The sequence below is a fragment of the Rhipicephalus microplus genome, chromosome 6, assembly GCF_043290135.1.
Source record: "Rhipicephalus microplus isolate Deutch F79 chromosome 6, USDA_Rmic, whole genome shotgun sequence".
Taxonomy (NCBI): Eukaryota; Metazoa; Arthropoda; class Arachnida; order Ixodida; family Ixodidae; genus Rhipicephalus; species Rhipicephalus microplus.
This window is the reverse complement of record NC_134705.1, coordinates 145,902,145-145,974,233: the sequence shown is the minus strand read 5'-3', so window position 1 is coordinate 145,974,233 and position 72,089 is coordinate 145,902,145. Positions and strand designations below refer to the sequence as shown.

At 45.6% G+C, this 72,089-nt stretch overlaps 2 protein-coding genes across 3 annotated transcripts; both read right to left on the bottom strand.

Moving 5' to 3' along the window:
• Window positions 1-20,136: 20,136 nt before the first annotated feature.
• LOC119167269 (putative nuclease HARBI1) lies at window positions 20,137-23,338 on the bottom strand. 2 transcript variants are annotated; one of them, XM_075866815.1, is made up of 3 exons: window positions 22,720-23,338; window positions 21,906-22,114; window positions 20,137-21,376 (listed from the first exon to the last, which is right to left on the bottom strand). In XM_075866815.1, the coding sequence occupies exons 1-3, from the start codon at window positions 23,299-23,301 to the stop codon at window positions 21,049-21,051; spliced, it is 1,119 nt and encodes a 372-aa protein (XP_075722930.1). In that variant the 5' UTR covers window positions 23,302-23,338; the 3' UTR covers window positions 20,137-21,048. The 2 variants fall into 2 exon arrangements, with proteins under 2 accessions (XP_075722930.1, XP_037274623.2); XM_037418726.2 differs by having other exon boundaries at window positions 21,969-22,114.
• A 21,698-nt stretch (window positions 23,339-45,036) lies between these two features.
• LOC142766044 (uncharacterized) lies at window positions 45,037-46,296 on the bottom strand. The gene is made up of 2 exons (XM_075867862.1): window positions 46,043-46,296; window positions 45,037-45,925 (listed from the first exon to the last, which is right to left on the bottom strand). The coding sequence occupies exons 1-2, from the start codon at window positions 46,294-46,296 to the stop codon at window positions 45,037-45,039; spliced, it is 1,143 nt and encodes a 380-aa protein (XP_075723977.1).
• Between the last annotated feature and the right edge of the window lie 25,793 nt (window positions 46,297-72,089).

Here is a 72,089-nt window from a genome sequence, read left to right as displayed (position 1 = left end):
TCGCAGAAATCAATTTGACAACGATATCAATCTCGACAATTTTTCCATTCGGGCAGAGCCGCCTACTCGCGTATTTGCAGCACACATGTTTGCAGTTCCCTAATATTAAATTGTGACGTGCATGTTGCCCGAATCAAAAATTTCAATCCGGACGTACTTGTGTCGTTTGAGTAATATAACAAGTAAATTTGGAAATACCATCAACAATGGCTCTGAAACACCGCAGTATATTTACTCCTTTGTGGTTTCACTGCCAACAAAGACGCCGCAAAGGATACGGGAAGGACCGTGCTGACGTGCATGAATACGTCGTTGCATATTGCGAGACATAACTGATGCTCCAATTGATCGCAGCGTTTCTCTGTAGCTTTGGCTTACTTCGCCTGTCGGGGATGGGTGTTGTCGGATTAAAAAAAAAAGATTATTCATCGAACTTTATTATGTTCAGTATTGAATAGCCGCTGCTCTTTTCATCAAAAATATGCTGTCATTTACGGTTACTCACGCGATACCGTGCAGTAAGGTGAAAAGGTATAGCACACTGGAATGCATCCACGCAAGAGCAGGACTCCGTGACATTACAGCCGACAAGGGTACAAATCAGGGTTCTTTATTGCCTTCGGTGACAGGACTTGCGCACGCCTTCTTCAATTCAATTTTCAAGCCATGTCACGAAGTAGCCCTCCAACAATTTATTTCGACTCATAACGTTCGCAATATCTATCTAGCAGCGTCGTTTGTTTGCGTAGAGTCCCAGCTTTTCAGTATACATTTTAATGCCACGTTTCCACGCAAGGCATTGACATTCAGTACATGTATTTTTTTTATGTCGCGTTACAAAGTTTTCAGAAACGAATGAATGCACTGAAAATGCTCCGTTATTCATTTTCGTTGAATGCGTATAGAGGATAACTTTTCAGAATTGTTGTCCCCTTGTAGAGAAAATGCGAAACAGTCCTGGCGAATGCTTTATGACCACGGAATTTCATTGTAATCTTGCAAGTTAGTATGGGGACCTTGGTCTAGAAAGCGCTTTTGTATAATGAAACTGCAATTGTGAAAATTTGTAAAACCGCAAGTTGAGTGCACATGAAGCTGTCTGTTCAAGTATAGTAATTTGGGTAGCTTCAAAACTAGGTGTCGGGTGTGAAAATTAAGGCGCCTATGGAATGAATGAACGGAGGTTAGCCTTGTTTTCTTCTGCTTTCTGCAAACTCCTTCTTAGCCTTTCTTTGTTTGTCCGTTTCATAAGCTTGGATGGTGACTGAACATGGTAAAAATACGTGTACTGCAAATATCTTTAGTGTTGAACGATACTGAACCAAGAACATCGTCATCTAAAAACTAATTTGTAGCTTCAAAGTGTGGACATTCTGGCGAATATGTTTTCTCACAATGTGTTAGCGATGACGGTGATCGGCACGAACACACCGTTATTGCTTGAACGACAACTGACGATGCAAACCAGCAAATAAGAAGATTGCATTGGACACAACAATCGCTTCCTGGTATTTAAAGTGTATCTGGTATTTATAGTGTTTCTTGGTAACGTATTTTAATCATCGCTTTTGATTGAAAACACCAACGACTCGATCTTACTTACAAACACGTGCGTGTGTCATAAATATGGCATTTCTAGTCGAACAGCACTGCCCTGCGCGCCTTACGGGATCAAAAAGATGTTTGACACATAAGCTTCGCTTTAAGGAGTGTTTTTTTTTTTAATTTCTAGGCACCTTACAGGCCCCATAGGGGATTGAGTAAGGGAGGCAACAAACAAAATAGATGCACATATACATGTCAAATTGAAAACAAAATGCAAAAGAAAAGAACCAATTGCAAAATAAAAGGTTAAATAGAAAACATTACAGTTCAATGTGTTCAGTGTAAAAATATGCACGCGTGAGAACAGTAAACGAAAGGGTCCGTTTTATGAGCACAGATTATTATTATTTGTTATTTTTATTTGATTAGCATACACAGATACACAAGGACACAGGGGAAAGAGGTAGAGAGCAAGCTGGCAACTGCCACCTGGAGGGGCACAGTGATTGCTCACTCTTTCGGGGGGAGGGAAAAAACAGAGGAAACAAAGATTAGGAGGAAGAAAGAGGAAAGAATATGAATGAAAAAAAATGACGAAGACTTCGACGAGTTTGAGTAAAAAACATAAATACAAAATATTAAACGTCTATAAACGAGTGGCCAAGTCCGTTTAGTTCATAAGTGTGAGGAGAGCTCGGTGGGCCTGGTCACGTCGGGCAACACAACCGCTCGGAAAGAATTAGTTGTCTAGGCTCGCCCACTTTAGTCCTAAGAAATTGTATTTTTTATTCAGCAAAGACCGCTGCGTAGCAAATGTGGGGCCGTTCACTACGGCATGCTCGATCGTTTCGCAGGAGCCACAAGCTGCGCACAACCAACTGTCCACATGCCCTTGACGGTGTAATCGTTAACGCACCAGCTTAGAGCCCACTCTTAGTTTGTAGAACAGTGCTCTGGAACGACGAGGCAAGCCAAGGCCGCAAACACGGGGAAGAAACGGTCCATTCGCCACACGCTGGTCTGGGTGCTGCTTTAGGAGGTGTCGGCGTATAAGCAGACGAGCGTTGTCCATCGTACATAGAATTCCCGGACAGTCCCAGCCATCATGGTTGCATGACGAAGCAAGGCAATCCGCTTTTTCATTGCCCGGAATACCCACGTGCGAAGGTGCCCACTGTGCAGCTAGGCATACCCCACGTGACAGAATATTGTTAATGAATTCCACGATGCTGCTCAGAATAGGGCTGTTGGTCTCCTTGCTGGTGAGTCTGCTAAGGCCACCACGAGAGTCGGTGAGGATGACAACCTTCGATGCTGGTAACCCTTCTTGAACGTACTTAAGGATGACGACAATCGCTGCTAGCTCGGCCGTCACCGACGATAAGGGGTGCGGTATTTTAAGCACAGAAAGAAAACCATTACAAGGCATAATCTTCACGTACCTATCAGTGACAATCGTAAAGACGAGTTTATATTTTAAGAAATGAAGAAAATGAAAAGTAATACCACACCAGATAAAAAAGTAATGATACATTTCTGGTACTATAGCGGGGGGGGGGGGGCATTTCCTGCGTGAAAAAAAAAGACAAGCGGTATAACTGCAAGTCAGAACGAGCTTCTCTGGCCTGTCATATCTGAGGTATTCCGTTATGATTGTGTAGGGTGAAAAGTTGCCAAAATTGATCTTTGCGCTATGATGAGACATCTAGTCGATGAAGTTTGTGAAGTGGCTCGAGAGCGTATGACGGAATGTATCATGGTTTGCCACGGCAGCAATGTGGCCAGGCAAACTATTCCAGAGAAGATTAGCACGTGGTTGGGCGGGCTAATTGAACGTGTTTTTTGAGCCACGTATTCTAAGTCAAAGAAGATGGTTCTGTAGTCTACGTGAGGTGAGATATGGTTTTTGCAGACCATTAACGGTGATTCGGGACGAGTGGGAAATTTTATCAACGAATGACAACGAAGCAATGTCGCGACGAATGTTCCTGCTTCATATGCGATATACCGGAGTGTGAACTGTAGTTATTGGCCATTAACAGCTTGTTCTATTCCGGATTCTTTCCAATGTATTAATTAGGTATATGTGATGGGGAGACCGTATGGAACACGCATATTTTAGTTGAGGGAGAAGCATTCTCAAGTAAGACAATTTGCGAATGTCTGAAGGTGCAGCTTTCAAGTCTAGTCTCTGGAAATCCAGTGATGCGGAAGCGTTGACAGATATTGCTCTAATGTGTTCGAACCACGATAGATTAGGAGTTAGTATAGCATCCATGTACCGATATTGCGTTGCAGTCGATAGAATAGACTGATTAATGCCCTATAAAAATGATATCTCCTATTTTTACGTTTAAACGTCGTTACTTTGCATTTTGAGACATTTATAATCATTAGCCATGTGCTACACCAACGATTAATTACGTGTTGGTCATTTTGGAACGACGGGTGATCTTCACTGCCTATGAATGGACGGTACATGATGCAGTCGTCATTGAATACTCTCATTCATGAAAAGACATGTAGCGGCATATCATAGATCAATATGAGAAAAAATAGTGGTACGAGTACGCTGCCTTGACGTACAACTGAAAACACGTCAGTTAGGGAAGAAGGGCAATTGTAGACTTGCGGAGCCATGTTAGTGTAAGAAAGTCTAATTTCAAGGCGTAAAGTTTCTATATCAGGTGAAACTGTGCGACCCCTTCAAAAGCCTTCGAGTAGTCCAGGAACAAGCAGTCAGTCTGATACTAATTGTTCATATTTGCATGAAAATTTGTGGGTTTTTTAAACAACCGAATCTCACATAAAAATCCCTTTATGAAGCTGTGTTGACTTTTGAAAAAGAAATCGTTGGAGAACAGATGTCTGTAAATATGCGAAGCGATGATGCGTTCTAGCATTTTACAACAAATGCATGCAAGTGAAATGAGACACTAATTTTCGCACGAGGGTTTATTTGTAATTTCGAATATTGGTATTATTTTCGCCAGCTTCCACTCAGGTGGTATCATGCCAGTTTGGAGAGACTGCCGGAATACATTATTAGTATTTTGCTTGAGACCATTACTGTATTTTTAGCACCTATGAATTGATTCCAACTACACCACATGAAGAAGATAACTTAAGATTCTTCGTGGCTATATTTGTGACCTCTGGCTGAATGTCTGTTGTTTACATCAATTGTTAATAAGGCTCAGCTACATAGCGTATGTTGGTGCTGTTCTCTTTCGGGAACAAAGAAGTGAGAAAGGGAATTAAATGCTATTGGACACTGGCTAGCTGGGAAAAGGACGTTGTTACAATCATGTAATGAGATGCCTTGGTGTTAGCTGGTGAGATTTATGACTTTCCAAAATTCAGTTTGGTTGTTTTTCAGTTGTGTATACATATCAACGGAAACTTCTCCTTAGCCTTACCTAAGGCTGCGGCATATGTTTCTATGCATGTTTTATAATCAAACCAAGAACAAGAACTGTCCAAGCACTTGTCATTAATGTATAACCACTTTTTTTTCCATTTTCTATAGTTTTTCTGAACCCTGAATTTGATTTACCACTGCTAATTTTAACCTGTAAAACATACTCGTCAACTAATGTGCACAAAATTTGCTTGAAAAGCGGCCAGTTCTCTTTGACGGGTCTATGAGAAAATATGGCAGGAGAGTATTTTCTAAAAACAACGCTCTTAGACAAATTATTTCCTGATAATTGCCATCATTATATTTCAGAATTTGTTTTATATGTACAACGGATACAGGAAGGGTTATGTTTATATCTACTCGGAGCAACTTAAGGTAATTGAATCCATCCAAGTAGTTTGTATGACGTATTGTTTCCGAAGCGGTCGAAAGGATAAAATCTAGAATGTATGAACCACGTGTAGGCTTCAGAACAGTTTCATAAAGGTTTAAATCTAGAGTTAAGTTGGACAATTATTGGACGTGTGGCAGGTCGATGACCGTGTAGAGCAATCAATTACCAGCAAGGTAAAGTTGCCTAATAAGTAAATTATGTCTGCTTCAAATTTTTCAGGTGCCTTGTTGATACTGCCGCTTAGCATATTATTGATGAAAGAGTCGAATTCTGGTGCACGACAGCATCAACCTACCGAGATTTTGGAAGAAAGGAAAGTGAAAACAACCCAAACTATTTCGAGGTCAGAATTACAGTGTTCACGAAAAATGAAGTCATGGTTTTTCTTATGCCCACCAAAACATCGCCACCTCTTTAACCATTGCGATCACACCTGTAGATTTGATACGTGCAACCTGAGGTGAAAGTTTCATCACCACTGATAGCAGGCTTCAGGCAAATTTATGTGATGGCGACAATATCAGATGTACTGTCATCCAGAAAAGCAAAGATCAAATGCTGCATGTGTTAGTGATTGACAGTGACAATGCGGTATTAGCATGAATTGGTCGTAGATTCCGCACGCACGTGCAGCACGATAACTATGTTCATCGCAAAGTCATAAATTTATGTCTTGAAAGCAATGTGTAGCTTGCCCACAAAGAGCTTTTGTGTGTGTGTGTGTGTGTGTGTGTGTGTGTGTGTGTGTGTGTGTGTGTGTGCGTGTGTGCGTGTGTGCGTGTGTGTGTGTGTGTGTGTGTGTGTGTGTGTGTGTGTGTGTGTGTGTGTGTGTGTGTGTGTGTGTGTGTGTGTGTGTGTGTGTGTGTGTGTGTGTGGTTTTTCACCAAACATGTGGAATAATTAAGCGCTCTTTTAATGCAGCTTACTCTGTTCTTCTCTCTTGGGGTTCTATCACGTCATACGGACGCAGCACCACTGTAAATGCAATGGCATTTCGCTCAAGTATAAACGCTAAAGGCCACAGAAGCGGATACATGCTTGGATGCGTATATTGCGAGACATCTGAAGAGCCTGAAGTAGAAGTAAAACATGTTAGGTGAAGGGAAAGTTTACGCAGAAAAGGGTCGAACAGTGGTAGTCCTTGTCCAAGGCAGGCGCAGTTGCCAACGCACTGCTCTAGACTGACGGCTAATGTTTACCCGCTTGTGCCAACGGACTTCAGACACGAGAGCCATTGCAGAAACGAGCACGCCGATCGTGTACACAAAGCAGAACAAAACAACCAGGTCGTCCGATGGTTCCTCTGTCTTTACATTCTTTCGAAAGGACCAATGTTTCTTGAAAGGCACGGCCAATCCGGCTTCAGCGATGGCAAGAAGCATTCGTCTGTGCTGGTGCCTGCACAAAACCAAAACGTAAATACGACATGCTCTATAAAACATGTCGCTGCGAACAGCAGCAATATTTATGATATTATCACTGTGAATCTGCAAATGTTGGAGTATAAATTTACGTCAGACCAATGAGGATAAAGTGATAAAGGCCGACAAAATATTTGCGAGGTGAATGCCTGCCGGTCTAACAATGAGAAACATGCCAACCATATCACACCATTTACATCATTGTAAGCGACAGTAAGCGCACATTTTTCGTTTCTGATGGGCCTTGTCTTAGCGGTGAACATGTATGCGCAAATAACTGTGGTCACTCGTGCATGTGTCGGCAATTCATATTCCGCAGACATCGCAAAGGACTAATTGTTCCCTGACGGCGTACTGGTATGCCTGCGAGTCCACAGCGAACGTCCATGCCTCTGAAAAAGGCAATCTGTGTCGAGGCCAGCACGCGAGCCCGCCTGACGCGATCAACTCGACGGCGTCATCACGTGGTGGTGCCTTTCTGCCGCGCACGCACAGTGAGTCACCTCAGCCAGCGAGCACGTCGAAGTGATCGGCGCCTTCCTGTCTGGTGAGTCTGACGCAATGCGTGGCGACGTCACTCGTCCTTAGGTGCAGCCACGTGCAGTGCAGCGGCTCCAGATTCGATGAGAATGACGCGGCCCAGCGGCGACCCCATTGGAGGATTCTGACCTCACGGCCAGCGGCGCTTCTGGTTAGACATTTGGTTACTCAAAGAATCCTCCCGGCGCATATAAAAGAAGCCCTGCGGCGCGTCGCGAGCAGTAGACCTATGTGTTAAAGAGGAGAGCTCGGCTCTTCGGGTCTCTAAGCTGTCGGCTCCAGTGCCGAATTTGTAACGCCTCTGTATATACGCTGTACATAAACCTTGTTTAACTCACTATCGTCTCGTCCGCTCGTCTATCAGCTCTGCGCAGAAGCAGTCGCGAGCTGAGAAACCTACGCTACCAAACGGCTGGTGACCTTCCTGGCGGAGTTCGAAGCAGTGGCGCCCTCGGGACCGTGTTGGTGTCACCGTCTTTCGAAACAGTGGAGTCAGCGGTGAGATTCGTGGCGCCCTTCGTAACGTCATCGGAGGCGCGCTTCGTAACAGTACTCATAAGAACCAACAGCACGGCAGCTTTAGAGCACCTTCATTCTGAAAACGCCGCGGTGCTACAGGCAGCTGTGAGCTTCTTGAAAAAAAAAAACGTCTCGTAAATGCTACAGCTCGTTAAGGCGTTTCAGAACCACTGCGAGAATGGCTCAATACATAAATTGAGAACATTAGGATGATATATTTCACCTTGACCACATCTTATGTGATTTCAGAATGAATCCTGTAAGTTTTATTTTAGCGCAGTACAGAATTTTTACAAAATTTAATTGACAGTCAGAAATCAGTGATCTTCGCTCGCTAACTCTATGTCAAGGCGAAAATATTTTGCCACGCGTGCAGTTGCACTGAAATGATTAGAGACAAACAAGTGTTCAGAACACGAATTGTATACTCCACGAACAGTAAGGCTTTTATTGTATCGGCTGAAAATACTCTGGTTTTTTCTCACTAAATCAGCATTTATACTTGCCTTTTTTACTGTACTTAACAAAAATGACTGTTTTATGTCGCGCTATTATTCGTTCGAGATGCAATGTCACATATGCAAGATTGATCTTGAGTTTGTGCTCTATTACCAAACGGTGAACTCATTATGACGATTAAAGTGAACGAGACAAGATGACTCAGAGTAGAATATATCAATGTAAAACAACTCATTGCTTATCTTTATTGTCTCTTTAAGTTGACGAACGTGTAAGTACGCAAAAAGTGACTAAGAACGAGCTCTCGGCGAAAGAATAACGGAAATAAACAGACGCGAAAAAAACAATGTAGTTGAATACGCTGGTTTTGTACGCACCGTAGTGGATGCTCTATTCTCATCGGCGATGATCGCAGAGTCATTCTAGAGTACTCTTCAAAGACAAGGCCCCACTCTGCAGCTGACAGCTCCTCGTACTCTCCACACACTTCCACGGTTACGTGATTACCTTCACTGAACCTACTGAAGCAAGCGTCTTCATTAAACCGGATGAAGCAGCTAGGTCCGCAAAAATGTAGGATCCTAATAAGACGAAAGGCAATGGGAGAAGTATATTTCCGAAATGTTGCACTACAAAACCCTTTAAAGTTTTGTTCGATTTTTAGAGTCAGTTTTCTCCCGTTTACAAGACCGATGACTGCTGTCTGGATGTAGTTTCCAAGAAAGAACATCCCTATCATCCACAGCGCAAGCAACACGCTACCGACCTTTGCAACTTTCCCACCAGAATCGTGAGGACTTCGACTCCAAAGAATGCAGACGAGCACCATCACAATGTTAGCCCAAGGAAACGGGTGACCGGGAAGGAGAAAGCGATTGCGAAACCAACTGGATAGCGTTATGAGGAATCCGAGCGAGAGGAGTATAACGTGAAACCAAATGACCGATCCCCAAGAGAAGTCTAAGGATGCCGTGACCTTTCCCGACTTACTAAATATACAAGTGTATTTTGGTGAATATTGAGCATCGAGGTAATAGTGATCCATAAAGCGGTACCGACATTCATGCATAACAAAAATGTCCTCGCTAGAATATGTGCAAGCGTCTTTCCTAATCAAAGTGTTGTTTCTGGCATGGTACGCATCCAGCACTGCCTCCATTTCGGCAAAGCGTGGGTGTTTTAGATCAACATAAGAAGCGCAGATTGTGTATCGATTCCCAGCGGGCAGATCCTTCTCATTTTTGTCTTCTGTAAAAAGGTCACTAACTGTCACGCTCAGTCGCGAATTGCAGTCATTAAAGCTATTTAGAGGCACACTGAAACTCTCCCTTGTGATGCTTGTCACTCGGCAAATACTCTTTCCGAACGCACTAAGCGTCTCTTCGTGCGAGTTACCTAATACTACTAAGTGATCACGTCCGCATACCGTAGGTGATGAAATGGGCTCACGCGCATTCACGGTGAAGTTCATGTGCCACTGTATAAAATAGAAACGTGCTTTCAGCATTTCCCTAAATGATTCGTCTCTTCTGTCATATATCCTCCGAATCTTCCGTTCGGCATCACGTGAATCAACGCCTATGAATCTCATCGGGAACGGAAAGTGTCGTACACGAGAGTACGCCAAAGCTGTCGCGGTAGATGGGTAAACGAGTGCCCTCCATGCGTCACGTGGTTTGGATGCCGCCATGGCCGAAATCATCTGCACTTGCAGATCGGCCGACCTAGTGACGCAGAAGGCACTTGAGACGAACATTGCCAAGAAGGTTACGAGATTCATTGATGCGGGTGCCCTCGGCCAGTTTCTGTCGGAGGCGACTGTGACGCTCGACGACGCCTCGCTGGCCCAGAGAATCTGCAAGAGCAAACACGACGACATTAGGGTACTTATCAAGTAGCGGAAATACGGTACGCAAACACGGTAGCACTCCTCCTTTCCAATGGCAGTGCGTCCCCGGCCGGACGTCTCACCGTTATTATTGCGTAGGCTGAAAGAAAGAACACAGGCCATAGCGAGGCATGACAATTCCACAGAAATTTTTGAAATAGATTTTGCGTTGCTGGGGTGCCTTTATTGGGAAAAGGCCAATAACCAGGAAATATATTACGCAAATACGGTACAGTAATACCACACCGTATTAGCGTCCCATATTTTCGTGACAAACTAAGAGACCCTATTATTTGATCCTACGACTTTGCCTCTTCTGGTGGGAAAAGAGCATAATTCAGACGTCGTGTATGCAGTCTGCAATCTATAGTACAGTTTTATGCATTTTTAGCTGCATAGCAAGTGTCGATCGTAAAGTAGTTCTACGCCTTGCAGTGACGAGAATCTATGTGAGCAGTAAATCACGCACCGCGTCAGACACACGGGAGAGAACCCGCGCGGGCTTGCCTCGAATAGCACAATATTACTTTAATAGAGTAAAATATAACACCACAAGCCCACTGTAGGGGCGGTATATTAGCGAAGCTCAAACGTAATATAAATTTCTCGTCAAAGGCCAAAATTATCCGTCGAAGTCAACACAATTCGCTGCAAACAAATCATTTCATCTAATGATAGGTCACCGCGATGTCACCTCGAGCCGTGAATGGCCAAAATTTGTGAATTCACAGTTATGTCGCATAACGTGAAGTCACATTGTACTCACTCGGAGTTACACTCACCAAATTTTCCTCGAGTGGACTCAACTAAGCAAAAGTCAGTCTGATTCACTCGCGCCCAGACTCGCTCGCACTCATGGCTCCATCTGAACGAGTCTGATACCCCTGTCACACGGTCACCACCAAACTCCGTTGAACACCGTCAACGTAAATCTCTTCTAGGGGGTTCGACGGAGAAGGAGTTGTGGCAGTGTCACACGGCAGCGACAAGGTTGTAACAGTTGCCGCGGGGGAGCTCAGCGGGCGCTGTTTATTTTCAGAAATGTATTCTAATTTCATCTGTATTGTTTTTTTGCGAATCCTCATTATGCGGTTTTTACAAAAAAGCACTATGAAGTAGGTACGCGACTAACAAATTATTAAAATAATTTCAAATAAAAACGCATTTGCTAAATGCAGCGATGCTGCTAGTGACGCTGGCCACATTGTGCTTCAAGTTGTTTTGTTGCCTGTGTACATGCCCGGTACGAAAGTTCTTAAGCTTCCTTGCCTCGTGAGCGCACATTTTGTGTTCTTCAGCCATGAGTGACACAGCGAACGACGTGAGGAAGTGGCACGATATTGCGCTGGTAATGACGTTGATCGGCTGGCGCCGGCCCGACTCGCTAGGCAAGGTGTGTAGGGCATCGGTGTTGAGAGTAAGTGAACTCTGGCGGGCGTAAATATTTGTAAACAAACGCGCGTTGTGAATGAGTACTACAACGAAAGAACTTTTAATATTGCCAAAATGAATTGTTCTTTCACTGCGGCCACTTACTGCTCGAAAATTTTCCTCTGACCTCTAGACTGCTGGGGACGAGAGTACCTCGTTTCGCTGCGAACGGAGATCGTTGAACGTCCTTTGCGAAATGCTCCGTTTACCTTCGTTTGCGTAAAGGTGACCGTGTGACACGGACCGCATCTTCGTTATCGTAAGGACGAGGGAGTTAAACGGTCTTCGCGGGTGCCCGTGTGACAGGGGTATGAGTGAGTCTACTCATGAGAGAGTTTAACGATCTATGGACACGAGACGACATCGTCACTCGATCAAAGCTCGGCTGATCCCGGAGGCCGTGCTAAACCAATTTAGCTGCAAAAAGCTCTCGGATAGGGGTGGGGTAGGATCGACGCACGGGTCCCGCAAAACAGAACGTGGATTCCAGCCATCGGTGGTGAATCCATACGAAACCCTCGTCAGTTTCTGGTTGCGAGCGCCCTCAAATATTGATTAACGCTTGCCGCCCGTGTGTTTCATATGTCATTTTTTTTGAAGACCAAATGGGAGCAGTTGAATTTGCCCGATAGCACATCCGCGCTGACAGTTCATGCGTAAAACCACACCCCCAAAAGTTTGTGGCACTCGAAATTTCCAAAAAAAGCTATATTCCCGCGTTGTCTGAGAACATCACCTCCAAATAGACGTTCGAGCTGTATCTTACGAACAATGCTGCTATACGGGCCAGTTGTGAAGTGCAGTGTACTAACAAAGCATAAATTCGCCTTTGCCGCGAAGCCCACGTTCCCTAAACTTTTGGGTGCAGTTGTAAATAGAAGGGAAGAATTTCGGTTGGGTCTAACCATATGTTGGATGTAAAACGTGTCTGCCGTTGCACCTTGGTACGTGGATAAGGAACGGGCTCGGAATTATTCATCCATGTTTCGTTACTATTGTCACGCTCTCTGAAAGTTTCGGTGCACTGCATGTGAAAGGCGAAACCCATTATTTGATACAGACAATCAATCCCTTTTTTTTTTATTTTTGCATACTATGGACACATCGTTAAGAATACACAGAAGAGAGTCCTAAAGCTAGGAAACTATACCGGAACCTTATAAGGTCATGACGATAAAGGAAAAACGCCGTATATATTGTGCTAGCAACATACTTTTTCGCAGCAACTTCAGCCGGCAACATAGGGATGATCATCATCATTATCCGTGTAGTGCATGGCACACATGTAAAACTAGTCGCATTGGACATCACGCTCAAGAACAAAACAAGGCTGATTAAAACGCCATTCTATCTGGCATAACCGATAAAGGCTCTTAACACGACCACGCCGCCCAACTGTATATCTTCTCCCCTGCAGTATGGACAGTCAAGGAACGCTAAACGCAATGCCGTTCTGTCGTAAAGCAACTCGCACAATAAGAGTGCTGTTCTCTTCTGGGGCAGAATAAACGACTGCGCGATACCTCATCTTCACGCGATCAGTTCACGTCGCAGAAATCAATTTGACAACGATATCAATCTCGACAATTTTTCCACTCAGACAGAGCCGCCTACTCGCGTATTTGCAGCACACATGTTTGCATTTCCCTAATATTAAATCGTGACGTGCATGTTGCCCGAATCAAAAATTTCAATCCGGACGTACTTGTGTCGTTCGAGCAATATAACAAGTAAATTTGGAAATACCATCAACAATGGCTCTGAAACACCGCAGTATATTTACTCCTTTGTGGTTTCACTGCCAACAAAGACGCCGCAAAGGATACGGGAAGGACCGTGCTGACGTGCATGAATACGTCGTTGCATATTGCGAGACATAACTGATGCTCCAATCGATCGCAGCGTTTCTCTGTAGCTTTGGCTTACTTCGCCTGTCAGGGATGGGTGTTGTCGGATTAAAAAAAAAAGATTATTCATCGAACTTTATTATGTTCAGTATTGAATAGCCGCTGCTCTTTTCATCAAAAATATGCTGTCATTTACGGTTACTCACGCGATACCGTGCAGTAAGGTGAAAAGGTATAGCACACTGGAATGCATCCACGCAAGAGCAGGACTCCGTGACATTACAGCCGACAAGGGTACAAATCAGGGTTCTTTATTGCCTTCGGTGACAGGACTTGCGCATGCCTTCTTCAATTCGATTTTCAAGCCATGTCACGAAGTAGCCCTCCAACAACTTATTTCGACTCATAACATTCGCAATGTCTATCTAGCAGCGTCGTTTGTTTGGGTAGAGTCCCGGCTTTTCAGAATACATTTTAATGCCACGTTTCCACGCAAGGCATTGACATTCAGTACATGTACTTTTTTTATGTTGCGTTACAAAGTTTTCAGAAACGAATGAGTGCACTGAAAATGCTCCGTTATTCATTTTCGTTGAATGCGTATATAGGATAACTTTTCGGAATTGTTGTCCCCTTGTAGAGAAAATGCGAAACAGTCCTGGCGAATGCTTTATGACCTCGAAATTTCATTGTAATCTTGCAAATTAGTATGGGAGCCTTGGTCTAGAAAGTGCTTTTGTATAGTGAAACTGCAATTGTGAAAATTTGTAAAACCGCAAGTTGAGTGCATATGAAGCTGTCTGTTCAAGTATAGTAATTTCGGTAGCTTCAAAACTAGGTGTCGGGTGCGAAAATTAAGGCGCCTATGGAATGAATGAACGGAGGTTAGCGTTGTTTTCTTCTGCTTTCTGCAAACTCCTTCTTAGCCTTTCTTTGTTTGTCCGTTTCATAAGCTTGGATGGTGACTGAACATGGTAAAAATAAGTGTATTGCAAATATATTTAGTGTTGAACGATACTGAACCAAGAACATCGCCATCTAAAAACTAATTTGGAGCTTCAAAGTGTGGACATTATGGTGAATACGTTTTCTCACAATGTGTTAGCGATGACGGTAATCGGCACGAACACACCGTTATGGCTTGGACGACAACTGACGATGCAAACCAGCAAATACAAAGATTGCATTGTACACAACAATTGCTTCCTGGTATTTAAAGTGTATATAGTGTTTCTTGGTAACGTATTTGAATCATCGCTTTTGATTGAAAACACCAACGACTCGATCTTACTTACAAACACGTGCGTGTGTCATAAATATGGCATTTCTAGTCAAACAGCACTGCCCTGCGCGCATCACGGGATCCAAAAGATGTTTGACACATAAGCTTCGCTTTAAAGAGTGTTTTTTCTTTAATTTCAAGGCACCTTACAGGTCCCAAGAGGGAATTGAGTAAGCGAGGCAACACACAAAATAGATGCACATATACATGTCAAATTGAAAACAAAATGGAAAAGAAAAGAACCTATTGCAAAATAAAAGGTTAAATAGAAAGCATTACAGTTCAATGTGTTCAGTGTAAAAAAATTCACGCGTGAGAACAGTAAACGAAAGGGTCCGTTTTAGGGCACGGATTATTAATATTATTTGTTATTATTATTTGATTAGCACACACAGATACAAAAGGACCCAGGGGAAAGAGGGAGAGAGCAAGCTGGCAACTGCCACATGGAGGGTCACAATGCCTGCTCACTCTTTCGGGGGGAGGGAAGAAACAGAGGAAACAAAGATTACAGGGAAGAAAGAGGAAAGAAGATGAGGAATGAAAAAATGACAAAGACTTCGACAAGTATGAGTAAAAAATAGAAATAAAAATAATAAAAGACGTCTATAAACGAGTGTCTATTGCCGTTTGGTTCATAAATTTAAGGAGAACCTGGTGGGCCTGGTCGCGTCGGGAAACACAGCCGCTCGAAAAGAGTCAGTCGTCTAGGGTCGCGCACTTAGGTCCTAGGAATTTATATTCCTTAATCAGCAAACAACGCTGCGTTGCAAATGTGGGGCAGTTCACTACGGAATGCTCGGGCGTTTTGCAGGAACCACAAGCTGCGTCCAACTGACTGTCCACACGCCCTTGACGGTGTAATCGTTAACGCACCAGCTTAGAGCCCACTCTTAGTTTGTACAACAGTGCTCTGGAACGACGAGGCAAGCCAAGGCCGCAAACACGGGGAGGAAACAGTACATTCGCCACACGCTGGTCTGGGTGCTGCTTTAGGAGGTGTCGGCGTATAAGCAGATGAGCGTTGTCTATCATACATAGAATTCCTGGACAGTCCCAGCCATCAGGGTTGCATGACGAAGCAAGGCGATCCGCTTCTTTGTTGTCCGCAATACCCACGTGCGAAGGTACCCACAGTGCAGCTAGGCATACCCCACGTGACAGAATATTGTTAATGGATTCCACGATCCTGTTCAGAATAGGGCTGTCGGTCTCCTTGCTGGTGAGTCTGCTAAGGCCACCAGGAGAGTCGGCGAGGATGACAACCTTCGATGCTGGTAACCCTTCTTGAACGTACTTAAGGGTGATGTCAATCGCTGCTAGCTCGTCCGTCACCGACGATGAGAGGTGCGATATTTAAAGCACAGAAAGAAAACCGTTACAAGGCACAATCTTCACGTACCTATCTGTGACAATCGTAAAGACGAGTTTATATTTTAAAAAATGAAGAATATGAAAACTAATACCACACCAGATAAAAAAAAAACAATACAATTCTGGCACTACAGCGGGGGGCATTCCCTGCGTGAAAAAGAAAAAAAAAGACAAGCGGTATAACTGCAAGTCAAAACGAGCTTATTTTCTTCTTTTTTTTTCTGCAAACTTGATATCGGTATTTCAAATCAAAATTAAGTTACAAAAAAAATTTGTAGGAATGACGCAATGCTGAAAGTTTAGGGCGAATTCACCTTATAATCGGCCAATCTTCTTTGGGTACGAGCCATTTGCACAGGGAAGCAACAACAACAACAACAACGAGCTTATCTGGCCTAGCTACCATATCAGAAATATCGTGTGATGATCATGTAGGTTGAAAACTTGCCAAAATTGATCTTTGCGCTATGATGAGACATCTAGTCGATGAAGTTTGTGAAGTGGCTCGAGAGCGTATGACGGAATGTATCATGGTTTGTCACGGCATCAATGTGGCCAGGCAAACTATTCCAGAGAAGAATAGCAAGTGGTTGGGCGGGCTTATTGAACGTGTTTGTTTAGCCGCATATACTAGAGCAACAAAGATGGTTCTGTAGTCTACGTGAGGTGAGATATGGTTTTTGCGGACCATTAACGTTGAATCGGGACGAGTGGGAAATTTTATGAAAGAATGACAACAAAGCAATGTCGCGACGGATGTTCCTGCTTCATATGCGATATACCGGAGTGTGAACTGTAGTTATTTGTCATTAACGGCGTGTTCTATTCCGGATTCTTTCCAATGTATCAATTAAGTATATGTGATGGGGAGTATATGTATGGAACTCGAATATTGTGGTTGCGGGAGAAGCAGTGTCAAATAAAATAATTTGCGAATGTCTGAAGGGGCAGCTTTCAAATCAAGTTTCCGGAAGCCCAGTGATGCGGAAGCGTTGGCAAATATTGCTCTAATGTGTTCGAACCACGATAGATTATGTGTTAGTATACCATCCATTTATTGATATTGCGTTGCGGTCGATAGAATAGACTGATTAATGCCCTATGAAAACGCGGATCTTATCATTTTATGTGTAAACGGCATTACTTTGCATTTTGAGACATTTAGAATCATTAGCCATGTGCTACACCAACGATGAATGACGTCGTGGTCATTTTGGAACGACGGTGATCTTCACTACTTTTGAATGGACGGTACATGATGCAGTCGTCATTGAATACTCTCATCGATGAAAAGACATGTAGTGGCATATCATAGATTAATATGAGAAAAAATTGTGGTTTGAGTACGCTGCCTTGAGGTACACCTGAATAAACGTCAGCTAGGGAAGAAGGGCAATTGTAGACTTGCGGAGCCCTGATTGCGGAGCCATATTTCTGTAGAAAAGTCTAATTTCAAGGCGTAAAGTTTCGATATTTGGTGACACTGTGCGACCCCTTCAAAAGCCTTCGAGTAGTCTAGGAACACGCAGTCAGTCTGATAAATATTGTTCATATTAGCGTGAAGATTTGTTGGTTATTCCAACAACTGAATCTCACACGAAAAGTTTTTTGGGAAACTGTGTTGATTTTTGAAAAAGAAATTGTTGGATTACATATGTCTGTAGATATGTGAAGCGATGATGCGGTCTAGCATTTTACAACAAATGCATGCAAGTGAAATGGGACACTAATTTTCACATGAGGGTTTATTTGTAATTTTGAATATTGGTATTATTTTCGCCAGCTTCCAGTCAGGCGGTATCTTGTCAGTTTCGAGAGACTGCCGGAATACATGAAGTAGTATTTTGCTTGAGACCATTACTGTATTTTTAGCACCTTTGAATTGATTCCAACTACACCACATGAAGAAGATAACTTAAGATTCTTCGTGGCTATATTTGTGACCTCTGGCTGAATGTCTGTTGTTTACATGAATTGTTAATCAAGCTCAGTTACGTAGAGTATATTGCTGCTGTTCTCTTTCGGGAAGAAAGAAGTAAGAAAAGGAATGAAATGCTGTTGGACACTGGCTAGCTGGGAGAGAGACGTTGTTACAATCAGGTATTGAGATGCCTTGGTTTTCGCTGCTAGGATTTATCACTTTCCAAAATTCAGTCTGGCTGTTTTTCAAATGTGTAGATAGACCAACAGAAAAATACTTTCCTTTAGCCTTGCCTAAGGCTGCGGAATATGCTTTTACGCATGTTTTATATTTAAGCCAAGAAGAACTGCCCGAGCCATTAGCAATATTGTATAACCACTTTTTTTTATTTTCCTCATTTTCTGAAGTTTTTGTGAACCATGGATTTGATTAACCACTGACAACTTCAACCTGTAAAACATACTTGTCAACTAACGTGCGCAAAATTTGCTTGCAAAGCAACAAGTTCTCTTCGACGGACCTATTGGGGAAACATGGCAGGAGAGTATTTTCCTAAAACAACGCTCTTAGACAAATAATCTGCTGATAATTGCCATTATTATATTTCCGAACTTATTTTAAATGCACACCGGATACAGGAAGGGGAATGTTTATATCTACTCGGAGCAACTTAAGGTAACTGAATCCGTCCTAGCAGTTTGTATTACGTATTGTTTCCGAATCGGTCAAAAGGGTAAGATGTAGATTGTGCGGACCACGTGTAGGTCTCAGAACAGTTTGAAAAAGGTTGACAAGCGTGCTCTGAAAGCTCCCTTAACCCGTCCTCGCGGGAGGAATGGTTGCCGCGCTCCTGTGTTCGAGATTATCAAATATAAGCTTTGCTCACAAGCGTTTATTCTGTAAGAAAATGTTGGGTCACCACATCACTTCCAAATTGAAGTGTTAATATAGAGACGCGTGTACGCTTTCTCCCAACTACGATTACTGAATGTGAAAAGCCACCGTAGTCGAGCGCAAAACGTGGTGCATTCTAGCAACACTGAAAAGCCTGCCTCTTTAAACATTGTTATAGTGGCCATAACGCTGTCGGTCTAAACGCGCTTCACGAGTCAGACATGCCTGCGAAAACACCCTTTTCCGAAGACGAGGAAGATCTCGTCCAGGACCTTGTGCTGAAATACAAGACCGTCATCGAAAATAAGCGTACGGACGCAATACCCATTAATGCAAAAGCCAAGGCATGGGAAAAACGGTGCACGGACGAAACTGGTAGGTGTTCTGTGCAGACCCTTCGTGTGCCCTCGGGACGTCAAGCAGCTAAAGAAGCTGTGGGATAACATGAAGCAAAGGTGGAAGCGGTAGAAAGCGAAGCAAATCCGTGGCGTCCTCACTACAGGTATGTTTCCCTTCTCTGTAAAAAGGTCGCCGCTACTACGAGTTTTGGGGCATTTGCAGGAGGCGGCCCCCCACCACCGCCTATGGACGAAAGGCTCGCGCAGATCGAAGCCATCGTTCCGTACCTGACCACGCGGGTGCCAAATCCTTTCGACAGCGACCGGCCGCTTGCCACGCCAGCAGCCCAAAGCGCGTCGGAAATTCTGGACGGGCTGACCTGTGAAAATGGACCAGCTGACAGTGATGAAGGTATGCCGCCTTATGTGAACTCGATAGCGCGGCCACGGAGGTCGAAACCTCTGCAGGCAACGTGGGCGTTTCTAGCACACCACAGGTCACGAAAAACGGTTGTATTTACACGCTGTCGCGATGTGGAAATGCATGCAGATTCCTGTCCGATTTATCTGCACTGCCACTCTGTAATGCCCTGTTCGATCTTGCCTCTTTTTCCATTGCAGAGTAGTACACATGCATGATCAACCTTGAGGCCGACCTCTCTGCTTTTTTGTGTAACTAGTAACAGTGCAGAAATGCACAAACGAAATATGACATTCTGGTAGATTGCTCTGTTTCAATTATTGGGGTCAGCGCCTGTGCCAATCACGCTGGAATTTTTCTTTCATGCATAGAAATATGTTTCACGTGCTGTGCATGCTGCCCCACCAGTATCGTATACATAAGTTAGCTGTTGTCAGAGCATGAGGGTAATGGTGTTTATTGTCAATTCAAAGTATACAAACATCTAGTAAACGAAGACCGTGAATAATATTGATATTTGTTTCATGAGGTGCTTCCTCATATTTCTTCGCTTGACTTTCATTGATGAAACAACACTTTTATTGCAGACCGAACAGAAGAACTCAGCCAAACCGACAGAGCAGCTATGCAGTTAATGCTGCAGAGCTCTCACACACCATCCGTGGTTGGTGAAGATAGCTTATGCTTGGACGATCCCAAAGTCCATGCGGACATGAGCTAAGAGGAAGCTGCTAAGCCAGGTGCACAAAGTGAAGCACCAACAGCTGGGTCAAGTGTGCGGAATGTCCGCGGAGGCAGGCTGTCTCTGTTGCAGCACACACTCGACGAGATCGAAATCAGCACCTTGAAGGAGCAAAGAAAAAATTGCAACATCTAGCACAAAATCAAGCTTCGGATGTTAAAAGAAAAAGAAGTACAGAAACTGAAGCAGACGCTCCTAAGGAAACAGCTGCAGGCAGCACACTCTGAATAAAGGAATATCTGAGAGCATGTTTTGGAAACTTGTCACATTAACATGCAACAGCAAGCATATTTCTTGCTGTTGTTAATTCATCAGTTGTTTTCACATTGTTTTGGAGATAACACACCAGATGTCTAAAATGTTATATTTAAACGTCACCAAGTGTAGTGTCTGAATGTACATGTGCCTGTTCAGCTGATGTTTTGAAGTTTTCATAGTCATTTAAAGATATGAGCTGTGTCATGTAATTTTTCATTTACTGAAACACCACAGCGGTGCAAGTAACATTGCTTGGATAAATGCATGCAGCACTCTTTAAAGTCAACCAGACTGAAGAGAGACGACGTAGAGCAGGAACATAGCGCTTGAAACAGCGCCTGAATGTAGACACTTCAGGTTTGCACTGGACCTGTGTATTCGTTCTCAGAGGAAAAACACCGGCAGATGTAGCAGCTGCGTACTTCTGCACCAGCAACAGTGTCGGGATCTCCTTGGCTAGGGTTGTCAGGTAAATTAACCTCGGGGTGTGCTTCATCAGAGAGTGGACATGGGTATCGACGCAAACAGGCAATGTTGCGGAGCGCTGCACATGCTGTTATGATAGCTGCAGACCGATCAGTGTCCGTCAGCAGCTTTACCCGCAGGCATGCGAAGCGCCTTTTCCACACTCCATATGTACGCTCCACACTGTTTCTTGTTTTTATCTGGCTGTTGTTGTACCTGCACAAAACGAGAGAATGTGCAAATCATGCATGAGCAGCAAGCGCTATGTGGAACAGCATTTGTGAACATGTCAAGATACAGCCACTGATACATCAACACAATTATTAGGAAGAAACAGTTTTGTTTTTGAAGATAACAACTTGCATGTTCCATTTTAAATGTGTTTTGATACATCCTGTGTTATTGGCATGTCCACATCATGGGTACAGCATGCTTTTCGAGATAAGAAAGAATTGGCTGTGGGACAGCAGACAGTAAACCTGTTCAGAGACTACAGTAAAGCATGTGTATGGTTGTATGGGAGCAAATTTAAAATTCAAGTGGCTTTAGCTAGGAATACCTTTCCTCTTTGTTTTTACAGTTGCAGGTACTTCATTTGTTCCAAGAAATTTTTGACATTTATCTTATAAACGGCAGGTTTTTAATCTAGTTTTCATAAGGGACACTGCAATTTTAGTACTTCGACTCTATTGTGCCAAGTAGCGCACCTATTATAATTTCCATGCTGAAGTTCATGTGCTGTTACGTCTTTTCTGCTCGTGTTTGAGGATTCTTCAGTGGTGTCATGAGGAATGGTAGGCACGCATACCCCTGGTCACCAAAGAGAACGCCAGGTACAGCCTTCTGTTTGTAGAGAGCCATCACTCTGCTGTTGGTGAATATTCTGCTGTCATGCACAGATCCAGGCCAACTGGCAACTACATCAAAGAATTGGAGCTCGGGACCAGTGATATCCTGCGAATCAAGTATTGTGCATTTCTTAGAAATGGTTGCACACAAAAGCAACAGCGATGTTTCAATGTGTGTAACTTGGAAATTTTTAAAAATTGTTACTTCCCCACCACAAACCCTCATGCAACTGTTAAGCACACTGTGCCCGGACAAGAAGTGGCTAATACAACAGGCATTCACAACCCTTGGTTTTCATCAACCTACATGACAGTTATACAATTTAGATCAGTGCATTGATGGTGCATATTTACTGAAGTTTATTTTAAGTTACTGATACACAACATAGTCATGGGTGCGACATTACTGATTATCACACTACCATGTTCAACGCAAGCTAAGCTGCATAAAAAAATGGCGATTAAAAAAAAAAGTGACATTCAATAGAGTACCAATTCTGAAGCTTTACGTTTCATACGTAAAAAAAAATTGGCAACAGACAGTGTTACCTGAATGGCGTGTTTCACCATGGGCATGTGCAACAAAAGTAACCCTATTTCTACAGCAACGGCACAGCTTTGAAAACGTGCGTTTATACAACGCTGTCGCAAAAGTTACACACATCAAACAGGTTAAGAAAAGAGAAAAATGAGACGAAGGTGTCACTTTACCTGCACATTGAGTGAGAAGTATCCCTTGCGGTTGCGGAAGACCTCTGCGTTCTCGCCTCCAGGGTTCACAATCGGAACGTGCGTGCAGTCTATACACCCCGTTACACCTAGAAACAGGGCTATTGCGCAGAAGCGGGCCATCACAGCATTCGCGTCTGCTGCATCGGGGAGTCGCACATATTTGGGAAACAGACGCAAACATATGACCTGGGTGATCTCCCAGACACAACGCGACACATACTGCTGTGAGACGCGCACGAGGTCGCCAACCACTGTCTGCATGGCACCAGTGCCGTAAAACCGAAGCGTGATGAGCACCTTCAGCAGCGGTGGGAGCAGGGTTCCCCTTCGGTCCGTGTTCTTTTTCAACTGTAGTTCCGACATGATCGCAATGACAGACGCCTTGGTGAAACGAAACCTGAATGAAAAATCTTCTTCATCGTAGAATTCCATAGGGTTGACCGCATCGCGAACTATCCTCACTGCCGGTGAATACCGGTAGACCTCTCCGAATGCGAAATGACTAGCGCGGTTCAAGAAATCCCTGAGGTCAGCCGCACTCCCGTCCGCCCACGACGCCATTTCTTGTTTTACTGCGCCGTCGTGCCTGGCACCGTGCACGCACGCTCGCGTCTCCCCGCAGAGGTGGGGTGGGAGGGTTGCCTCGAAAACGAAAACATCACGTGGGCTAGCTGTGAGGCGAAGCGCTCGTTCAGGGCAAGGAGCGCACCTAACAGCGCTCGAAGGTGGCCCCAAAGCAACCTTAAGCTGAGGAAGCGCCAAGGAAGCCTTCACCGAGGGCTCCTCAGTGAGGAAGCTTTCGGAGTGACATAAGGCGGCCTCACAAAAAGGAAGGCTTCCTTACCGAGGAAACGAACGTTTCGTTGTTTGGCCCTGAAATCTAGAGCTAAGTTAGGAAAATTATTGGACGTGTGGCAGGGCGATGACAGTGTAGGCCAATCAAATAACAGAAAGTTAAAGTCGCCTAATAAGTAAATTATGTCTGTTTCAAGTTTTTCAGGTGCCTTGTTGATACTGCCGCTTAGCATATTAATGAAGAAAGAGTCGAATTCCGGTGCACGATAGCATAAACCTACCAAGATTTTAGAAGTAAGGACAGTGCAAGCAACCCAAACTACTTCGAGGTTAGAATTACAGTGTTCACGAAAAATGAAGTCGTGGTTTTTCTTATGCCCACCAAAACACCGCCACCTCTTTAACCATTGCGATCACACCTGTAGATATGATACATGACACATGAGGTGAAAGTTTCCTCACCACTGATAGCAGGCTTTAGCCAAGTTTATGTGATGGCGACAATATCAGATCTACTGTCATCCAGAAAAGCAGAGATCAAATGCTGCTTCGAGATAATGCTGCATGTGTTAGTGATTGACAGTGACAATGCGGTATTAGCATGAATTGGTCGTAGATTCCGCACGCACGCGCGGCGCGATAACTATGTTCCTCGCAAAGTCATAAATTTATGTCTTGAAAGCAATGCGTAGAGCGTTTATTGTTGTGTGTGTGCGTGCGTGTGTTTCGCGAATTCGATCAGCTTCCCTCGGGTGAGCCGTGTTTCTAGTGAAAAATCTTCTCGTATAGAAAATCTTCAAGCAGCCTTTTATATTGTGAGCAAACGACTGCATTTGTTATCTATCCTTAAAGAACGTCAATTTTTTTTTCAATATAAGCCTCCGCTTATCTTCTGTATATTTGTCTATTGGTTGCACACGTTCAAATGCCGTTCCGTCACAGTGACGCCTAATTTTTCTGAGCAGAAGGCTATTATATTTCGTTCAGATTTCGCCCAGTCTTTCTTAGGTTCGTCGTTCAGTGCAAAACAGGAGGTTAGATCACCACAGTCTACTTTCAGATCTGTTACGCCGTGACAAAATTTCTGTCACTTAGATTGATACAGCACACACTTCAGCACTATAACCTCACATACACCTGTGTTTATGGGGTGACGTGTAATTGCTTTCCAGGGGCGTTATTTTAGCCTTAAGCAAGAAAATCTCGTTTCTGGCTTCACCATATTTTTCTTCCGCAGCTTTCAATTCGGCTACTAGCCTAGCCGTCTTCAACTTGTGGATGGTGTCTAGAGCTTGAGCAAATGTGTCGGCTCAGTTTTTGTCATAGGCCCCGGGTTAGATTACGCGTCACCGGCGGGAAGCTACATTAAGAGCATAAAGCGTGGCACACCACAAAACCAATGTCCATCATATTATCTACCAATTCGGGTGAGCACGACACCGCAACTAGAACATAATTACTAGTTCTGTAGCAAATGGCACCTTTCAGGTAACTAAGCTGTAAGAGCAACCACCGTAAGCTTGGCATTCTCGGCGCGATCTTTTGCCCGAAGTGGACGGCTTCTGGCTAGCTTATGAATACCGTGCCGTCTGTGCATGCCGTGATTCTAGTGTCTGCGAGATGGATGGTTTCATTGACTGCTCTATCCCTACATTATCCGTGCTGAACTAGAATGTTGCTCCTTGATTTTCTTTTTTTTATTGCCACATTGACGCATTTCGGGGGTCCACAGTACGGTCATTGTCTGTGGAAGCACGCTTTTTAATTTATACAGTTTATTCGGAAGAACCACGTAAGCTTCAATAATTCTTCAGATCTTACACATCGCAGCAACCTTTCCCTACGTACGTGCATTTCGTTGATAAACGAAACTGTGAAGCAAATGTTTGAAGAATTTGCCACAGCAAAACTTGTTGACCACTCTTCTGGCTGACGCAGATGTGGGATGCTCGATCGTGCGACACACTTCACACAATAAAAGCGATCCTTCCGGACTTAACGTCGTGCTTTTGTCCGCATAACTTCAAAAGACGCTTATAAACAAACAGGCGCTCAGACGCATGGAGCAGACGTAAGAGTGCTTATTTTCTTTCACCCTTCTCCAATCAAAACAGTACGCACGTAAGCGATGACGGACCGAGAGCGATAGGAACCGACCTGCGAGCTCGAAAAACGCAGAAACAACCCTATTCATTGCATTTATGCGTCTTGAGACATCTTGGTGCCTATTTTTTGCATAATATGTCAATTGTAATTGCAATATGAGGCCTCTGAATTCTGTGACCCCGGAACTTTCGCCGCGTATATTTAAATTTAGCGCAATACACAAGGTCCGATTGCATCGCTCTCTGGTGACGTTATTGCAAAAGCCTCCGAGATGCAAAATGTTGCGAACTTGCGCTCGTGTCTTTCGTGTCCTTCTTGTCTCTGTGTCGTCGTTTTGGTCTCGCGCTATAACTATCGTTTTGTTTGCACGTTATCTGAATTCAAAATTAATTTGTATAAATTAAGCCGTTTGACGAGAACAAAAGCACGTAACGTTTTACGGAAACATGAATTTAGTTACGCTTAGAAGCGTCCTGCCTGGTGAGGTGAAAACTCAAGAGCAAATAGAGCAACCCTGTGCTACATGTGCTCAGAAAAGAACACGTGAAAACAATAAGATGAGGAACTGTATGGTTAGAACAGCTTGTAAAAGCGAGCACAGTATTGCATCGCGTTGCAATATAATTGCACTTGTGCACCGTTGTTGCATGAGAACGTGCATGCACTCTCTTTATTGTGATGCGACGCTTTCGTGCCGGCAAGTTTTCTTCTCTGTAAAGCATAATTTCTTTCGCACATTGCTGGGGGGTTGAAGGAAGTGAGGTAACAATGGGGAGATTCTCGCTGCGTCAGTCGACGCGATCGGACGCACCATGGCCTGCTCCCATCTGACAACGGCACCATGGCCCGCTCCTGGTGGGACTAGCGCCGCCCTTTCGTCGTCGTTTGAAGGAGGTTTTGGCTGGTTCGAGTGGGACGAGACTCGCTGTTTGCATGCGGTGACCCAGCGGACTCCCGCACCGGTTTTTCGTCGGTTTTTGGTGAGGTTTTTTTTTGTCCCTTTTTCTCATTTTTAATTCGTCAGGTTAGGCTAGCTTTTACCTAGACTTCGTCAGGTTAGGCTAGTTTCTATCTGACTTGGTAGCCTCGTGGTAGTTTTACCGCAATGGCTACTAACCTTCTCTCGCAGATTAGGCCGCGGGTGCACTATGCACGCATGCCTAAAGGCTTCGGCAGTGCCGACATTTGCAGGAAGCTTGTAAAGCGTTTTGAGCTCAGTGAGTTGAAATGTGTGCAGGACTATGGACTTGGGATGTTTGAAGTGACATTCGCGACCGATGAGGCGAGTCGGCAGTTTGGCAGTGTCTATTCTGCCGGCGCCGGCTGAATATTTTTTCATTATTTGCCGGCGGTCGCCCCTCATTGGCTGCTCAGTCACATGACATCGGACAGCAGAATAGGGGCATTGTCTATTCTGCCGGCGCCGGTTGAATATTTTTTTTTTTATTCTGTTTGTGGTCGCTCCTCATTGGCTGCTCAGTCACATGACATCCGGCCGAATATTGGCAGAGACTGCTGCGGCGGGGAGAGTCTATTTGCACCTCAAGAGCTCGGGGTCACGTGACCCAAGTTGCAACGTCACATATGACGTCATTGGTTAAAACGATCGGCTTCAACTGGCTACGTCTTATTGTGACTACGTCTTGTCAAGCGACTCCGAGGTCACGTGATAAAAAAAAATAAGGAAGGCGCGTTTTGTTGTCATCACGGTTCGTGTGCACGAGTTCCAGTTATCATGTGACCGTCATCCACACTTCCACGCTGCGTGCCCTGGATTAAAGAGCTCGACCAAGGAAGCCCGCGTTATCGAAGTCACTCCACTGTGCCGCTCATGAACTTAGTGCTGTCGAGGAGAGTGCCAAGTGTGTTGTGTCACAGGTTGCGTGTAGGGAGCCTACATGAACTGCCGGTCATGTAGGCTCCCTAGTTGTGTGGCGCTACGAAGGCTAGGGCACGCGATAGGAACAGGTATGTTTGCCGGCATTTGCTGCTACCGCTGTTAGCGCCATATGCTCTACATCGAAGGAATTTACTGAAGTCTACAGGTGTACAGCCCGAAGTTCTCCCGATGACCATTCGGTTGAGCTTCGCGTCGTTACACAGATAGCTGATTCTCATTTTCTGAAGAACCAGTGAGCAGTCGACTGTTAAATTTCATGTGCAACCTACAGAGGTCACGTGGAAATTATAAGGGCTCGTTTTTCTTTGTTAGACACAATATTAACGAGAGCTGGTCGCGTACTGTGAACTGGTCGTGAACTGAAACTTGTCTAGAATGCCGGAATGGCACGCACCAACACTCTCTGGCGCCATGTATACCGATAACTAGTTGACAGCCCTCACTCAAGCATTAAACCTTAGCGGCTTTGCATGCAAGAATTTGGGCTCTTTCTAACTAGTTGTAATCAGAAATTGCCGTCAGCGCAGTCCGGAGCGTGCCTTTTCGGTGTTTTAGACAAATGTGCTCACTAGTGACCTGTACTGTACTACGTTACGTATCCGCACGGCAACACACCTGACTCGCCAGTGAGACGAGCACTCGCTCTGGTCCCTGCTTAGGTGATCTAGTGGTTATGGCGCTCGGCTGGCGATCCGAAGGTCGCGGGACGGAATCCGCGGCGGTAGCATTTTCGATGGAAGCAAATATTTGTTTGAGACCCGTGTGCCGAGATTTAGGTGCATGGTAAAGAACCCCCAGGTGGTCGAAATTACCGCAGCCCTCCACTACGACGTCCCTCATAATCTTATCTGCTCTTGGGGCTTTAAACCCAAACAAATATTACTCTTTGGTGGAGTGGCGAGGCGGTATGAAGAGGTGCAAAAGAGAACAGGGTACCGTGGCGCAATGTAGCAAACTAAGGGAAGAAGCAGGAGACCGTAAGTGAATTTGGCCCGCATCCTAGCGTCTTTTTTTTTTCTTTATAGTGTAGTCTACGTACATTGCATCATAGTTCACTGATTGATGTGCACAATCTTGTACTACTTGCCGCACTTGAACAACTGCAATATTCTATGAATTTGCCAACGCACATGAATAGTTGCAGTACACAGTGTCAGTTCAGGAAGCACTACTTTCTTGTACGTCAGTGCTCGTATCGTACCATATGTAGTTCCTGAGCCACAATATTGGCATGAGGCTGCAAAGCTATAGCTTCTTTAATGACAACATGCACGAGGAGGTATAGTGCTTACCAGTAAATACTTGGCAGGCATTACCTTGGAATTCAAGGCGACTTTAGGGGTATGTTTTTACTTGCAGTTTGTCACATTGTTTCTGAACCTGTATCTTGAAGCTTGAGTTCGGTATGGCATGACTGGGCACTTACTGTAGTTCCCGCTCAATTGAAATGCTCAAAGCAGACGTGTGTTTTACATTTTCATCTATAAACTAACTTATATGTAATTAAATATTAGCAAACTTTAAACTGAAATAAAGGTGCATAGAGGACAGAACACAAGTAGAAGTAGACATGACAAGTGCAATCCTGTCTACTCCTTCTTGTGTTCTATCCCCTGCATGGCTTTATTTCAGTACCAACTAGCCCCTCAACTGAACTATGTTGATTGTTTCCAAGTGAAGAAAAGTACTAAAATAAGAACTGCCAGATATCTAATGTAATGCATTATGTTCAAGTCTCGTAACACTCTGCCACCTGTTATACAATACCATAGTTTATAATGAGTTCTGACATGACACTTATGCACTGTACACTTTAACACACTTCGGTCAGACCCCGCTGCTCAAACAACAGCGTCTTGGCAGACTCACACGCTTCAACTTCAGGCTTGGCCCTGCAATGCTTGAAAGGTCTTGAAGTGGTACATTTCAAATTTTCGTTGACCAGTCGACCTGTGTGGGGTGTGTTGTGATGTTCAGGATGACTGACAGATTCATTGAGAATACAGAGATATGTGATATAAGGAACAAGCAACCGTTTAATTAGAAAGAGGGCAATGGCAAGAGACACACAGTTAACTAAGAGGAAACAAAAATATGTGCAATGAAAGAAAGAATGGCACCAGAAATCACACTGAATAACTACAGATACAAAATACAGACAACGGGGTAGGTTAATAAAATAGAGGATTGACTTGAAAATAAATGCAGAGAAAGAAACACTGTGCTTATACTGCAGAGCTTCTCGTGCAACTCAAATGCAAAGTTGGCTAAATAAAATAGCAACAAAAAATAAAACACTTAAAAGACAGTGAAGCTGGTCGATTTTCAAGTTTTTAGAAGGTTTTTGCTAGGTTTTTGCAGATGTGACAGGCGTGCCCAAATTCTGTGCTCAGAAACTCTTGACGAAACCAGTTATCCGCTGAATCAGTACTCTGCTGGACCCTGCCATAGAAGCTCTCATCCACATGCAGGCCGGGCACGTACTCGCAAGGGTTTCTGTATGTATTCCCTTTGCCAAGCAGCACACCTTGGCTCTTCCGCTTAATGGCGAAACTTGGTAGCAGCCTCTTCGGCTTGATGTCTGAACATATTCCCACTTCGCGGCACGTTGTCATTCTTTATATGTGGCTTCTTCTTCCGAAGTTGATTTATTTACGTCTACCCATGGCGAAAGCAAAGATTCAGCACATGATGACGACATGGCTCCTGCTGGTACAATGTGGTGACAAGTCAGTGCGCAGGAACGGTCATGCTTAGTATCAAGGCAGGTGCGCACAGCTTCGTGAAGGTTGTGGGCGATGTGCAGATGGCCTGGTTGCCATGGCTATGCTAGGCGACATCATAGCGAGGCAATGTTTTTGATCGACAAGCACTGTTTTGTGGATAGCTCGAACAGCTCTGCTGTTAAAATTTCAATAAAAGGTTCCTCACAGACCATGCCAGCTTAAAAGAGTGTGAATACGAGCCAGTTGGTACGTATCTATAGTTAAAAATAGCGCAAAGTAGACGCGGACAAGAATTGACACAGGACCGCGCTGCCTATGTGAATTCTTGTCCGTGTCTACTTCGCGCTGTTTTTAACCATGCCAGCTTACAGTACTCGTAGACGAATCGACGTGGTGCCCGCCGCTCGACTCTCTTGCCAGCTTCTGTAGACGAGGATTCCCGACGGGACAGTCAACTCTATTCGTTGCACAGGACACTCCACACTCGCTGCCTACTTGTGACACCGATGACCACACTCTTCACTGGTTCAAAGACAACTGCCAAAGCAGCCAAAAATTCTTCCCTGGCTTGTGCATCTCTACCGTAGGTGCACTCCCCCAACACATTCCATTTGTTGCAGCTGTGAGAAAGTCCCGGAGGTGCCGATTACCCAAAGCCAGCCATGGGAAGTTTCTTTTCCAACAAGTCGCCCTTCCCTCGACGAAGGGTCCATCGCGGTGAAGCAGTGGTTATGGTGCTCGGCTGTTGACCCGAAGGTCGCGGGTTCGATCCCGACTGCAGCGGTCGCATTTTGATGGAGGCTAAATGGTAGAGGACAGTGCTGTGTGATGTCATTGCATGTTAAAGAATACCAGATGGTTGAAATTTCCGCAGCCCTCCTCTACGACGCCTCTCCTAATCATATCATGGTTTTGGGATGTAAAACCTCAGATATTATTATCCCTCGATGAAGGGGCGCACGCGTGAGCATCAGACGTTTATGGTGCAACGTTAAATGTTGCTCTAAGTTCGCTGGCTTGCTTGCCTACTCTGCCTCTTGTTTTCCAGCTCTCCGCATGGCGTCTTGCATGCTGGAGTGCTTTTAGGCGGATTCGTTTTGCTTGTTGTGTAGTGCTTGCCTGGCCAGAGCAACCCTTTGTCGGAGATCCACGAATGACTAAGCCACTATTTGAACTCTCACACCCACTTCTCAGAATGTTGTATGCTTGAAGCATCAGCTCATGTGCCTCCTTTCTCTTTCTTTCATCTTTGCAGTAGATGACAACACTTGTAATTTTGTGGGCTGTGTCTGTGATCATTCTCCTGGATAACTTGCTAGTTTCCCGGATTTTCTTTGGCAGTTCAGCAACACATTCCTCTTCTGAGGGCACCTGCAAAATGTTGTCATCTGTGCCTTCGGTAGAGAGTGCCGGTAAAATGCACCCACTTTCTGGTGTGCTGAGAATGTTGCTGTACAAACTTAGCATTGGGCCTTCAATGTATTCTCTTGGGAGCTGTTCAAATGACCATTCTTTGAAAAACCGAAAAATTGCACAGAAGTGCTTGCATGGCAATTTATGTCGAAGAAAATCCTGGCAGGTACACTGTGGTGTATGGAAGTTTACCGTGTGTAGCAAGCCTGGATTGCTTGACTTCACAGAAAAAACGCCAGGTTCAGTAAATACAGCAACATCTTCAGGCTCATAGTCTAAGGCTGTGTTGATACGAGCCATGATATGCCTTATTACTTTTGGAGGTCTGTTATGCAGGTACTTTGGCACATATTCATGGTACTTGCGGTACATTGCCGATCTTTCTACATTCTGCTGAATAAAGACGCTTTGCTCTCTGGAAGAAACTTTTTCACCACTACTGTAATAAGGCTCGAAAGGCTCCTTCTCCCGTGACTCCACCTCAGGTAATGCTCCTTGAGGATGCGGTTCTGTGTCTCTGTTCCGTTGTTTGTTGTAACGACGACACCAAACTTCATTCTGTGGTATTGAACCCACATCTTGGCTGCTGGCATCCACTGCGTTTCAAAGTAGCTAGCTACTTTGTCGTTCCTCCAAAAAACTGAGTTCTTCAGACATTTGTAGGCCTCGTCAAATTCCTCCCTGCTGCTTGAATTGGCTATTTTGCGAAAGAGACCAAGCAGGGCATCTTTTTGGTCTGGAGGGACATCATTTTCCTTCTTTTTCATCCACCTCTCCCAAGCCTGTTCACGGTGAAAGTTGCACAGCATGACTTCACTCTGTGGGAAGACTTCAGAAATCGCACTTATTTCAGCCTGGCAAAAGTCCACCATGAAATACTTAGGCAAGTACTCAGGATCCCAGCTTTTAAACACACTGAGTGCCTCACTGATGCACGCACTTGTTTCGTACTGCACCACAAAAACACCTGCCACCATGTAATTCGTGGGTGTTTTTACAACAAGGAAAAACAGTGGCAAGCTGTAATCTGTTGTCTTGTTTGTGGCATCAAGGCATGTCACATTGTTGCCATACTGCTTTAGTAGTTCTGCCATGAAGTGAGACTCATAGCAGAACAGCAAGGTCCTGTCGCATTGTTTTGCCAAGGTCTCCTCTACATTAATCTGGTCATCGTCGGCCTCGGGGATTGTCGTTTTTGCTTCACTTGTGTAGCAATATGGCCGGAAGAGCACCTTTGATGTTGGTTCTTCTCTCTCCAGTGCAGATACCAGCATTGCAACATTCTCCTGATCCAGATTGCTACAGTGCCCTTGCCTCAAAGATTCCTGAATATGGTTGCGGATGTCTTTGGATGTCGGGTAAAATGCTCTGCAATCTAGATCAGGTTTTTCCTTGCCATTGAAGAGCACGTCCTGTACATAGTAGCGAAGGCATGTCTTCACTTCATGCACAGACGTAATGCCTTCCTGAACGAGGTCATAAATTCTTTCAATAATACTGTGGTCCACCGTCTGTCCATACTTCATGAAGTTGCCAAAGTCATGTTCTGTGTGGCATGACATCTTTGTTATTGTGACGTAAAGTCGCATTTCTGACCTTGGTGGATTGTCTCCATTAAGTTGTTGTGACAAGTTAGTCAATGCAGCAGACTTCAGCATGGTGATCCGGTTCTTCGTACATCCTTGCACTGCAATCTAAGGGCGATCAAGAGAACAAGTTACGCAAACATGTTAAGAATTTTTTCAAAGGCACTTTTCTTGGCAAATATGTAGCACTACCATAAGATATGCAGACTTTACAGTAATGTCACCGCCGTTAACATAGTGAAATACAGCTAGCATTGTGAAGTGTTATTGCTGCACCTAATTCACTAGTGATCACAAGCATGCCGAAAAAATTGGGGGACCTTTAAGCTTCGCCTTTAAGAGTTGAACGCAACAGCGAAATCTGGCCCCTAGTGCGCACTTCAACCACTAAGTGCATACTTATTAATGTGTGTTGTTACACACACACGCACATAGACGCGCGCGCGATGTATCTATAGTAATGGTACAAGTTTTCGATCTAAAGCACTTCCCTGTGCTAGTCAAGACATATTTCTCACAATGCCTCGCAGATGGCAGCACATTATCTAATTTTTACTGTTTGCTTGATCAATGCCTCCTCTAGAAAGGAGGCGTTGGCTTGATATGTTTTCCGCTAGATGGACATAGTTGTCCATTTTTGGAGCTCTTTGGAAGTTCGTCTGTGTTTTTAGCGGCGATGGCTGCACTATCCCGGCTTTTTTCGAAGCATGGCGTCGCGCAAAAAACGTAGTTTGATGGCCCCGCCAATGCGCCTACAAATTGCCGAATGGGCTCATTTTCGTCGCGACACCTGCCAAACAAAATGCGTTAAGGAGACTCCTTCCACTACATGACATTTATGTAGTGTTTTTTTCCAAAGCAGTTGCAAGTAACATCGTGGCTTTGTGGTAGGACGCCTGCTTGCCACGCAAATGGCCCCGGGTTCGATCTTCAATGGGACCGAAGATTTTTATTGTTTATTTTATTTGCACCTTTCTCGATTTTTCGCTCACAGGCGACGCTGTTACCGACGTCGGCGACGGGATTTATGCGAAACGAGCTCTCTAACGCTATCGCGTTAATATAGTCGCTAGGACATTGTGCACAAGCCTGAATGATCTCCACGAAGTAGATATATGTCGGCCGTAACCCACCATGAATAGGTCTTGTGTTGGCAAAGAGTGCTATATATGAGAGCTGAGAATATAACAAAACATGAGGGCAGTGCTTTTGTGCTATTCCGAGTCCTGCTTTTGCACCATTTACCGCAAGATGCAATACGAAGGTGTGACAAGTATGGTGAAACACTTGAAACAGAGGCTTATTATACTACATCTTGGGTTAGAATATTTATGAAGCTCTTTAATTGAACAGCATGCACATTGAATGCATTGAACAGAAAACTAGATAATGTAGATGGAATGGCCGCCATTTAATGGATATTCATACCTCAAAGTCTGGGAACACCTCAACCTTCTTAATGTGCATAGTTGCTGTGCATCCCTTCTTCTTTGTGCTTTGGAGTTTCACTCTTTTTTTCTTGAACGTCTCTGCTGTCCAGTCCACATCAGGTTGGCCTCCATTGTCTGCCATCTGAGTGGAAGCCATGCAATGAGCATTAAAAAAATGCAAAAGCTATTCATTGTAGCGTTTTATTAGATGGCAGTAGGGAGCAACTTGTTTTTTATGCTTGAGGGTAAACATGATATAATGCAGTATAAAATGTTCCACTGTTCAATTAACTGAAGAAATTGTTTGCCAGCTTTTTTGCATACATTGGTTTTCTTGAAATACCAAACTAGTTTTTACTAGTTTCTCATAATCTGAACATGTGCAGGGGTGCTTTTAATGCTGCTTTTAATGCTTTAAAGTGAAACTTTTAATGCTGGCTGAAATCACTTTTATAAGCATTCAACAGTAGTCTCATTTGTACACAACAATCTTAATTCATTTACTTACAGAGTCCTCTGATTGACCTTTGTGTGAGTGCTTGTCTTTTCCATACAGGCACCCTTTGTCAGTCAATGATAGTACTCTGAAGGGCAGCTGCAAGTTCAGAGGCACAGCTCCCCGGTTGATGGAGAACATAAGCTTCACTGCAGAAACATTGAACACAATTTTTTTTTATTGCTTTACAAATTTTACTGTGTAGCATTCATTATAATATAATGCAAGGTGTTGTTAACATGCTTGATCAGCACAGACATAGTGCTTTGAATGCAGTCTGCTTCTATTTTAGCTCTGGCAATAAAGACGAATGCCCTACGAACTCGTAGGTTGTACCACCAAGGAACATCATTAACTGTTGAGTGCACTATGTACAAGAGCACTAATAGTGGAACATTCAGACAGACTAATATCACAAAAATGCCATTTCTCAGTGAACAGTGAATTTAGCTCATTACTACATAGTACTTGGAACACTGCAGTAATTGCTACAGCTATGCTACAAGTAGAGAAACTGCTCCAAAACGTGGCCTTCAAGATTATGTATTACAGCGAAAATTGGCTTCATCCAACCCTAAAGTTGGGCCCTGCAACGCATTTCGGGCATAGTCAGAAAACGCTGCCAACTGGTAGTCGGTGCTCCCGAGAACATGTAAACCAAGCATTATAGTGCAGCACACGGCATGGAATTTACAATTCGTTCTCAAAGTCGGCTAGAAACCGCTCGTTCTTCTCTCGACAAATGATGCCACAAGCCTATATGACCATACAATAAACCCAAGTCCACAGCTACTGGCTGGTTTGAGCATCGAGCAGTCACAGAAGCTGCCACAGGCAACGCGATATGCCCGTGCGCTTGCTCAATATCATACTGAAGGTAACCATGTGCTCGAAGAAAAGAAAGCGCTCACATGCGCATGACATAACTTCTTTTTCCTGTGCGAAATTCCCCTGCTTAGCTTCCAGCGTGCTTGTGGAGACGTAATAAGAGAGGAAGTGCCTACAGAGTGTGACAAACCTAACTCCACTCGTACTCAACAGATTCTAAATGCTTTTGTGGCAGTTGATTCGTGAGGCGTGCACCTCTAGCAGACGCTGCCTGCGTTGAACGGTTGTGAACGATAGGAGCCGTTGAACGGCTCCTATCGTTAAGTCTAGAAGTAGCTCTTGCGTAAAGTGTAGTTACGTCCAGCCGTAATGATAATCAGCTGCTAAGGTTACGTCCACCGTCTGCTTCACAATGCACACTTGAGTTTAATAATTATCCAAGGCGATTTCCTTAAAAAAAAATATTACGGCGCTCTGGAAGAACTAAAGAAAAAAAAACGAAAAGAAAAAAAAGTGTAGCACAGCAGCGAGGTTCGAACCAACGTCCTCGCAGTTTCGAGCACGACGCATTACCCTCTGCGCCACTGGAGACGATCGGTTCAGCGAGCCTAACAGACTGCATTTGTGTTGTTGTCACGCTGGACGTAACTTTAATCTTACGTAAAGACGTAACTGCAACGGCTGCTGTCGTTACGTCTAGACGTAACGCTAGACACTCCCTTTTGTCTAATGGTGCACGCGCGTCAATCCCGGAGGTATAGTGAACTATGGGGTTCGCAAAGGAACGCAGATTTTATCCTTGAGAAGCGCGCAAGAAAACACAGGGACAAAGAAGAGATACACACCGGACAAGCGCTTTCTAACAACTAGTTTTATTGAAGAAAACTCAGACTTCTTATCCTAACAGAACTGCGTAAGGTACATGTACATATCACCGCGCTTAGTAATACTCGTGAAAATGGCTAAACAATCACAAAAAAAGCAGAAATGCCCTTAGATTTTAATAATCAACGCTTATATACTTACGCTTTCCTGCCTTATGTAGGTTTTCTTCGGCATGTTTCCTGGAGGATGTCACCTTGAATGACACTCCTAGGCCGAGAAGGGCTCTTTCTAGGTGCTCCAGTTCTTGATCGGTCTTCACGTATCCACGCCAGTTGTGTTCGCCACTCTCAAAGTCCAGGAGATGCGATCGTACGATTGCTTCATCTGCCATAATCAAGCCGCCAACGAACTACGCAGCGTGGATGACGACCACGCGTAGTAGAGTAGAGTAGATCCTAGAAACTATAGGCACACAACCACGCTGGGGGATTCGCGAACCATGACAACAAAACAAGCCTTCCCTCTTTTTTTTTTTTTATCACGTAACCTTAGCAACCTTAGAGTCGCTTAACAAGACGTAGTCACAATAAGACATAGCCAGTTGAAGCCGATCGCTTTAACCAATGACGTCATACGTGACGTTGCAACTAGGGTCACGTGACCCCGAGCTGTTGAGGTGCAAATAGACGCTCCCGCTGCGGCGCACGAGCCACCCCCACACAGAAACTATGGTTAGAGTTACAGTGTACTAGAATAGAGGCAGTGTGCTCACAGGCGGCGGACCCACTTCGTGTCGACGCCGAGAGGCGGCGCGGCTCGCAGCGTCACCTGAAACTCCTTTGCGCGCCGAAGTAGAGAGCCACAGCGCAATTGTTGAAATGCCAGAAATTATGCAACGTTCGCGACATGCAATGCACGACACTTCTTTTGGGGCATCTTATCAGTGTGCAGGGCATGAAGCAACTGACATTGTATTATTTTCCGGCCGTTTAAATGTTCAAAGTGGTTTCGCTAATGCAGCGGTCATGTCGAGGTGCGAAAGACACTACGCACATTTTTTTTCGCAATGTCAGAATTAAAATTTTGGAGTTTAACGGGCCGAAGCCACACTTTCGCTATGAGGTGCGCCATAGCGGAGGGCTGCAGGTTAATTTAGATCCCTTTAGAATTTTTAACGTCAGCCGAAATGCCGACACACGGCTTGTTTCGTTTTTCTCCTCCGTCAGGAGAACAGCCACCGCAGCTAGGATCGAACACACGTCCTTGGGTTGAACAGTACAACGCCTTAGACAGCCTCCACGCCGGGTTTTTCTTGATTACGTGCCTGCTGCAGGAATGCGCGCCCTAAACCCAAACTTTAACCACCATGACAACCACGCACGACATTTAACATTCTAGCATCGCTGTTTCAAGACTTTAGGTGATTATTGGTGTGTGGCGTGATTATTTCTGTAAACAAGACGTAGCATCATTATTATCAACAGCCTGTCAGGTCCTGCAGGACGGAGACCTCTTTCATTGATTTACACCTGCTCCTGTCCTTCACCGCCAGAGTCCATTCCATTCATTGCCTCTGAATTTTCATATTTCGTGTACCCATCAAGTTATTGACGTAGCAAATTAAAAAGAAATGATAAAAATCCTTGTAAATTGATGAAATAATGTTTATTTACAAATAAGTGATGAAAGAATTTGCACAAGAAATATTAGGGTTAAAAAAAGGCTGAATAATGGCAAATCGAGACATTTACGCATTGATATGCACCATTACTTGGAAGGAGTCTTTTAGCAATAACAAAACGACAAGCAATGCTCGGGCTCCGCTGGAACGTCATCCTGTGTGAAGTCGCAGTCCTCCCCTGAATCACCAATAGCAGCCCGTGGAAATTCAGTACAGTCAGTCTCGAGAGCACTTCGGCTCTTTTTCTTTGCGGCTGCATGGTCATTTTCGCACATCTTCCTTTTAGCTCTCGGTTTTGGCATCTTCTTCGTGAGGTACTGCGGCAAATTTGGAAGAATCGTGGGGACGGAGTTTTCCGACAGCATCAGTTTATCACGAGGAATGCGTACCTCTTTGCCATCTATATGGTGCACGAACTCCTTGATAACGAACCTCGGTTAGAAATGCAGTTCGCAGACTGCAGAAAACTCATCCAGTTTCTTATCTGAACGGTGGAGATTTCTTTCCCACTCCTTCCGCCGTTCTTCATCACGCGGGACGCTGAACAAAGACGCCTGTGGTGCATCCTGCACACGACTGTACCCGGTTCGACAACCGAGCGCAAAACAGTAATTTCGACGGCGGTTAGGCATCTTCACGAACACATACTACACAATGATCCAAGCATAAAACACAGAACACGCACACGGGGTACCCACGTTGATCCAATCGAACCGATCGAACTGAACTGAGCGAACCAGCCCCGTCCGCCAACACGGCCAACACGAACCAAGAGAAGTTTTTCAGGAGCGTCAAGCGTCAGCGCCCCTGGTGGGCATTGTGGAAGTCGACACAGAGTGCGCTACGGCGGAGCGCCGCAAGGATAGGGCAGTGAGCACACTGCCTCTATTCTAGTACACTGTAGTTAGAGTGTACTAGAAGGATCTGAGTGGGACGGACGGAGCGCTCTTGGCGAGGCAGCACTCGTTGACGGAGTAGAGGGCGCTGCGGGCGAAGTGGATTGGTCGCGACCACGGTGTAAGAATAGTTTAGGTGAGAGAACGCCCCCGCTCTTCGCTTCGCGACAACGCTCTGCTTCTCAGCTCCCTCAACAGATGCCGCTAGCAACTAATGCCCTTTCGGCGCAGAAAAGCAGGCACAGCTCGGAGCCACTTTAGCTGAGGATCGGTATGTAAGAAGCAGTTTTGCTTGGCTATGGCACCGAACGCGGCTTTTATAAAGCAGATCATTCGATTAAATATGTTCTTTGACCTTTCTGCCTTATAACATCATATGATTGAATTCATCAAGCATGCAGCATTCAGGTTTATGTAGCCGGTCCAAGCAGCGCGTCTTTGGCAATGTTCCAATCGTCTGCCCGATATGAATAATTGCAGAGGTGGCCAGAGGTTTCTGCAACACAAATATCATGTCAAAGAACGTTCGCAATATTTACGCTTGCCCTGTTCACGGTTGTAGGCAGTCAAGAGTACGTGAAGTTACATTCAGATTTGATTTTCCGCCTCTGACGAGGGTTTTATTATGCGATAACATGAGCGTTGGCGATAAGTGCGAGGGAAATTTAATGAGTTAAAGGAATAGACATAAAAGGCTAACTACATCTTGGCCAAAAAGTGGCTTATGAATTGTCACATCCCATTCAACATTTTCTCGTTCTGTGTAACATGCATGTCTTCGACAATCAAAATTCGACGCTTTCCCATGTATATACATTTAAATATTCTTTATGACTCTTATACTTCACGACACGTATGCACATATTTGTGTGGGTGGCAATCCTGAATTTCATTTATTTGGAATGGAGCAGTAGTACATTTATAAATGAAACACTTTACATACACACAAAAAAGGTTACATCACAGCACACCCTTATCACAGTATACATAAGCATTATTGCACACATAACATATTACACATACACATCTCTCTTCTCCTGAAGCAAAGAATTATACAAGTTTCGACAACTTACGCAAGTCTTGGTTCTTTTTTACATGCTTATTCTTTAGCTGTCTGCAATACTGCCGCATGCGTAGGCACACATAATAGTGCAACAGCTTGGCAAGAACCTCTTTATGAGCAGCACATGGAAACGTGAAGGTGAAATTTTCAAGCACTGCATCTGTCGTGCGATTATATACATCTCTCTCACCAGCGTGTTTTGCGAAGTGCTCCTCAGCCTCTTTGAAAAGAAGGAACAGATGCACATTCGGATGTGTGAGCCCCCCTCTCGTTTTGCAATTTACCAAGTCGGCTTCTGGTAGCTTTGAAATACCTTTCTGCCCAACCAAAGCATCCTTACAAATTGTACAGGAAGTTTGAGTGGCAAGCTTTCGTGACACAAATCCAGTGACATAATATACAATGCAGTCTACGATGGCAGCATCTGAATAATCATGCTCAAACACCTCATTGCATTCCCACGTTTCCTCACTGATGAGGCCATCTAGTTTTTCCTTCAGTTCATGCATTTTATCAGTGTGCTGGAAAGGTGCAGATTGGAACACTTCTCTGAAATCACTCAGGGTCAGAAAAGCAGACTGTTTTTTTTTCAGAAACTACACAGTTACCAAACTGTGGTGGCTTAAGCAAAGAATACAAGGAAAGCATACGGTACAGTTGCAAAAATGTCGGAAATGTTGGATGCCCATTTTGGCCCCCTGCTTGTCTCATGATACCAAAAAAGCATTCCAACGGATCCTGGTTCATTTTGGCTGTCAGGACATACTTGAACTCGCACTCTTTCAAAAGAAATGCTGACAGTTCCTGAACAGACTTAAGTGTAACACGCAGGCCTTCAGCATTAGACTGCGTTGAAAAAAGATCTTTGTGAATTTCACCCCTCACAACTTCCTGCTCCCAGCTATCAAGCCACTTAGATGCTGACTGTAGAACATGAAAGTCTTTGCTTTCAAGGGTGAGGCCTTCTGCAGCAAAGCGACGATTGAGGGCATCAAAAAGATCATTCATTAGGAGCGTAAACTCTACAGTTGCTTCGACATTCTCAAGCCGTGGTGCGCCTCTCCGTGCATAGAAGGAAATGCCCTTAGCAACTGAGTTGCTAAAAATTTGCGTGGCCAGCTTCACTCGCATTTTCAGCATATGTGATGGATTGACATGACAGAAACTCAATTTTGGGCACACCCTAAGCTCTGCTGCATTTTTGGTGTCAGCAACAAAAAGTGCATCATAGCACGACCACTTAATAATTTTCCCCTTTATTTTCAAAATTTTCTTGTCATAAAGACGATTTCTAATACACTTGAACAAGTGTGGGGTATCTGCCACGGCATACACTTTTCTGGATGGATCTAGTGGATGCTCGAAAGCATTCACGACATGTCCTAGAGCACCACTTACGCCAAGCTGCTTCCACATGGCCCTATTAGTAGATGCACCGTCACAGACCACACCATCAACATAAACTCCTGCCTGCTCTAAATGCACAATGCACTGAAGCAACAGCTGGGCAAGGAGTGTACCCTTAGTTGCTCCTTTTGATGCGAATACTGCCACCGGTTGTAAATAGCTGTCAGCAAAAGGAGCAAAAGCAAACACTAGACCATGGTCGGCCAGCTCATTGCTTTGTCCACCTTGGTCTCCATAGTCAACAAGTCCAGCATATGTCATGTTCTTCGAGTTTACAGTCATCTCTTTCCTGACTTGTATCTCATCTAGAATGAGCATACCTCTGCGTTGAAAGGGAGTCTTCTTTGCCAATTTAATTTTGAGAGCTTTAAAAAAGTGCTCATCAAAACCACATTTGAGCTCCACCATGCTTATATATCTTCTAATGGTGGATGTGCATGGCATTGGCAATATGTTATTGCTTCGTAAAAATGCGTAAGTAGAGGGGCTCCTGATGTTCAGCAAGAGGCATAGCAGCAGCCAGTCATCTGTATAGCGCCTATTATTTTTTGTAGTGCACTTAGCTGGAGATATACATTCTTGCACAAGAAGAAGCTGCATTGGTGGGATATCGAGAGATTGGAGTTTCTTTGTGATATCCTCCTCTTGCAATTTAATTATTTCAGCTCTACTCTCCTTCAATTCTTTAATGATTAGATGGTTGCGCTTCAGCAGCCGTGCTTGGGCCTTCTGCAAAAGAGACCTTGCATGACGCAAAGAATCAACTTTGTGTTTCTTGGTAGGTGAGACAGACAGCCTGATGCGCTTCAGTGGTTGCCTCTGTTTCACTCGAGCAGCTTGCCGCTCTGCATGGATTCTGAGGGTATCAAACAGACTGCTGCATGCACGACATATACTTCCCTCCGGTAACAACATTTGGCACCTTTTATGCCTCCATTTGCTTTGGCAGTCAACGAAAGCAGAATCAGGCTCCACAGAAGGAAAGTCCTTCAAACTGGGTCCCCCACCACAGACACGTACACTGTCAACAGTTTTCAAGAGATGTTCAACTTGTGATGTCGATTCGGCAACATTATTTACACCCATTGCACTACAATCAACCGGCTTGCCAAATATATACACTTGCACAGCCATGTCACTATTTACATGCACAGTTTTTCTGTTAAAAAGCACACATGCCCCATCACTTGCGCGCAGCAGAGAGGCGTCGTGGAACACGAGGTCACGATACCCTTCCAAGTCAATGCGATGTACACCCCACGATGGCGTCGGAAGGCACAAAGTGGACGCTGCGCAGAACATTTCATCAAAAGCTGAAGTGCCGGGGTCACTTGCCGCGACGACATCGCTGTTTTTGTTGACTTCATCTGAATTTTGGGCTGTTGCTGCTTGTTGCTGGGTTTGAAACCCGATGCTGGTACCGCTGCTGGTCCCGCCTGTGCACGTAGAGCAAACTGTACGGCAAGCATGCCGCCTTGACTGTTTTCGAGGAGGCTTCATCTTCTTTGACAAATAACTAGGCGCTCCTTCAAAAATAGTTGGCAGGGTGTCCTTTGAAAGTCCTGCTCTTCTGTTGCCAGACATCGGAACGTGGTCATTCAGTTTTGCAGACCACATTTTCAAAATAAAATGTGGAGCGAAATGTTTTTCGCACACACGGTCTGTCCGTTGAAGCACGCGGTCTTTGCGAGGGATCGCCCGCCTCCATGCTTCAAGCCGGGCTTGGTCGTGCGGTGGCGTAAAAAGTGAAAACTTTTCTTTACACGACTTATAGCCGGTATTGCAGTAAGGTACAAAGCACTTACCCATCGCGAAGCACACTAAATCACGCGACCACGTTCACAAACACAAGTCACATTTTCGATGTGAAGCAGCGTTGAGTGACGGGACAGCAAGGGGTGCGCGGCGGGGGAGCAAGCAAGAGGTAGGTGGCTAGTTTGGCGCGCCCTCTCTGGAGGAGCTTCCTAACCAGAACAGCATGTGCCTCTCCTCGCGAAGCCGCCGCTATGCGCCGTTATCTCACCTAAACTACTCTTACACCGTGGTCGCGACCGAGCGTGGCGGGGCGCGCCGGCTACGCTTTCTCGCGTTTCGCCCTGTTTCTCTATTTACAGGATCTACATACAGACATTAGAGTAGAAGAAAACAACTGAGAATGAATTCAAAGTGACTTATAAGGCTTTCCAACGAAAGCGTGCCGTGTATTCTTTTCCATGTTCCCTCTAGAACACGGACAGCGATGCGTCAATGATACCAATTGACTGATCGGGTCATATTTCTCTGAGAAATGGCCCACTAAAAAGTGTCGTGGTGGCAACTGTATAAATTAGAAGTGAATGCGGTGTCAGTGCGCTAATTTTCTATCATGGAAATTTTCAGCGGCAGTCGTTCGCTTGTCTGAACACCCGAGAGTGATAGCTGCCGTTGACGTACTACTTTTGCACAGCTTTTCGCACACCCCTCGAAACTGTCGTGATACTTTAGTATCCTTTTTAATTATTGCAATCACTTAAAATATTTTGAGCATGCTGCGACAGCACACAAGATTACTCAGATATGCCGATAATGTGCTACACAGAAATAAACTACCAGCGCTAACCTTGTAAACAATTTATTGCTTTTAACCACGGTTTCAAAAAAAAAATGTGGAGCTTAAATGTTATAATAAACGCTATGGTGTAGGCTACCAAAGTGGGGAGTGCAGAGTGAGAGTGAATAACCGAGAATAATGCTTTGACAGAATTAAAGGCCGATAACAAGGGTTTCTAAGATTGCTGTAATTGAATCAATTAGGTGAAAATAAGTGTCCAGATTTGCAACAGAAGGTCCACTTGACTATGGTCTGGTGGGCCTTCTGTTGCAAATCTGGACCCTTATTGGCTTTGGACCGAATGTACAAAATTTTCGGCCATTTGAGTCAACAGAACAAGCAAATGCCGGTCAACGTGTTTATTCACAAGAGCCAAATGTCATTCCACTCAAAAACTGATGCTATGACTAATCCTGTGATGTCATGTGCACCTGTGCACTTTCAAAAGCTGTGCCATTTTGCGCCTTTCTTCTTTTGCCTTGTTGACACCCTTTATTAGGAAGTGCAGACGAGTGACGATGTAGAATCGCAAAATCTTTGCTTTCACTTCGGCTTCATGCGCAGCACAGCCAATAATTTTCTTTGCCCTTCACAAGTGACAGTACGTCCAAAATGCTGTCGGCATGCAGGCGGTTCATGCTGAAGCAGCCCGTGAAGATGCCCTCTAGGTAGTTGACGAATTCAAAGAGCTCTTTTGACGGATAAAGCAATCCACCTTTGTCGCAAAAACTTGTAAATGCAGCCTGTGTATCGGCTCTGCCTTCTGACGCCGGAACAAGCAGGAGGGTGCGGCATGTATCACACCCAGTCTTCTCCACACACTTCTTGGCCACATACCCTGCCATGTGGTAAACTAGACGGGAGTTGCTGTTTTTTTGCACGAGGCTGTGATGTTCAATGGGGAAAGTTGGCTCCTGGCAGGCAGCATCGTCCAGACTGTCGAGGTCGCCTAGTGCAACATGCTTTTCAATTGTTACTTGCAAGCTTGCTTGTTGCAGTTGTGCATCCCCTGTGTCCAGAAGTGCTGTCAACACCACTGGCTCCACACTGCTACCACTCACTGGTCTTGCCAAACTATAAAAGCTGAGGCAATTGACCGTAATCAGGAACTGCTCTGGTGTTGGATGATCATTGCAGCCCGATGACTGCCGCACAATCCCGAACAGGTTCTCCACTGGATTTTGACTTAGCTTTGCAGTCATCAGGTACTGGTAGTGAAGCTCCTTCGTGACATACTGCAGCAATGACAGTACGCTAGACAGCGTCACCCGGAAGCCAACAGCTGTTGATTTGCTAATAAATCCAACACCGTTGCCAACGTGCTGCTCCCACTTTGTTATGTACTTAAGGAAGTTTGACAGCGCGGCAACTCCTCTTGAGTTGGGCCAGAGTGCTTCGGATTTGAAGCGGGACGTCATCACCTTAATCAGTTCATTCATCATTCTGAAACAAATAGATCACAGAAACATGAGATTATCATAAGTACGTGGGTTAGGAAGACAAGGTAACAACAACAGCCTGAGCAGGTCATAATTTTTGTGACTGAATCAACCAAAATACCTGAAGAATGCTTCTGTCACATCTATGGCTCCTTTTCCATAACTTGACTCTATAGTGCCTTTGTAGTGGTGCAGACCACGCAACACATGGTCACCAAAGAGTTGAAAAGCTAGGGAGACTCGCATCTTCTCAAATCCATTTGGCTCCAGATGGCTAGCGGTCAACCCTGGCATTGCCTTCAGCGTCACATTATCCTTGTCATGATTGAAGGCTTCTTTGACGAAGTATGTAGAGACTTGCATTAAGAAAGCCATGGTGAGTCACTTCCCAGACTTTCTAAGGTCAACTCCACAAGAGGAAAAAAGAGCCTTACCCGTCCATCTGGTGTGTTGAAGCCGCCCTTCAGCAGGGAGTTACGTAGGCACTTCATCAGATGCGGGAAGTCTGAAAAGAAATGAAGTTCCCCTTTTCCATCAACAGGGTGCTTGACTTTACATGTAATCTTGCTGGCAGATCCTTGAACACCCTTTAGCGTCCACATCTTCCTGTTGCATGTGGCCCCATCACATGTCACAAAGTGTACAAAGAGTCCCGCTTGCTCTGCCAGAATGGTCGCCTCAACAAGAATTTTGCACAGAAGTTCCCCTTTTACATTTCCATTTGCGGCAAAAACTCCCAGGATTTGGGAAAACTTTCCGGCAAACGGTACAAACATCACAACCATTCCATGGTCGCATGGAAGGCCAGCGTCCTTGGCAGGTGTGAATGGTCCTAAATCCACAAAGCCACGCAGCTTACCAGTTTTCTCAACAGACAAGTGTTCCAACAATTTCATCTCGTCAATGAGAAGTCCACCATGACGTTTGAAGGAGTCCATTGAGCTGGTTTTTGCTTTTAAGGTATCCAACATTTTTCTGCAGAAAGCAAAGCCTGTCTTGTACGCTGCTTTTACTTCTTTAGTGTAGTGTTGCTGGGAAGTACAAGGATATTTTGTTTCCTGATATGCCTATAAAGCTTGGGGCTCTTCATCTTCATGAGTATGCATTCAAGCATTCATTCCTTCGTAAACTGCATGCCTCTTGTACTCTTGCGTTTTGAGGCTGCAAAGAAGTGACGCACGCTCTCTTGCTGCTTTTCTGGTAGCATGGCTCTCTTCTCTTCTAGCGCTTCCATTTTTATTTTGGCATTTTGAGCCTTCATTCTTTCTATTTGGCCATGTAAGCTCAACAGTTTCTTACACAAGCATCTTTGCCTTTGTAATGCGCATGTGAGCTTTTGCGCTGCTGTGATGGCTTGTTTGTGACGACGATTCCTAAGACGAGATAGTCGTGTCAGCAGGGACTTTCGTAGGTAGCGACATGGTAGGCATGGTGCTCCTTCCTAAACAACAAAAAAGCAACGTGTCGCAAATTACCCTCTTTTTGCAGTGGACAACCTTAGAGAAATGGCCAAAAATCCCTTGTCACCATGCATATCTAGAACATCTAAATTTTTATGTATGGGGTTACGGTCATTACAAAGCAGGATATCGTTCCATACGCAATGCAGCTAAACCTAGACTAGACCATCAAGTTGCATGCAGGCTCTATAACAGCAAGACATGTAGTATCCTAGATGCATCGAAGCAAGTAAGTACTGCTCTTCCATCACAAATAAGTCCCTTTAGAGTGATGGGTAGCCATCCCATTGCATAAGTATGCAGTAAAAACTATGTTAGCATGTACGTATTGCAGGGGTCGGCCTGATTTACATGTTGCTGACCATGTTACGAGGCTGTACAAAAAGGTGAACGCAAATATTTTTCTATCAATATTTGTGCTGAAATTAAATCATCTATTAAGCTACATAAAGCATACACATTTCGGGAAGCGTGCAACGGTTGATGCATTCAAAAGAACACTACTTTGCATGCGACTTTGATTCCAGGTTACCTTCCGCAGCCGTCGTTCCTGCGCACTTCTTGTTGTAGAATGAGCCGTCTAACACAGTTGTCTGGCCCAGCAGCTTCGTCGTTAAATCCTCTTCGGTGATAGACGAAGTGCTGAGTGCACCTGGACATTTCAGAAATTTAGATGCTTGAAGAAGGGCTTCCTCTGCCTGCAATACAGTTCTCACAAGTCCTTCAGAGACTGGCTTTCCGTTCAGAAATGTTTTGTAACTGGCCTGCTGTTTTGTAACTGACTTGCGCATACCTGTAAATGGGACCCCGCCGACGAGCCACCGTCGCTTACAGGGCCCCACCCACAATAAGCACAAACTACCAAAATTCCAAATAATGATTGTGTATTGTTGCTAAGCTCAAGAGCTTAGTATACAACAATAAGAATAAGATGACATAACAAACATAATAATGACAATAAAAATAATACAACATAATGACAATATAAACATAAGAATGAAATGACAACACGTCTCATTACGCGCTAATCACAATTAAACTGGATACCGGCGAGCAATACCTCCATTAATCGAAGAAAAGGGACAAAGGTAGTCCCTTTGTCGGGCCTGGCCTGTACCTCGGGAGGCAGGCCGCGTCTGTTTGGCGCCTGGCGCTGAACGGTGGCCCCCTTGACAGGGCATGGCCGTCTGCCCGAAACAAAACGCCCCCCCCCACACACGACCCTGGGGGGGGAGGCAGTGCCGGGACAGACGTAGGATGATGGGTTGATGAGTTAAGTGTGACTTTGGGACAAAGCGCTTTCGCGCCGCGTCTTCTTCCTATCTGACAACGGCACCATGGGGCGGTGCAAGCTCGCCAAGCTTCGTCCCAGGTGCTGAGTTTGTGACTGACACTGTGCTGTTCACGTGGGTGAAGGAGCCACGGACCGTCCAGTCCAGTGCGACAACCCCCAAAGGTAAGCTACGCTTCTCGATTGTGACTCGGGCTGTGTGCGTTCGTCGCGAGGTATGATAAGACAACCTGTGCCGACAGTTTTTCTTTTGGGAACTGTCTATGGTGCTAGCAGAGCAGGCTGCACGGGATTCTACCGGCAGTTCGTGTCTGGCTGCAGTCACGTGACTCAACTGCCGGTACCGTATTTACTTAATTCTACGGCGCCCTCGATTGTAACACGCACCCGATTTCCGCGATGAAAAAAAAAAAAGTAGGACATCGATTGTAACGCGCACTCGTTTTCTGTGACGGGAGAGAAAAAAAAAGTCCGTAGGAGTCATCTTTAGCACATTGAGAACAAGTATTTGGGTTTTGATGCACTGAAGTTTCAAAAGATAAAACACAGTCAAACAGCCAGCCCTGTAGCTGAAAACTGTGACCATAACAGCGGCGTTACGAGTTGCGTAATAGGTCAGTCCTCATCGCTGTCTCCTTAACGCTGTCAACAGCCCAAAGCATCTCATCCTCCAAACAACTCCTTATCGCTGTCAACAGCCCAAAGCATCTCATCCTCCGTACCGTCCATGGCATTCGAGATGCCACATTTCTTGAATGCCTTGATCATCATGGCTGATCGTATTGCACACCACGCGTCCTTCACCCACGCAACGAAGTCTTGCAGAGAAGCGCGCTTCATCCTGTTGCCTGGCGTGAAATCATGTCGTTCATTGATCAGCCAGTCGGTGTAAAGCGCTCGCATCTTGTCCTTCAAGGGCTTGTTCAGGCAGACATCCAGCGGTTGAAGTTGTGACGTCATGCTGCCAGGTATGACTACAAGGTCTGTATTGCACGCAGCGAGCTTGTTCTTGATCCGCTGGTTAAGATCGCACCTGAACGCGTCGAGCACGAGCATCGCTCGCAGGCCCAAACTGGCGCTATTCCGCTCCAGCCTCCGCAGTCTGCATGTAGACGCCAGGTACAAAGCCAAGTTGCGTCTGGTGTCATCGGAAAGGTTCACAGAAGTGTGCAGCTCAAGTGATGTGATGTTGCCGCCGTTTCCAGCGAGCACTTCACACAATTCTCGAAACGAAAGCTTGTATACTGTACAGAACAGGGGTGCTCGGGTAGAATTGGCTTTATCCCAGGGACCATGGAGAGAAATGACCCTTGTGGAAAAATGCAGCTGGGCAGTAGCAGATCTTTCTATTTCTGTCCTGCCGGCCAATAACTTCACGTGCTTTAGAGTGCAGTTGGAGTTGAGCCCGACCAAAGAGCTCTTCAAATCTCATGAGCACATGGGCAAATCTTTGAGGGCAAGGCTCCTTAAGGTATGGCTAGCTGCAATCGTACCTGTGATATTTCTTAGGAAGCAGCCACGAATATGATACGGCATGGGATATGATACATTTTATTGAGCACTTACTCAATAAAAATAAAAAAGGTACAAAAAAGCTCGGAGACAATAACTCATTTGCAATTCAAACATTGCCAAACTTTTGCTTTTGGCTGCTTCCTCAAATGCACTTAAGGCAACTGATAGCATGAAAGGCACCAATCGCATATACCAGAGCCATAGTTTTCTAAATCATCTTTGCACATCCCACATTCCAATTTCTGCAGGGTTTTCATGCATGTTTAGACTTGCTACAGCTGCGCAAGCATCCTCAGAATAAAGAACTTCGTACACAGTTGTTGTCAACGTTCTTATCGGTAACATCACTGTGAATAAATTCTGGCCTTTGCTCAACATCAATTTCCGCAAGCTGCTTGCCTTGTGTTGCAGCTTTTTTTTTTTTCTCAGGATAATTTTCTTTTCACTCATTGAGAGTAGTTCGAAAGGGAACTCGCTATGAGGTGCCTTATTCGTACCTGCCAACTCTCCCGAATTGTTCAGGAGACTCTCTAATTTTTACCTAATCCCCTGGTTGTACGAATGCTATCTTGAATCGTGTGAAAAGTGGCTGCCACAGCAGATGCTTTTTTTTAAGAGGAGATGCTACTCGAAAAAGGTTTTTTTTTATTTCATAACCCAGCTCCTTGAAATTTTAGGTGTTAGTAAAGCTTGCAGTGCTGATTTCATAACTGCAATTATTTGTTTGATAGCTATAGTAGTTCCGGAGTTACTACAACTTTGATATCAAAATATAGTGTTTTTTGTGCACATAATAAAGCTTACTAAAAATTTTCACACAGAATTGCAAAATGGCTCATTCTGCTGCACTTGAGCAGTACAATACAGAAAAGTACCTCAAACAGAAAATTTATTTGCTACATTAAAAAAAAAAATTAAAAGTACTAAATGCATATTTTACATCTCTCTATCAGTGTATCAAGTTGTGTAACAAAAAATCTGTGATGTATAATGCAACCTAAAGTAGATACTTGTATTCTAGAGTGGCTGATTAAGCTCTGTGCAAAATTTCATCAAGATAGGACTATTTTATGCCTAAAAAAGATTGTGCACAAGATGAGAGAATTACCTCAAAATGGAAATCGAGAAAAATGCATTTGAAAGTTGTAAATATGTTTACTCATGATTACACAGTGCGATTTGCACAAAACTTGGTGATATCATAGAAGGGACACAGCTAGAGCACCTAAAATTGTCCTGCTCCATATGTGGATCCTTCTCGCCGCTTGAGAAGGGAGTCATCAAGGCGCGCTTTCTTTGCCACGTTCCGCCGATGGGCCCTTGCCTCGGCTGTTTCACACGCAGACATTCTTTCGATTCTCCTCTGGTCGCGGGATTGGCCCAGGGTGATCAGTTGATCCGGTGGGACTACACCAAGCTCCTCTAGCACGTGTTCAAAGCTTGAATGTCCTTTATTGAACCACAACACGGCCATAGCAGCTGCAGTTTCCACTGTTGTCCGGGAGGCAAACTTAGTCTTCGGACACAACAACCAGATTTTGCTGTTCAAAGATTCTGCAGCGTTTTGGGTCTTCCCTTGGATACAACGCACCAGCAACTTTTCATCTGTGAGCCGCTTGTAAATGGGAAGCACAGCCAATCCTTGAGCCTTGGTCAAGATTGGTGTGTGGTCGGGTGGGGCCTCCCCAAGCGCTTCAGCTCGCCTATGCTTGCACCAGGAAGTCGCCCCTTCTGGACAGTATCGGTGGCTGCCTGCTGTGTTGCTCGATGATGAATGGAAATATGAGGCCCAGATGGCACGATGCATTTTCAGAATATCACCTCTGTTGTTTGTGATTGCAATACGGTAATAGTTCTGCAGCTTCTGAATTGTGCCATCTGTCAGCTTTTCCCCTCGTGGAAGTCTTGTTGGCAGTTTCCGAAGTGCAGTGCCTAGACGCTTGGCCACATGGTTTGTGCACTCCTCCTTGTCCACAACAGCTTCACCATATACCTTGGCCTCAGCGACAGCGGTATAAGCTTTGCTGTCCCCATCACTGAGGAACTTGGTGAAGCGCAATGGTGTTGTGTATGAGGATGTCCTGCCCCATATGCGCAAAGCTGCCTCAGTCTCCATGGCATGAGAGGAGCACTCTGTATTTTTTTCGCAGACAGGTGTGTGGAATGCTTGCCATATTTCTTCCTCATCACCCAAGTCCTGGTGCCGGCTACAGGCAAGGCAGTAATTCGATAGCACTTCAAAATCTAGGCACAAACCAGTGTCCACAGACACAGCAGTGCCGATGCCATTGTGGCTCTTGTGCCCTCTTTTTTGCCATGTGCCATCATACATGACAGCAACATCAGCCCCATCCACTTTCTCTTTAGTTATCATCCGCGCTTTCGCCAGGTTTTCTTGCACAGCTTTGGTAGCTGCAGCATGAACTTTTTTGCCAATTGCAATAAAAGTCTTATGATGCATAGGTATTGGCAGTCCAAGAATAGCGCAAAAACGCGACAGCTGTTCATGCCCAATGCCTATTGCACGCGCAGCCACAACTACCTTCACATTGACAGCGAAGCTGTCACGCGAGCTGCCGCTTCGGTAGCTCCAGTCATCACCGGCATCGGTGGGCTGTCTTTCCGGCAGAACACGCCGCGAACTATGCGCGGCAGAAACCACTGACTCAGGACACTCACTGTTATCACAGTGCAGCTCGAGGAACGAAGAGAGGCCCTTACGTTTACTTGCGGTGTCGCGAACGACGAGTCCAGCGGTGTGGCATGTTGGACAAACAGCACGGCTTACCATCGATGTCAGTGCGCCGATGTCACAAAATACTCCGCTCACAGAGCCACAAACACTCTTCGTTCTTTCGCTTTCGAACTGTTCAATCTTTTTTTCTGATGCGCTGATGAACTTGATCGCGGCGTCGATTTCGTCAAAGTTCCCGCAAGCCGCCGTATCCCCGCTGCCTTGATTAGGCCTAGTGGCCCGCGGCTCGCATTCTTCTACCGCTGCTTTGCGCTTCGGTTTACGTCGACGCCCTTGGTACTTGTTCTTGCTTGCAAACTTTCGTGCTCGGAAGTCTCGCTTCTTCGAGTTATCCATGGTGAACTCGGAAAAACGTAGAAACGCACGGCAAGTGCCGATCGTCGCAAGCGCTCAGCGAGCGAGGCCGATCAGATGTAGCCAATGGCGGCCTCGGTAGCGTACCATGTGACCGGTAGAGATGCGCGAAGCGGCTGCAGCTTGGCTGCAAACCGACTTGGAAACGACTGTTTTGTGAAATTCCTCACTAAAATACGAAACTAGGGGGACGCCTGTACACTAGAAGGAGCCTTGATCTACACCACCGAACAAACCCCGATGGCGGACGTCATCGTGTTGCCGAGTGGCGGATTTTCAAAAATAGCCGTCGGATGCGTGAATTCGCGACTTCGGCAGCTACCTTCACTAGCGCAGATCGACTTTTTACCACTTTCTCGTTTGAATTCAGCTATGACCTTTGGGGAAATGATAGTTGAATGATCAAAAGTGATTTTAGCAGCAATATCTCAAAAGTGGAAATTTTCACAAAAAACGCGATTTTTCGACCCGCATCTCCCCTTAAATCTCGTGCGTACATGAACCTTTCCTTTTGCGATAGTTGCGGTGCTGCGGAAGAGTACACGCCACTAAACTTTCAATTAATTGAAATTGTGCTGTAGAGTACCGCTAGGTAAATTCTGGGCATTATAAAACGTGTCTGTATGAAGGCGAGGAAAAAGGTCACAACTTTTGCGTTTGTCTGTCTTGGCCCCCGCATTTTGCACGCTAGGCTATACGCTGCTCGCCTAGGCTTCACTTCGATTTATTACGTGGTTGTGACGGTTGCATGTTTCCGCGAGTTCAGTTGGTAGGTTGATGGTGGTGTCAAAAGCAAAGAAGTATGTGGAAGTGTTTCCAACTTGTACGCAGCTGAGTTTCTTTGTTTGCGGTAAAGTGACAAGTACTGATTCTGTATTATGTAAGCATTTCATATGGTGGCCAGGCAGAGATGAAGGTGCACATCGCTTGGCAGACGCATGAGAACTACGTTCACTCTGTGAAAGGGCAGGGCAACATCGGGAGTTTATTCCAAAAGAGCTTCCAAGACGGTACTATGTGCACAGAATGCCTATTAATAGAATTTCTTGCAAAACAAAACTTGCCCTAAGCGTTCGTGATCACGCGGGAATGCTGTCTTGAAGTCCAATGACACCAAGCGCTAGGGGTGCAGATGTACCAAAAGGAACTGCCATTTTCGGCTGAAGGTGCCGAGAACGTAATCTCTGAAACGTCGTGCTTCTGCGATCGTAGTGGATGGAACAAATGTCTCGGTCACATTGAAACTTGGGCCCTTTCGACAACAATCAAGAAACATTTTCAGGCTGGCTCATTACCTATTGTAGGGATGCGTGTACGCGCGGTAGAAGGAGACAACCGCGCGACACAAATCCCAAACGTCAACTGCTTTTATTCGTGTTCCGGAGAGCAGCGGAGGGTGGCCCTGCCTGGCGGCTTGGCTCAACACCCTTGGCTTGGCTTGGCTGCCGCCACAGCACTCCCCCCTTAGTGAGTGGCCAAACGGAGTTAAGGCGAGATGTGGGTCGAAAAACGCAAGTTTTTTTTTCAAAATTACCGATTTTTAATTTTTGCCGGTTTTGATAAGATTAGTACCTCTACTGTTATGAAAAAAAATACAGGTCGAGACAGCTGGAAATGCTTAAACAATGCATCTAAAGAGCACAAGGTGCCTGTTAAAAGATCCAAAGTGTGCAGTCTTTGAGCTCCTAGCCGCCGATAATGCGCCGCCACTCGCCATGTTGATCACATTAGCCGAAGAGTCGAGCCTAACTCTTCAAACGACAGTTTCCCTCGCTGACGCAGCACAGGAAATGAAAAGAAGCTTCTGCGCGTTTTTCGAGTGCCGCGACTGGCTTATCACGTGGTACGGATCGGGGACCGCCATTGGCTGCTGCGCACCTGTATGTGCTGTGAAGCCTATTTGTGGGGTCCATGTCTTGTCAAGCTGCGTAGCTGAACAATGCTTTTCTTATCCAATTATCTACATTATGAAGGAAAAAAGCATTGCTCGCAAGTGAAAGCCGTTGTGCGGCTTTCACTTGCGACCAATTCATCAAAATCAAACCATCTTGCGATCAATGCCAAACTTGGGGTCAATGCATCAAAATCAAAAGCAATGCATCAAAAGTCATTCATACTTATCAGCCTGAAAGTTCGTGATGCGGCAATGGATGACGTCAGCACCAATCTTGCGAGGTTGAAAGAGCTCACAGTGAAAGAACTTAACAGGGACAACATTGCCATTATGTACGACGCTATGTGGCACAAACCTGGCCGCAATATGACATGACACTGGACTTGGTTTGGATTTCGCAGTCCTGTCAAACTTCTTCCTAGCTTGCAGTTGGCACAAGGCTCTGCCACATGGAGCGGAAGTTTGGCAAGCGTTTCATCGCCCTGTCTGTAAGCGAAATGTCTGTGGGGAGTCGGCTCCGAAAAGCCCAGAGGGGCAAACTCATGGGGCTGGCGTATTTTAGTTGCAGTGGCCACTACAAGAAGCATTGTTCTTTTTGGCGTGCAAATTTCATCAGATTTAATGATACATTTCATAAATAAAAACCTCATTTTAACATCAAAACTCGTTTTCTCAAAACACAAATTTTGCCATTTTTTCAATGTGCCCCTCCTTTTTCGGGCACCTTTAGTGCTCGAATCTGCATGAAATTTGGCCCAATATTTTTCTAAAGTATGACAAATGCAATTATCTAGTTTAAATTTCAATATTTTATTCTGTAATAAAAAATTCTATGTAAACCTTTACTAGGGTAGGTGAAACATGTACTTTTTGCATCTATTGTTTTTCACGCCTATTGCATATTTTGTATGTGCTTCCTAATTAGTTATTTGCATTCTACACTTTATTTCAAACATTATGAACTATGAATGGTAAAAAATTACGGAAGTTCAGGGATGGAAGGGGGGGGGGGGGGCAAAAGGATTAAGGTTTGCACTTTGTCATTTCGCAGAGCTAAAAGTAAGCAATTTGCAAGAAAACTAATTGTATATTTGAAATCGGTATAAAAAGTTCCATAAACAGCTGAAGGTTCATTGTTCTAGGGTGAATATTTAAAAAAAAAAGTGTCTTCAAGTAGCATCTCCCTTTAAAGGTCCAGGCGAGTGGGTGCTCTTGATAGCCGCCCGCTGTGCCTCAGCCGGGAGGGCGCCTCATGGACTTGGGCTGGCATTGGAGCTGGGGGTCCTCGCGATGATTCTCTTAGCGGAGGCAACACGGCGTCATCACATGTGTGCTGGCTTGATGCTGTCCAATGACAACCTCCTCACTGCCGCTTCTCTTGATTGTGAATTGTTTGTTGCCACGGCGGAGGACTTGAAACGGCCTATCATAGGGTGGCTGAAGAGGTCGCCGAACTTCGTCGTGTCGTACAAACACATGGGCACGATGTGAGCTGTGGGTCGACGTGCACCACAAGCGACCCTGGGGACAGTGGAGGTACGGCACGTAGTTTGCTCATGACGTTGCATAGGCGAAGTGCATAGTTGCTGCAAGCTATGAATGCCTCCTCTGAGCCGCGCTCAAAGAATTCTCCCGGCAGCCTGAGTGTCGTGCCTTAGACCAGCTCAGCAGCGCTGCAGCCCATGTCCTCTTTCAAGGTGGACCGTATACCCAAAAGAACGAGGGGGAGGGCCTCCACCCAGTTGTGTTCTTCGGTTGCCGTGAGCGCAGCCTTCAGCTGGCGGTGAAAGCGCTCCACCATGCCATTACTCATGGGGTGGTATGCCGTCGTACGTATGCGTGAGGTGCCCATAAGCTGGCTGGTGGCAGTGAAAAGGGCTGATTCGAACTGTCGCAATGGTACAGGAAAGCACTGGCAACTGTATCGGCAGTGATGTCCGCGATAGGGATGGCCTCCGCCCAGTGGGTGAACCTGTCGACACATATCAGCAGGTAAGCCTCTCCGTGGCAGGGTGGCAGTGGGCCGACGATGTCCAGGTGGACATGATCAAAGTGAGAATCCGGAGTGGGGAGTGTTCCCAGTGCTGTCGAAGTATGGCGTTGTATCTTAGAGCGCTGGCAAGCTACACATTCACGTGCCCAGCGTCGAACGTCCCGATTTACGCCCGGCCAGACAAATTTTACCTTCACCAGTCTTTGGGTGGCTCTAATCCCCGGATGAGACAGTCTGTGCAAGAACTCGAACATATGGCGACGGAGGGTCGTGGGCAAGAACGGGCCAGTTCTGCTGACGCTTGTGTCACAGCAAAGCTTGTCTTCGGATGCGAGAACGGGGATCCACTCAAGATTCAGGGCAGTGATCGCGGTCAACAGGTGCTTCAGTTCTTCATTTTCACATTGAGCGGCTGCCAAAGCGGGATAATCAACCTGTAGTGTGGGCAAGATGGCGTTCACAGGATTCCACGAGAGAGCAGCTGTAAAGGGGTCACGTGATGCTCTGTTTTGCGACTGAACGTATTAAGACTTAATGGCTCTTCTATAAGTAAACTGGCAGATAAAATGTATTTTCTTTAAGATAACCCGTTTTTGTTTGCATCTGCAGTCCGCAAATGTATTGCATGGTGCGCTTCGACAAAATTTAGCGTTAGTAAAGGCTAGTCTCGCCGCAGTAGGGGAGATCACCCGACTGTTTTGCGGTCAGCGCAACAGCGAAGACAGTCATTGCTTGATTCGATTTGGTGTAGTGGCTAGAATATCCTTGGCGTGTGTCGTTTGTTCTGGCGTTGTCATTTAGTTTTTTTTTAATGTTGTGTCATCAACATGCTAACGCAAGTCTGATGGCGTTGAGCCAAGCTATCCTGTGAGACGATCACGATGACGATGAGTCCACATTTTTGTCTGTTCGTTGTTCAACAGGCCGCACTACTAGATAAGCAGGCACAGATGCTGCGTATAATGCAACAACTGGATGAACTTGAAGAAGAAAAGGAACATTCTGAAGGAAAGCGCAACTATCTTGCGGTCATAGTGACGCGGCTGATGTTGCGCAAACGGTGTATGAACGGCCAAAGTCATATGCACGGTCAAAGTCATGGTTCGAGACCATGCTACTGCATCTTCCCGCAAGTGCTTCCAGGGAAAACGCCAGGTTAGATGTGAGCACGTTTCGATACATTGTGGGTGTTTGCGGAAGCATGGAACGGCTAGACACTAACTGTGATGTTATGTTTGGGTTCAGGATTCGCTCCAGAAAGAATGTTGCAGCACGTAAGTGGACAAACACACGTGGGACATCTTTACACACACGACAGGACTCAACGAATAGTAAAAGTTGCATTTGACATAAGGGGTGCTACGCGAAATAGTCAAGCAGTAGCATACAGTTTTTTCTGTCGGAGCCGATGAGGTCGTCGAGTCGAAGACGTCGTGCGTAGACCGTCTGTCTGATGCCGTAGCTCGGTTCTTGGTCTGGTCGCGTGAAGTCCCGGAGGTCCACTCCGCGGCAGTTGATGCCGGGACGCTGCGCCCAAGGGACCCGCTCCACGGTGGACGCCCTCGGCCTGAGTGTGCTCGTTGGCCGAACCCTGAGTGTTCCCGTCTGCACACAGCGTCAAGGCCTTGGCCCGGCCTCGTGCACGTTCCCTGGCCCGATCTCCTCGTAGCGGAACAGGCGGGAGCGCTCTAAGTCGAGGCAGCAGGAGGTAGGGCTCCGGGTTCTCCCATGGACCGCACGGCCCACGCACTGGTCACGCTGTCTCGAGGCATGCCGCGCACATGATCGCCGTCCTCTTCGCCACCACACGGCACATACGCGATTCGCCCCCGCACGGCGCACACATTCAAAAGGATCAACACACAAGTCGCTGCCGTACGGCGCACTGTTTTGTTTTTTGTATATTTCAACCCCGCGCGCCATATATTATGACACTAACATGCGTAAAGCCATTCCCCTGACGAAACGAGTCGCCGTTGGTTTATACAGACTGGCCACATCTGTTGAAGAAAGAACAGTGGCGAACCTTTTTGGAGTCAGTAGGTCGTTGGTCAACGTCATATTCCGCGAGTTCTGCAATGTATATGTGCGTCACTTGGAGCCACGGTTTGTCCGATTTCCAAAGGCGCAAGGACTAGTCGAGCACCTTCGCCAGTTTGCTGCTGCTGTCGGCTTCCCACAAGGAGTAGGTGCCCTCGACGGCTGTCATATTGAAGTTTGCCCACCCCAGGATCATGCAACAGGTTACTATCACCTCCCGAGTCCCAGACTGATTTTAGTGCAACGGATTTTTTTGAAACTTTCAAAATTAGTTTATGAGGGCCTCTGGATATAACTTATTATTCACTGCAAACTTTCGGATTTGTGTGCCTCATTGTCCTTTATATTGGACATTGGGACTTTATGCGGTCTTTTCTAATGCAGTGGTATTGTTACACGCAAGATGTTTTTTTTGTGATTAAATAGTTTGATCAGGTAAACGTAGGAACGTTTTAATTACAAACTGCTTTGTTCACTTTGTGTGAGCTCCTTCATTCACTTGGTGTGAGCGTTTTCGAAGCATCTCCTGTCTTTGGTGACGCAAAAGAACAAATGACAATTTGTGCAGAAGAACTTCGTCTTCTTGTTGCATTCTTCGAGCCTGCAGTGAGCCGCATTCGGAGCATCTGTCAGTCTTGGGAAATGGCCTAGCGTCTTTGCTCTTGCTTCGACTGGAGGCAGCGGAGCCCTTTTTGGTGGAGGGCACCACTCTTCGTCGGAGGCACTCTCCACTTCATTTTGACTCTGAGCTTGCGCGATTAGTTCCTCACCAACAGACAGACGAAACTCCAAGAATTTCACGATCTCTTTCTGGCGCTTTTGTTGCGCCCGCATGTCTTGCTTGTACTGCATCCATGAGTTGCTTAACGCAATGTCGAATAGGTGGAAGATGCTTCTGATGGTCCACTTGTTCACTCGAGCTTTGATTCTGTAATAGCTGATCATATGATCTGCGAGATCAACTCTTCCCATGTTGTCATTGTACAACCGTACAACATCTGGCCGGGGCACATCAATGTGTTTTTTTTCTTTCCTGGACCACCTACAGCATGTGTCTTCTGGGTGCTGGCCATGGATAGAGGACATCAACGCAATGGGCTTATTGTCATACCAATGTACAACTGCTTGTTTTTTGTCATTTCTCGCAAACATCTGACGTCCCTCTTCCTTTTTCTTTTACCTCTTTCTCGCTGGATACTTTCACCTCTTTTAGGATCCCGTTGTTCATAATTCGGCCCTCAAAAGTGATCACGGCAGATTTGGTAGCACCAAGCATTCGTGCACTGTGCACTGTCACTCCCTGCGTGCGCACGCGGAGGTTGGCGGTAAGTTTTTCTGGAGTTGTGCCAGGGTCTATCCCATGAATAACTCCCTGCAAGGTGCCCTCAGGGGCCGCCACATAGGTATTGAATTCGTAGGTCTTCCTCTCAAGCGTGAGGGTGGTGATCCGACGAAGAATTTCGGCCGTCTCAACATGTGGCGTGCTGGCAATAATGATGTTCGATCCAGGGCGAGTACATATTATGACATGATTACCAGTACAATGTTGTCGAGAATTGCCCGTCACTGCTACGGCTCGGGAGATTTGGTGCGTAGTGAAGTTCCGAATGGCCAGGCCCTTTTTCGGGCGCATGATGATCTTTATGTCCGTGCGTGGAAGCGGCGGCGGCTTCCGTCGTAGCTGGCGCGGCTTCGTTACTGGTGGTGGTGTTCGCGCAGGTATGACGCCGGCCGCGTCTGCCTGCGCCGCAGGAGCGCTCGCAACCACAGCTGCTCCGGCGTTGACGTGGCTGGGCGGAGTGCTAGCAGGACCGGCCGGCTGCTAGCACTCCGATACGCACTTTACCGATACTAGTTGGGATAGGGAACAAAACTTATTGCAAGAGCATCACTTTGCTGATGAAATTAAAGAAAAAAAAGGGGGGGGGGATTGCATGAGTCAGTGAAGCAAATAGATCAGCTAAAAATTATTAGCGAAGTGTTTGATGAGATGCTCGCGAAATATAGCATGATTATGCTCAAGGGTGATCCTGTTTGGAAGATCAGTCCACAGTCGTATGGCACAAAGAAGAGACGAGTAGTTCAAAGCATTATTCGAACAGGAATGTATATTCCTGCATCCTTTTTCATTCTGGGCAGCTTGCTATTGGCGACATTGAGTCACCACTGATAATCTCGTCACAGTTCCTATGTGCAAATCTTGGCTCAATTTCGACGCAAATTCTAGGTTTTGATCGAAAACCCCCAAACTCCTTGTGACTTGTTCGGCTACAGCTTAATTGAAAAATGTGCATCAGCTTGTGGGTTCTGTAAAAATCAATATTAAGTACTGGCATCGGCAACCATCACATGGCTACCCCACTCCCCGCCCACACTCGGCCACAGGGAAAGTAAAGGAAAAAAACAACAAATTTATGAGCGGGTCTTCAAGGTAAGCTCTTTTCATGGGGTCAAAGAAATAGCTTCCCTTTGGTGCAAACAGTAATGATCATGGTTAGATGTAACCAGGACACACATGAAAAGGCCCATTGTACACAGTAGTTAACAGCGCTTTCGCTGTGACCCTTCATATAAACGCCTGAATTGCCACAGTCATGTCCGAAATGTGAGCATTCTTCGGCTAAAGCTGATGCATGGCACAGTAGACGACTGCATACATTTGAGGACGGTGCTGTTCCCTGACAATAAGCATTCCCTGACGGGGCAACATCAACTATGGCATTAGTGATGTTGGCAGGCGATGTGTCACAACGTGCTGGTATTTTGACTTTTGTGATTTGGCACGGCGAAGCTGATGCTAAAGGTGCTGCTTTACCCTTTCCGGCAGTGTTGCTATTCTTCTTTGCTTGCGACTTTAACAATTATGCAGGCATTCTCTTACAAAGATAAAAACTTGATTTCTATTTTTGCAAGTCAGCATCATGGCAGAATGTAAACAGTGAGTATTGAAAAGAAAGCCTACTTGTCAATGAGTAAGTACAGTATGAAAAAATAGTCTGCAATGCAAGCAAAATTTAAGAATTTATGGCACTGACCTTTGCAACTTGCTTCCCTACCACATTTCTCGCTAAACGTGTATATTACTCTTTCTAACTTAGCTATACAGATGATGCGTGGTCAGTGGCGTAACTAGATAGGACGGCGCCCAGGGCAAATATATTTCCGCGCCCCTCATTATGCCCGTGATAATGTTTGTTATTATTATTATTATTATTATTATTATTATATAATAATAATAATAATAATAATATTAATTATAATAATAATAATAATAATATTAATAATATTAATAATAATAATAATAATAATAATATTAAATAATATTATTATTATTATTATATTATTATTATTATTAGCGCTAATGTAGGCTTCCGCGATTGCCTACTGGCGCGCGGCGGGCCATTTCGGAGGCCAAGGGCCACCAGTTCTGATTTCGATGAGCTACGCCCGCGTTTTTGTATAGTATTTTTCTTTTTTTATTCAAACTTCCGGAAGTCCCTTACCCGTCATTGTTCTCTTCCAGTCCACACTGCAAAAATCTTGACGGCACGGGCGCTTCCCAGGCCCAAGTTTCTCGTACCTAAGCTTTCGCGCTATTTGTGCATCCCAAGGAATGCAGGGTGAGTACAAAACAAAGCAACCAGCTAGACACCGCGCCCTCGGGTCTGGTATGGGGGTTAAACTGGTCGGAGTGTTCTGCCGTTTCGCTCCGTTCGCTGTTCCATTGATGGAGGTCATCCTTGTGCGGCCGCATTCTTTCAGGGAAGTTCTTGGTTTCTCCAACGTACGAAGCGGGGCAGTCGGCACATGCTGTCGGGTACACTACGCTCTGCGCTTTTTTCGCAGGTGCGTGTTCTTTGGGCCAAAGGATGAACCTGCCCATGGCGGTGGATGGCATGTGGGAAACGTTGACCCCCGCCCTTCTATTGCTTTGCTGGCGCCCGCGATGCAGGGAATCAACAAACGTCGCCGTCGTGTCACGCTTTCTCCGTCTTTCCTCCAGAGAACTCTGCGAATAAACGCCTTTGTTTAGCCTTTGGTGCCGAGGTCACGGATTATATTCGCCCTTCCTTCCGCCGCTGCGTGGACGATTAGTCGTTGGACGATCGGCTATTTCGTTGGAGTTTTCTGTTCTTACTCAAAAAAGGTGCATTCGAACTTTTTTATTTTATTTTGTTTACGTACGTGGTTGGTTTCAGGGAAGCTTTCAGTAAGTGGTTTGGGAGGCTGGTGGGGTTCGCTGAAACTCATCTAACCCAGTGCTGCGGAGCACAAAACAAAGCTTAGCCGAGGGTCATGGGAAGGCACGGAGGTAGCGCAGCAAAATGAAAATAGAGGATCCTTTTCCCGATGCAAAAGCCATTGCGGCAACCCTTTCCTTCACCACCATCCCCACTTCCAGTCGTACATTACAACCTCGCCCCTCCCCCCTTCCAGGCGGTTTTACGGAAAAAAACATTGACAACCTTTCCAGGGGGCGCCAACCCGAGGACTCGGCTTGGCGCCCCCTCCCTAGTGGCGCCCGGGGCACTTGTACCCCCTTGCCCCCCCCTAGTTACGCCACTGTGCGTGGTATAATGAAAAACATTAAAAAATTTGTTCTGGACATTGTGTAGTCACTGGCTTCAAAGCTACCTGGTAGGTGCCCCGTCATGGTCTATAGAAGACTGCTATTCAGCATGGGCGCTTGTTCAGTAGCTTGAGCTCCAGGCACGGCAATATTTATGATTTTGGACAATTCGAACTCCGCAAGTGGAGTTCACTGTACAAACCTTTACTTGCATTGTATAAGACGGCACAATGCTGTAGCCTTCAGCTGGAAATATGCCCGCCATGTTGTCCAAAAACTTTTTTTTTCGCTTCGGTTGTTATTTGTACAGTGGGTGCAGCATTGTTCATATTTGCATATGCAAGCTCGACCCTTCTCAGGACTGTGGCAGCTTGGGCTAGTTGGTATGGCATGACGATAGTTATAGTGCGAGAACAAAACGACGACACGGAGACAAGAAGGACTTTCGTGTCTTTCGTGTCCTTCTTGTCTCTGTGTCATCCTTTTGTTCTGGCGCTATAACTATCGTCCTTCTCTGGAGTCGTGGAATCAGCGTAGTTGTTGCTCTCTAGCATTTTGATGAATAAAAGGATAGCGTGCTGACATGCTATCCCTTTATTATGTGTAATGGCTACATTGCCGAATAATGCTAATGCATAACGTAAAATTGTGTATTCTCAAAGGAAGTTTGTGTGTCGAACTCAAATTTGTTCTTTGCACAGGCAGAGCATTTGGTATCGCTCATTCTTAGGCATCTTGGTCACTGAGTTAAGTTCTATAATTGTGTCTATGTTGAAAATGAAAAAGAAAATGCGGTGTATCTCTGAGAACTAGCAAGTCAAGGTATTTTACAAGCTCCTTTTCCGGCCCTGTAATTGGATCTTCGTCTTCCTTTGAAGCAGTAAAGTGATACTCGCTAATTCCTGGGGAACTTTTCTCTCCACCTTCGCCTCATACTCTGCAGGGTTGGCAGATGAGTGCAGTGCCAATTATTGGAGAATTCAACAAAGCCAGGTGTTGTAGCCAATTTCCTTAAGCATAGCATGTAGAGCTGCCATGTTACTGTTCTCAGTGGTTGCAGCCTGTAGGTAGAACGACTTGGCAAGAGTCCTGACAGGTTTCGTCAAGAACCATATCTGCTCCCCCAAACTGATGTGTCTGCATATAAGAACTTGAATGAGTCTCATTCATTGGGAGTCTCAAAGATGGGCGGAGAGGATGTCACAGTAACGGTGCCAAAGACCTCGTTGATGCTTTTGTCAGAGCTCGACTGTCTGACGGTGCAACATAATTCTGATAGTCAATGTTGAGGTCGTCAAACTGCTGGAGATATTCTTCCTCCTTCTCCAATATCTTACCTTCTCCGTTCAAGAGTCCAGGTTGTAGTTGGCCAAGCATAGGTAGCGTCAGCCAGGCATTTTCACGTGGATTCAAATAGGATCTGCTAAGACAGTCTGCGAGGCAATGTTGCCTCGGTGGCTTTGTCGGTGTCCTCATCGTAGCTGATATCCTCTGGCAAGCACTTGCTTGCATGTGGCCGTCATGTCTGTTTCCTATTCCTTCACATTGAAACGGACAGGGGATACACACAGTTACCACGGAAAGATAACTAATCCCTCACTGACCGGTGTTGTGAAGTACGAGGACATGTGCCAAACATCTAGGTTGGTGATGCGTGCCCTGTGGGTGCTGGGGGTGTGTGACATGCACGGGCATGACAGGGATTACTGCACGCAAGAACATGAGTACCTTGCTCTTGAGGCGCAAACTGCCAAAACGATCACACTCGGCGGCGGCCAGAGCGCAAATGGCGCGACGGAAAGGGTGCAAAAAGAATACGCTTGCTCTAATCGTCTATTCACATGAGGCTGCTGCTGATTTCTGCTGGGTAGGTCAACTTGGGGGTGCCACGTCTCGCGCCTTGAGTCGCTGTCATAATTTTCAACTGTAAATATTATAGGTATCCATATGCCAGTTGGTTTTATGTGATCTTGTAGCCACGTCCTGTACGTACAAAAATGTATTTTGCGGTGGAGCATTGGTTAGTGCGCTCTGCTGCTGACCAAAAAGTCGCGAGTTCAATTCTGGCCACAGTGGTCGCATTTCGATGGAGGTAAAATGGCAGAGGCCTACCTGCTGTGCGATATCAGTGCAGGCTAACGAAATTCCCAAAGCCATTCACTGTGGTGTCTCTCATAATCATATCTAGTTTTTAGGATGTACAAACCCAGATATTGTCTATATAGCAGTTATTAGGTGGTCATACAGCCACATTACATTCTATCAGTGTAACACATTGATCAGGATCAAAACGTGGGCCAGTTGGTAATTCATTTTCTTCGTTCAGCGAACTAGGAGCGCAGAGAAAACACAAAGGACGAAGCGAGGAACCACACAACACGAGCGCTCACGTTGTGTGGTTCCTCGCTTCGTCCTTTGTGTTTTCTCTGCGCTCCTAGTTCGCTGAACGAAGAAAATAACACATTGATCACCATTGACACCACATCATCATGTCCTGTGGCCACCTCTGGCCTCTGTGCCCCTAATACCTACCATTATCTCATTAGCAATTTTGTAATAGTCATTCCACTTGAAGCTTTTACCTCTTCCCATGCAGTTCATGTTAGGCTGCTTAATGTTCAAGATAAGAAACTTCACACAATTTCAGACACACTCTCTTGTGGCAGGGAAGTGTATTAGTACACGCTCGAACAGTAGAAGAGGGTTAATGTGGGGGGATTCCAACTGCTTTGGGTATGCTATAATGGGCCTAGGTGAGATTGCATTGTCATGCTCGAGTTGTAGGGGAAGGCAGGAGGCGCCAGCCCTTTGACATAGAGGTGGACATGTGGGCGTGCACTTCTCTCGTTGATTTTGCCTATAAATCTCTGCGCATTGAAAGAGGCTGTGCCAATCAAACTTGCCACCTGGTGTGCCTTGGTCCTTTGTCCATAATGCCACAACTGGGGAAAGGGGCATGTGCTGCTGCATCAAACTCGCAAAGCGTCAAACTCACCGAAACTGAACGTGCAGGTCTTGATAGACTTCAAGAGAACGTGACTCTTGCACAGGAATTTCTTCTGGCTGCCACCTATGACCAACCACGCCTTGTTGTATAGATGCTCTCAGCCATGCACACAGCGTGGAATCCAGTGAAGATGAATGTGCAGGTCTTGAGAGACTTCAAAAGAATGTGCTCTTGCGCAGGCATTTCACGTGGTTGCCGCTTATAACCGTGCCTTGCTGCAGAGATGGTCTCAACCATGTGCTGGCAGAGAGCCCGAAGGCCATCATTCTTCTGCACAAACAGCGATTGGCTGTGGAAAGTGAACACAAATTTTGAGGCGTAATTTTGGACACGAAATTAATATTCGTATCTCACATGAAAAACCTCACAAAACAATTGCCTGAGAGCTATGAATATACCAACTGTTTTGTAACGGGCATTATGGGGCAGGGATAGAAAATGACTGATAAATCTTTATATATATTCTTGTACGCATGCGCCTATATTGTGGGGCAATAATCTACCAGTCAGCAACACCAAGAGCTTTGAAAACCAAGAGCTTTGAAAATGCTTGACTGAGTTCATTATTTGGACATCCCTCTTTATGGGTGTCTTTAGTTGCTGCACCTGCAGAGAGCTTGCATGTCTTTTGTGTATTACCTTAAGGTGAGCGCAGACAAAATGCACCCCTCACACTCCACAATCAATGACTTATCCAGTTACACACGATTTGATAACCATCTTTCAATTTGACTGCCCTTCTCGCTTCGTGTGAGAGGCCTCGCTTAGGAAACGGAAGTGCCACTTCTTGATCAATGTCTGATGGCTTCGGCCGTACATCTACCACCATTGCAGTGACAGCTCATAAAATGTGATGTGTTCTTTGTGGAAGTTATGAAACTCGCCTATGCATCGACATGTACTTCCTGGAGCTTCAACACAAATACAATTGTCCTGACTTTTTTACAGATGCCTCAAAGTCTGACACTTCTGTGTCGTGCGCGGCAGTTGGCCGATATTTTTCGGAAGCCGGCTTACTGCATTTTGATACAAGCATCTTCACCGCAGAAATTTACACGATACTTGCTGTTGTTAAACACATCAATCAATCAAAAGTAGCAAAGGCAATAATCTACGCAGATTCATTAAGCGTGGTAAAAGCTCTGAAAACTTAAAAAAAAAAACAGAAAAACCCTGTCCTCGTTTCACTTTACTCGTGATTGTGCTCAGTGTACGCACTCAAACAACATGTCGTAGTGTGCTGGGTGCCAGGGCATCGCAAGATCCAAGGTAATGTGATGGCCGACCAGATAGTTGGGTCCATCCACGAAAAAACTGCCAATACATATATAGTCATCCCTGCAGTTGACCTAGAACCTTCTCTCAAATGACACCCCAGAGCTTATTCGCAAAGCACATGTGATAGCCAGACAACAAACTACATGTTATCAAGCCGCACCTTTGTAACTGACCGCTAGTATCGAAGTCGCCCCCCACAGATGTAATACTTGCAAAACTAAGATTAGGACACACAGTACACATTCATATCTTCTGTCTGGTGGTGATCCGCTCTTGTGCGAGAAATGTGGTGTTCCGCTAGCAGTTATCCTAATTTTAATACAATGCGAGGAATTACACATTTTAAGAAAAAAGCACCTCCCATCACCCTACCAAAAGCAAATACTGCATCCATAGATGTTCATCGGTAGGGATACACTCTTCAAACATCAGTCATTTTTTAAAATTATCTTCATTACAGTAATACAAGGCAATGGAAAAAAAAAATCCATATAATACAGAAAGAGGTCTCAAAGTGAGCTGTCAAAGGGACCTCCTGTTAGAACAAATACAAATAATGTAAACAAAGATTGACAACTAAGAAACTATTTCAATATAATGAACTAGCACATATGTTAATAGTTATCAAGCTCTCTGGCATAGGCTTGTGCCAGTTGGGCTGTAGGGCAATTGTAGTTTGTGTAGGGCAATTGTAGTTTGTGGTTTTCTTATTGCTTGCAACGCTTTGCTGGACCTCTGCAGGCCTCCAAGAGGTGTGGTATGAGAGTGCTTTGATAGTGGGATTGCATATGTCGTTGCATAAGCAATTGAGTTGACACCCCCTCGACCTCATAGTGGCTAGCTATGTGCATAATGTCCGATTTGCACAGCACAAATGAATGCGGTGAAAATGTATTTGGCTTGTGAGGGACTATCGGAATGCACAGACATGCCTTTATTAGTAGTGAGCATAATATTCCTGTCGCCGTTCACTTGACGAATGATTCAATGTTCAGGAGATGCAGCATGAAAGTTGCTAGTTGAGGGACTATTGGCAGCAGCCATTGAGTTGGAGAAGTACCAGGAGTGCCTGGCTTACAAGAAAAGAAATTCAATGGGCTTCAACACACACTCATAAAATTTATTTATAAATGTTGCACATTTTCACTGCAGATAGCTCATGAATTTTTTATTTCGTTGGCCATGGCTCTGGTGGCTGCTGGGCAATCAGTTCTTTTGGCACAACCCAGATCTCTTAATTATTCGCAATATTCATAATATGTATTTTGCTCAACACCATTAAATGGGGTGGAACCTTGTTCATGTGTGTTGCAAGACAGAGAAGAAAATGTTGCGTGCCTGTAACGGATGTCTGTAGCTATTTGTCTATCTCTTCCGGTGCTGCGTCTCCATTTTCTTTTTCTTTTAGTGTTGCGCGTGACGTTTGAAAAGGCTCATCTGTTTTGTTGTGCAAGTGCAGAAATAATGGCATCAGTAGAAGGCAGTGATTGAAATGGTGTCGATGTGATGCTAGAAGTGTGGTAATGTTAGATGATGTCCACGAGTCGTCAACCATGTCTAAAAGCATTTGCGTTGGTGTTTCGCCGTAAACACTGCACCGTTCTGCCTTGTACTCTTCAAGGAATCAATGATGGACGTCCCCCGAGCTCGGAACGAGGGCGTTGAATGCCGCATTACATTGTCCCATCCGTGAGTACGGCAGTGAAGAGAGCCAGGATACCAGCTGCTGTCCGTGACGCGAGCGTTTCATTCGCTCTACGTTATTGAGCGACCGAAGGTCAGTCCAGAGTGACAGCGGCATGTTTCTTACCTCAGCGAGTGTTGGGCTGATTTGAGAGTAACCAGGCAGGCTGAAGAACTAGCGAATTGCAGAAGGATGTGCTGCGTTCAGTGTCTCCCAGTTAGAACGGGCAAGAGCCTTGAAAGGAAGTTCATACAAAATGTGCGTTGCAACCATGCGGTTGTAGATGCGGAGAGCTAGAATCGGTATACATCCATTGCTGCGAATAAGGAGCGCTGGATCGGCAGAGGGGATCTTTCGTGCATTTCGAAGCTGCTCGCTGATGAGCAATTGAGGAGTTGATCCAGCTGCACTCCGAGGTAGGTCACTCTCCTCTTCCAAGGGATAGGGAATTGTTTTGGGAGTGAACCTCGGTATGTAGCGCTAAGCGATGTAGCTGGAGTGCATCGTCATCGCTTCCATATACGCCGGCGAAAGCCTCATCTCCTTGCCCGTGATGAACATGTTAGTGGACTCGAGCGCGGTTTGTACAGCCGTGCGAAAATGCCGGCCACTACGTGAACACTGCAATGTCGTCCGTGTAGAACCTGACGCACACATCACAAGGGAAGGCACGGGCAGTGTGGTCGTCGATGTCAACCAGGGCGAGGTTGAACAGGAAGGGGCTAAGTGCACTGCCCTGCCGAACATCGATACTCGGGGGACTCGCAGCACGCAGCTCAATAAAGACTCCATCAACGCGCACACTGATATGCCCGGGGAGGGGTTGAGGCTGCCACCCAGGATCCGGTGAAAAACGACTCTTGCGACGCGTCCCACGAACAAGTAGAAGATGCGTTTAATTTACATATTTGCAAGAGAAGTACATTGCAACGAGAACGTACAGACGCGCCTTTCCATCACAAGGGCCCAGAACGCACTCGAGACGAGCGGGCCAGCGAAGTCCAGAGAGAGAGCCCAGACCGCACACGCGACGCGCTTTTTATACACCTCGTCCGTGCACGTGCATCTTGTCAGACACAGGCTGTGTCCCAGCGACGCTGATGTGCGTTTCCTGCGGCGCACACAGACACCTCCCACGTTCCTGCAGGACGTGGACTGTGTTTGACCGTTACGCCGATGAGCGTCCCTTCCAAGCCACCTCCTTGCTGTGCCGGTCATAACAACACGCTTAGTTCTGCTGCCAAGGAAGAAGGCAGGGATGTTCGCCAAGAGGAGATCGGTCACTCCGAGATCGCGCACTGCGTTCAGGATGGTGAGGTGTAGGGATGGAGAGGCCGGCTGCCTTATCCTGCTTGACATAGTGTTGCGCCTCCTCTAGCATTGCGATGACCTCGGCAAGAGGGTCAGCAGGGGCCACAAATGGTTAAAGTGGGTGATAGGAGGCCAGCTTTGAGGTGGGTTTGCTCTTCTTGAGCTTGGGGATGACGATAGCTTGGCGCCACTCTTGCGGCACTGTCCCCATGCGCCACACGTTGTAGGTGGCAGAGAACACTGGGAGCTGGGAGTCGTCAATGTTGCGAAGCATCTCGTATGTCGCACCGTCAGCGTTGTTTGCGCGAGGTTAGAGCCAGGCACAACTCCCTGAGAGTGAAATCCTGAGTGCATAAAGCGGGTACTAGGTCGCGCTAGCTAGCTGGCTGCGAAGAAAAAGTGGCAAGGTTTGTACCACTCTCAGTGATGATGTAGCGGGAGATGGGGAACGTCAGGCAAGCTTCTGAGAGCACTGAGCCAGAGGGAGTCGGCCACAACTCGGCCAATTGCTGGTAAGGTAGTCCATGAGCAACAGCAACGGCAAGGGCTGCGAAGCGTAATTCAACGGGGCACAGGATGGCGCTGAATATCCTCCACGCACATCGTCTGACGTGACACATAGGCTGCCCCAGGAGCAGTTTTTGTGTTTGCCGTGCATGCCGCAGACACATTGTGTCAGGCGATTATAAAGTCTGCAGTACACTTTGCGGTCGCTTTTTGTCGCATGGGGCTTGAGCCTCTGGCAAACTGCACGTAGATTTAGAAGTTTCTTGTCCGGAACTGGTGTTCCACTTGCAATTGCGCGAGGCTACTTCGATGCAGCGGGCGACGTACGAAAAGTAGACGGCACCGGAAGGTGCGGAAGCAGAAGAAAGTTGCCAAAAACGCAGGCAGTCAGTCGCAATGTACGTGCGCATGCCCGCGCGATGCCTATCGAGTGGTTTTAGGTGGAGTGTATTGATCAGTGCCCCATTTGTCCGTCTCCCTCTCACACTCATACCTGCATTGATCACTCA

Excerpts from the sequence above, each read along its gene's own strand:
- LOC119167269 (XM_075866815.1), bottom strand. The coding sequence starts at position 23,301 with ATGGCGTCGTGGGCGGACGGGAGTGCGGCTGACCTCAGGGATTTCTTG. Across the intron at positions 22,115-22,719 it reads ACTTCTCACTCAATGTGCAG|GATATCACTGGTCCCGAGCT; the intron begins GTAAAGTGACAC and ends CTTGATTCGCAG. Across the intron at positions 21,377-21,905 it reads CAAACACGAGCAGAAAAGAC|GTACAACAACAGCCAGATAA; the intron begins GTAACAGCACAT and ends CGTTTTGTGCAG.
- LOC142766044 (XM_075867862.1), bottom strand. The coding sequence starts at position 46,296 with ATGGCTTTCTTAATGCAAGTCTCTACATACTTCGTCAAAGAAGCCTTC. Across the intron at positions 45,926-46,042 it reads GTGACAGAAGCATTCTTCAG|AATGATGAATGAACTGATTA; the intron begins GTATTTTGGTTG and ends TATTTGTTTCAG.